This window comes from Pongo abelii, chromosome 1 (genome assembly GCF_028885655.2).
Source record: "Pongo abelii isolate AG06213 chromosome 1, NHGRI_mPonAbe1-v2.0_pri, whole genome shotgun sequence".
NCBI lineage: Eukaryota > Metazoa > Chordata > Mammalia > Primates > Hominidae > Pongo > Pongo abelii.
The window spans coordinates 84,466,528-84,538,616 of NC_071985.2; the positions used below are offsets into that span (position 1 = coordinate 84,466,528).

Here is a 72,089-nt window from a genome sequence, read left to right on the forward strand (position 1 = left end):
TCCTGGACCACTGAGTGAGGATGGAAAAAAATCTATTCAATATTCAACTCAGCACTGAGTACTGCTCAACAACCTTTTTACTAATTCTTAGTTAGCAAAGTTTGTTATCTCCCAGAAGTGCTGTTCCAAAACTTTATCTTCCTTTTTCTTTTCTCCTTATTTTCAGCAGGTGATTTTTCTTCCTACTTCACAGAGAAAACCAGCTCTCTTCCAGCCATGCTCCTTCACTTCCAAACATATATCTGTACTCATCTTTTCACCTTTTCTCTTTTTTGAGGAAAGAAAAACAGTATTTCTTCTCTTTACATTTTTACTTGTCCTCTTGACCCCACTCTTTCTTGCTGCCTTTGGGACTTTGCATCAGTTATTTCTTATTTCTTTTTTTTTCCTCCAGAAAATTTAGTTTCCAAATACGTTGAGCAAAAATATATAACCCCAACAGCAACTCTTTCTCCTAAGGGGAGATCCTGCAATATATCTAGGGAAAGGGACATAAAGGTGAGAGGGTGGAGGACTTTGGGGTACATCCCAAACTTCCCCTAAAACTAAACACAGTTTGTTCTCTGCATTAACAACACAGGGATCCCCTGATCTCCTTCTACATGTTCTGAGGGGCTGAAGGCTCTGCTGTTCTTCCTTGAATGAGAGCCTGGGTCCACACCTCTCTGTAGGGGATGTCCAGAGGAAGAAGCGCCTACTACTCCTACAGTAATCCTGGCCAGTCCCTGCACCCCATTTTAGAGGTTCCCTGAGGGGTGGTGAGACATGAGGGGAAAGCACCTCTGGAGGCACGAGGGGAAGGCATCCATATCCAAGGTATCTAAGAGGGAGTTTATGCCTCAGTAGTGGCTCATGCTGAGGTGATGACCACGCTCTTCTTCTGAAGCCTTCTAGCCATGAAGAAAATGGCCAGCAGAAGTCAGAGAGAGCCAACCAAGATTCCTACACCGAGGCTCAGCATTTCACCTGTAGGATACAAGGATCCCACCTGGATGAAAAAAGCAAAGGTCATTGCTGGTTGAGAGGCTGAGGGGCTCAGTAGTTCTGTACCAGGACTTGGAGGGCCCCTCTTCTGTGGAGAACAATGTCTCCTGAAGCTTTTCAAGCTGTTCCACTGAAATCTGGGCCCTTGGACTGAAAACTGTCCAGGGCACCCTCTACTAGCAAGGGGAAGTTGTGAGCGAGCTATTGTAAAGGAAGAACTGCCCTAGCTGTCGGGGGAGCAGCTCTCTCACCGAGGTCTTCTGATCTTTATGCTTGATTTCATGCAAGTGACCCAGAATGCGTTCATAAGCTACATTCTTTTTTTTTTTTTTTTTTTAAGTCTCGCTCTGTTGCCCAGGCTGGAGTACAGTGGTGCAATCTCAGCTCACTGCAACTTCCACCTCCCAGGGTCAAGCGATTCTCCTCCTACCTCAGCCTCCCGGGTAAGCTGGGATTACAGGCGCCCACTACCACACTCGGCTAATTTTTGTATTTTTAACAGAGATGGGGTTTCACCATATTGGCCAGGCTGGCATAAGCTATATTCTTAGTCTCACTCACCTCAATTAGGATGCCCAGGACAGTCAGGCCCTGAGGCCTGTGAGCGGCCTCACTCAAACTATCACAGGAATCAGAGTCATAATGTATGATGTGGAGCTCGGCAACTGTGGCTTCACTGTTGATCTGGTGTTCTGAGCCCCCTGGGGATCATCCTGACCCCAGTGCAGGTGTAGCTGGGTAGCTACATATTTTCTGGAAAGTCCACCTAGATACAGGGTAGAGGGCAGAGACAGTTGCACTGTGTAGCTATTCTTGTGCAGGTCTAAAGGCTCAGTGCCAGGCCGGTCATATCCATGGGGCTGTAGAGCAGTCATCTAAGGGTCAATTGTCACACTGTCTGTCCGGATATCGAAGGGGGACTCTGTATTGTTTCCACACTCAGGGTAAAAGGCTGGCCACAGTGGTCCTGACTATGTGGGCACTCATGTGTCCAGTGTTGACCCTCGTCTGCAGCCAGGATCCAAATCACCTCTAGCAGGAGGATGAAGAACAACATGGTATCCCAGGAAGGGGCACAGGGGACTGGGAGTTTGGAGACTAGATGACTAGGGCAGGCAGAGAGAGAGAGAGACGGGGAGAGAGGCAGAGAGAGAGGTGAGTTCCTGGTGTTGAGTGTCTTTATCCCTTTTTTTGTTGCTGTCTCTGTGTCTCTGTGGGTTTCCAAGGGATTTGATTTTCAGTAGGGTACCATGGGTTTCTGGGTCCCCAGAACAAATCTCTTGCTGCTTCTCTCAGCCCTCTCTCTTCATCTCCCTCTGCAGTCTCCATTCCACTTGATGACCCAGTTATTTCTTATTCCTCTTGGATTTGCAAGTTCTCCCTCTTCCTGGCTCCTTTTTTCTTTTGGAAACTGTATTGCACCTTTCTTTCTTTGACTATCCTTTTGGAAAATATAGTTGTACGTTCAATGTATGCATTGCACCTCTGGTTCATTCCATAACTTATTATAGCCTGGCTTCTTCTCACCCTTCAACTGAAATTGCTCTATTTAAAGATACTAAAGATCCCCTACTTGCCAACTTTAATGATCTCTTCCCCATTTTACCCAATCTGATTCTTAAACAGCATTTCCTACAGAGTTTAATAAGTCACCTGAAAAAACAATGCTGAGCTCAAATAAGATTGAGAAACATCAGCTTGTATAACATTGAGCAGATTTCTTTACTGCAGCACTTATTTAAGTTCAAAATATGCTAATAATCATTGTGATTTCCAAAATGGGGATATTTTAAGTACAGTTTTCCAAACTCATTTATCAACAGAATCCTTTTTATATGGAGCATCTTGCAAAATTAGTGTTCTGAGAGTCATAACATGGGAAACAATGCTTAATTGTTTGGAATGTGGTCCAAGGACGCTTGCATCAGAATCACTTTGGATGCTGATTATTGATATAAAAAATCATCACCACGTCTTGCTATATCAGAAGCTCTTCTACCAGAAGCTGAAAGAGAACAGCCTTTCAAGGAATATGGAGAAGTTAACATGTGAGGATGTCAGAACAAGAACACAGAGGGTGCCTTCGTCCCTAATACTTTGGGGGCCACCATATTATCCCTGGACTACTTAGCATGGACCATTATATAATAGAGAAATAAATTTATTTCCTGTATATGCCGTTGCTATTTTTGCCTTCGATAATGCAGCTGATCTGAAAACTAATTAATTTAGAGATAAAAAGAGAATGTATGTTCTGACTAATCATGGTGAGTAGTCTCTGTTCTGTTCTTTATAATAAAGCATGGATTTCTCTGTTGTGATTTCTTCCTATTTAAGGTAAAAAGATAAGGTCTTCCTTCTTTTTTTCTTTTTTTAAATTTCAATATCTTTTGAGGTACCAGTGGTTTTTGGTTACATGGATGAGGTCTATAGCGGTGAATTCTGAGATTTTAGTGTACCCATTACCCAAGCAGTGTACACTGTACCCAATATGTAGTCTTTTATCCCTCACCCCTCTCCCAACCTTCCCTCAGGGTCCCCAAAGTCCATTGTATCACTCTGTATGTCTTTGTATCCTCATAGCTTAGCTGAATCAAGATATATTTTAAAGGTAAAAATGTTAACACTTGATAATGGATTGGATATGCGGCATTTAGAGATTGGATAGGTTGGGATTTTTTAAACGTTCTGAATTGTAATTTATGTTAGAAATTGTCCAAAGCACTTTCATTAAACTTCTGATTTCTCTATTGTGTTTTTCTGTGACTCAAGGTAAAGAAAAAATAAGGAAACTGGCTACATAAAACAACAGCTACTTATTAAGTTCTTACCATATGCCTGTGTATTCAGGTTTGTATACTCCTAACATCTAATTCAGTGCCTGGTGCAGAATGGATTCTCAAAAAACATTGGAAAGGCAGATGAAAAACTGCCTACAAATTAGATTTCTTAATAGCAATTATAAACTAGAAGATAATGGAATATTATATTCAAAATTCTAAAAGAATGTTGTTTTCAACTTGAATACTATACTTATCTATGCACACCTAGATCATCAATCATATGTGAGAGAATGAATATTTTTCATCTGGGCAGTCTCAAATGATTTACCTTCCTTGTGCCCTTTCTCAGGAAGCTACTACTAGAAGACGTCTCTGTTAAAATAAGGGAGTATACCAAGAACGAGGAAGACATGGAAACAGAGGATATTGGCAGGGCAGAGGCAAAGGGAATGCTTAGGATGACAGCAAAGACAAGTCCCAGGGCAAGAGTGGGGGAGCAGGTAGAGAGAACAAGCAATCCAGAGTAGATGACCAGGTTGGAAAACTTGAGTACAGGTATCTCCAAGGAAAACAAAACAAAAAGCCACATAAATTATCTCATAGGTTTGACCATATAGAAATTATATATTGACTTTGTTTTACCGAGCTGTCAGAGGGTGTGGAAGGACTTAGTCAAGTATTCATAAGAAAATTAGAAGCAATTGTGAACTGGAAACATAAAAAATTGTGCAAAAAAGAAAATATAATTAAAATAGACTACTTGGCTTAATGGTGATTAATATTTACAGTCATATAATAAAAAAACTCCCTGCATATCATGAATGAAGTAATTACATACCTTTGTCAAAATTTGTTGTACTGTCCCCTTAATATGAGTGCATTTTATTAATTGTAAACTATACCTCAAGACCTCTAGCCAAAAAAAGTCTGCCTGCTCTGTTGGACAAGACTATTTTTTTTTTTTTTTTCTAGAGATAGAGTCTCTCACTCTATCGTGCCCGGGCTGGAGTGCAGTGGCGCAACTTCAGCTCACTGCAAACTCCACCTCCCGGGTTCAAGTGATTCTCCTGCCTCAGCCTCCCAAGTAGCTGGGATTACAGGCACCCACCACCATGCTTGGCTAATTTATTGTATTTTTAGTAGAGACGGGGTTTTACCATATTGGCCAGGCTTGTCTCCAACTCCCAACCTCAGGTGATCCACTCGCTTCGGCTTCCCAGTGTGCTGGGATTACAGGCATGAGCCACCGCACCTGGCCTATTTTTTTTTTTAAGGCTACTTGCAAATTGGTATCAAAAAGTTTAAAAACAATTATATCTTTAGACCTAGCAATTCCACTTCTAGGATTCTGTCCTAAGAAAATAAACCATATGGGCAAATTCAGCTTGTAGGGGCGGCAAAACTCCACCTCTGTTCTCTTAGACTCCTGATTGGGCTGGAGAATTAAAATGACATAAAACAGATTAACAGGAGAAAGCATCCGAATTTTTTTTTTGTGTGTGTGCTGTTTCTTTTCTTTTCTTTTTTCTTTTTTTTGGTACAGAGTCTTACTCTGTCACCCAGGCTGGAGTGCAGTGGCTCGATCTCAGCTCACTGCAACCTCTGCCTCCTGGGTTCAAGCGATTCTCCTGCCTCAGCCTCCCAAGTAGCGGCAATTAAAGGCGCATACCACCACACCTGGCTAATTTTTGTATTTTTAGTAGAGACGGGATTTCACCATGTTGACCAGGCTGGTCTTGAACTCCTGACCTCAGGTGATCCACCCGCCTGGGCCTCCCAAAGTTCTGGGATTACAGGCATGAGCCACCGCGCCTGGCACAAATATATTTAATGCAGGTTTTAGGTAGCACACAAGAAAAGAAGCAGTTTGAGTCAGTTCCTTATATACTGAATTGGACAAAGAGTGGTAAGTTATGATGAAGCAACTAAATTATGGGGAAGGACTTAAAAGGTAAGAGTTATTTTAACAAGGTCTGTACAGAATTCTCTTGGTCTTGATTTCTTGTCCTTAAAGATAAGGATGTTGCTTCTTTCACATGGGAATTTCATCTTTTGCTTTAAAGGAACAGCACAAGGCCGGGCACAGTGGCTCATGCCTGTAATCCCAGCACTTTGGGAGGCCGATGTGGGCAGATGACTTGAGCCCAGGTGTTCAAGACCAGCCTAGGCAACATGGCAAGATCCTGTCTCTACAAAAAATACAAAAATTAGCTGGGTGTGATGGCACATGCCTGTAGTCCCAGCTACTTGGGAGGCTGAGGTGGGAGGATCGCTTGAGTCCAGAAGGTTGAGGCTGCAGTGAGCTATGATAGTGCCACTGCACTCCAGCCTGGGCAAAAGAGTAAGACCCTGTCTCAAAAAAGAAAAAAAAAAAAAAGAAGAAGAAACAGCATAAAGGTTAGAGTGATCTTTTTGCACCTGCTGTTTTTCTTTTTTTCTTTTTCTTTTTTTTTTTTTTTTTTTTTTGAGTCAGGGTCTCACTCTATTGCTCAGGCTGGAGTGCAGTGGCACGATCATGGCTCACTGTAGCCTCAACCTCCTGAGCTCAAGTGATACTCTCACCTCAGCATCCCTGCTATTTTTCAAATGCCTTTAACTTAAATGGTATGCTAGAATGGCTTGGTTTTTTGTTTGTTTGTTTTTGAGCCAGTGTCTTGCTCTGTCATCCAAGCTGGAGTACAGTGGTGTGATCATGACTCACTGCAGCCTCGACCTCCCAGGCTCAAACCATCCTTCCACCTCAGCCTCCTGAGTAGCTGGGACCACAGTTATGCACCACCACACCTGGGTAATTTTTTATTGTTTACTTTATGTAGAGACAGGGTTTTGTTATTTTGCCAGGCTGGTTTCGAACTCCTGGCCTCAAGTGATCCTCCCGCCTTGGCCTCCCAAAGTGCTGGGATTACAGGTGTAAGCCACTGCACCTGGCCTCTTTGTTTGAGTTTTTAAAGTTTTGGGTTTTTTTTAGAATTGGGGTCTCATTGTGTTGCCCAAGCTGGTCTCAAATTCCTAGGCTCAAGCGATCCTTCTCCCTCAGATCCTCTCACCTCAGCCTCCTGAGTAGCTGGGACTACAGGTGTGTGCCCAGAAAAAACACCGACACAACCACTGATATACATATCAGTATATACAGGTGATGGCTCACACCTGTAATCTCAACACTTTGGGAGGCTGAAGCAGGAGGATTGCTTAAGCTCAGAAGTTCGAAACCAACCTGGGCAAGATGGTGAGACCCTGTCTCTAAAAAAAATAAAAAATAAAAAAAATAAGAAAAATTAGGCATCCTGGTACATAACTGTCTTCCCAGGTACTCAGGAGGCTGAAGCGGTAGGATTGATTGATCCCAGGAGCTTGAGGCTGCAGTGAGCAGTGATCACACCACTGCACTCCAGCCTGGAAGACAGAGTGAGATCCTTTCCCAGAAAACAAAAATCATATCCTTTTTTAAAAAAAACCATCTGAATCTCTCATTTTTATATCTTATACATTTGGAAGAGTTGGAATAATTTCTATATAATGCTACTGTCTTAGATAACAGACAGATTCTAAATTTTTCTGTAAGGTCAGTAGCCTTTAGCCTCTAGCTGATTATCAACTCCAAGAACGAATTCCAAAGTCAATGACCCTGAATTTCATTTGAGAAAAACACGAAGGCACTGCAAACTATGAACATTGTTATTATAATAGCAATTGCATAGTGCTGTCTAATTTTTAGACCACTTTCACATACTCTGTTTCATATTACCTCAGGTTTACAAATTAAACCTATTTTTGAAAATATGAGTATTATAGCCTAAAAATCTGTTAAAAATGAAAAAGACTATAGATTATCCAAGCAGAGATGCCTAAGTAGCATAAGGGGACATCCTCATCAGCGCAGTGATTTCAAAGTCCTGGTTTGTAACATCTGACTGATGTGTTCATTCAACAAATATTCATTAAGGACCTAATCCTAGTGTCAGGCTGCCTAGATTAGGAAACCTGTTAGGTCTTCAGTGAGAAAATTACATTCTGTATATGAAGAATGTGAGGACACTCAGGCTTAAAATAAAATTCAATCTGTAAATTATTGTTAAGTGAAAGGCCCTGTTAAAATGGGCAGGAACAGGATTCTGAGTAATTTTTTCCTTTCTTTTTGTGTGGATGGTTTTCTGGCTCCCCACTGAAGGAGTTATAAGAGTAGTAAACATACTATTGTTCAGGAAATAAAAATAAATGTGGTGTGTATGTGTTTGATGTATTAATAGTTCTAGAGGACAGACTAAGAGCTGGTACTCCCTAAAGATCTTTTCTTTCTTTTCTTTCTTTTTTTTTTTTGTTTTTGGAGACAGAGTCTTGCTCTGTCGCCCAGGCTGGAGTGCAATGTTGCAATCTTGGCTCACTGCAGCCTCTGCCTCCGGGTTCAAGCAATCCTCGCGCTTCAGCCCCCCAGCAGCTGGGACTAGAGGTGTGCGCCACCACACTTGCACACTTGGCTTTTTTTTTTTTTTTTTTTTTGTATTTTTAGTAGAGACGGGGGTCTCACCATGTTTCCCAGGCTGGTCAATCCACCCGCCTCCGCCTCCCAAAGTGCTGGGATTACAGGTGTGAGCCACCGCATCCGGCATTTGCTTTTACATCCGGCATTAGCAGTCCAAGAAGAGTACTGCTAATGGTGAAACTAAGCCAAAGCAACAAATTGACAACTGGATGACCTGAGGGAGAGGCCAGTGAAGGACCGTGGATCACGCAGTATGGGTTCCCAAGGACTTCTTCCTTTAGGAGACCTGGAGATGGCGGAAGGGGATCCAGTTGCTTTTCTTTTCCTCCTCTGGTTGTCTGGGGAAGGAAATGTGGAAAAGGAGGGGGCTTTAGTGGCACCCAAGTTTGGCTTTAAGCAAGTTGTGAGGCAGGCAGTTTCTCCTTGGATCTTCTACCCCTTTAGCAATGATTCCACTCCTTTTCTATCTCTTTTTATCCCCAAATCTGCCCTCCAGCACACACCCATCTAAGAGGTGTTTCTCTTTTGGCATTCCTTCTGCTCCTTGTGGCATCTTTGTCCCTTTGAATTTCACCCTGAACTTGTAAACTGGCCAGCATCCTCTGTGGCTTCTGGGCTGCCTACTGGGTAGTGCTGACAAACATCCTAAGAAGTTTACATGTCCTTTAAATCTCCCTAGAACCAGATTTCTGGGTTTCTGATAAATATCCACCAACATAAGAGTGAATTTTGATAGCAACCTTCAATGGGGTCAACATCTCGACCTGGTGTAGTAAGAAGAAATTTACTTTGGACTTGCACAGAGCTGGACTCCAGCCTTAGCTCCTCTATGGGGAAGCTCTACGACCTTTCTATTAGTTTCCTCATCTGTGCAATGGGGATGATAAAGCCTATCTTGCATGATTGTCACTGAGATATTTGACAAAGTGCCACATACTACCTCCTAGCTCAATCTGTGTTAGCTTCCTTTTCTTCTGTAGGGTTATTATGAGCATCATGTGAGAAATTAAATGTGAAAGGGCTCTGTAACCTATAAAGCTCCTTCTACATGTTGGATTTTGCTAATGAAAAATAATACATTAATAATCTAATAATAAGGGTGGAAGGAGGGAGAGGATCAGCAAAAATAACTAATGGGTACTAGGCTTAATACCTGGGTAATGAAATAATCTATACAACAAACCCCCATGACACAAGTTTACCTATGTAACAAATCTTTACATGTACCCCTGAATCTAAAAGTTAAAAATAATAATTTAATAATAAAAGCACAGATAGGTAAGAGGAACAGCTAGATATTTAACAGCTAGATATTTTGGAGGAGATCTGTTTTCTTTGGGGAAGGGTCTTACTCTGTTGCCCAGGCTGGGGCAGTGGTGCCATGATAGCTCACTCCAGTCTTGAACTCCTGGCCTCAAGCAATCCTCCACCTCAGTCTCTCGAGTAGTCAGGACTACATGCTTGTGCCACCATGCTCGGCTAATTTTTAAAATATTTTGTAGAGACAAGGTCTCACTATGTTGCCCAGGCTGGTCTTGAACTTCTGGCCTCAAGCGATCCTCCTGCCACGGTCTCCCAAAGTGTTGAGATTACAGGTGTGAGTCCTGTGCCTGGCCAGAGGTTTGTTAGTCTTATCATCTATGAATTAATTCAATAGACATCACAACCACATTTCCAAAACAAACATCAGGAATTATGATGTGACAAGTCAAAATGCATTGGTTGGAGACAGAATCTTTTAAATAGAAATTGTCCCATAAAATTTGAGACATATAGTTTCTGTACCTAAATGACCATTCAGTGATCTTGGAAATCTATAGTGCTGCTCGTCACCAACTCCTGATATGTTTCAGTTCTGTTTGCAATGGACAATAATAAAATAATATGTGAGTGTGGTCTTTGCTCTTCGTATTCTGTATGTTAGGCTTCTGTTTCTATCAATATTTGTCGTTAATTTATTTATTTTGAGACAGGGTCTTGCTCTGTTGCCCAGGCCTGAGTGCAGTGGCACGATTATAGCTCACTGCAGCTTGGACCCCTGGGGCTCAGGGGATCCTCCCACCTTAGCCTCCCAAGTACCTGGGACCACAGGCGTGTGCCACCACACCTGGATAATTTTTTTTTTTTTTTTGAGTTTCACTCTTGTCACCCAGACTGGAGTGCAATGGCATAGTCTCGGCTCACTGCAACCCGTCTCCCGGGTTCAAGCGATTTTCCCACCTCAGCCTCCCAAGTAGCTGGGATTACAGGTGCCCGCCACCACACCCAGCTAATTTTTGTATTTTTAGTAGAGACGGGGTTTTACCATGTTGGCCAGGCTGGTCTTGAACTCCTGACCTCAGGTGATCTGCCCGCCTTGGCCTCCCAAAGTGCTGGGATTACAGGCGTGAGCCACCGCGCCCAGCCCAATCTTTATTTTTATTTTTATTTTTGTAGACACGGGATCTCTCTATGTTGCCCTCAAACTCCTGGGCTCAAGCGATCCTCCAGCCTTGGTGAGAGCCACAGCGCCCAGTCTCTCTTTAAGAATTTAAAAAGCAGTTTCAGATCACAATATCATCTATCCCGTTCACAGTCCCCTCGCTTTTTACTGTAACCCTTTAAAAAGCATTATACAGTTACAGAAACAGTGGTTTAGCAGTGAAGTAACCACCAAAAACTCTTGGCCTCCAATCCTCTGCCTTCGTCAGGCGATAGGATTAAGAATGGGATCCTAGGATGCTTACATGCAATGATGAACCCGAAAACGCTTGCAAAGTGCTACGCAAATATTGATCACAAAGAAGGAAGTCCTCTTCCCGCCTGGAGACTGTGTGGGGTAGGGCGGGGTGGTGGCGAGAATCTGGTGTCTTGCTCCACCCTCCTGGCGAGGGGAGTGCCTGACCTGGACCGCGGAGGAATCGAGTGACTGCCCCTAAAATCTCCTAGAACCGATTTCCGCGGCCCCGCCCCTCCCGCGGCCCGGCCCGGCCCCGCCCCGCCCCGCCCGCGGCCCATCAGCCTCTGCCGCTGAGCCGCGTCCGCCGCTCATGTTTCTCCGAGCAGGCCTGGCCGCGCTCTCCCCGCTTCTTCGCAGTCTTCGGCCCTCTCCTGTCGCCGCCATGAGCACTGGCACCTTCGTCGTGTCGCAGCCGCTCAATTACCGCGGCGGGGCCCGCGTGGAGCCGGCGGACGCCTCCGGCACCGAGAAAGCTTTGGAGCCAGCAACCGGTAACTGCACCGAGCCGGGGAGGCTGGGGCGCCCTGGGGCCGGGTGCGCGGATTTCCCGGCCAGCCCGTGTTTCCTGTGTTCTGCAGGGTTGACTTGAGCACAGACAGTGACAGTGGAGGGTCTAAGGTTGTGTGTGTAGGAAGCTAGCGATTCTGGGGCAACGCGAGTGCCTCTGGGCAGGGATGGGAAGGGAGGTAAAGAAAAGCTGATGAGTTGCGTGGTAGGATCGTGAGGCCAGAACAGAGTTCGCAAAGTCCTGGTGGGGGAAGTCGTGCCTCTGTTAACTTCCTTTTTTGTTGTTTTGTTTTTGTTTGTTGTTGTTGTTTTTTGTTTGTTTTGAGACAGGGTCTCACTCTGTCGCCCAGGCTGGAGTGCAGGGGCACGATCTCAGAGCTCACTGCGCCCTCGACCTTACGGGCTCAAGTGCTTCTCCCGCCTCAGCCTCCCTAGTAGCTGGGATTACAGGCTCCCACCACCACGTCCGGCTAATTTTTGTATTTTTAGTAGAGACGGGGTTTCAGCATGTTACTCAGGCTGGTCTCGAACTCCTGAGCTTAGGTGATCCTCCCGCCTCAGCCTCCCAAAGTGCTGGGATTACAGCCGTGAGCCACCGCGCCCAGCCAGCTGTTCCCCCTTTTAAAATTAGGACTGATGTATTATTGTCTTCAAATGTGTGCATAGGAGAGGAATTCTAAAAGAACGGGGCGGGGTTGTGGGGAAGATAATCATTTGTGCTGGGAATGAATGAGCGCTCACAGATAGTTTCTAATGACTACGAATGAGGACTTTGTCTCCACATTCTAATATTAAAATATTTCTGCACACTAATCAGAATTGGGAAAGGAAAAAACCCCACCTTTATTCAGTACTTTCTTCCCCAGCTTTATTGAAGTATAATTAACAAATAAAAATTGTATATACTTAAGGTGTAAAACGTGTTGTAATGTATGTATACCTTGCAAAATGATTACCACGGTCAATCTAATTATCCATTGCTTCTACATAGTTAATGGCTTTTTTTGGATAGTGAAATATTTAAGATCTATTCTTTTAGCAAATTTCAAGTATATGATGCAGTATTGGTAACCATAGTCACCATGGTCTACATGAGCTCTCCACAATTTATTCATCTTGCTGAAATAAAACTTTTTAATCCAGTGCTTAATGTGTGCTAAGCACTGTGCTAGGCACTGGATTTACTCTGGGAACTCTGAAGGTCACAGAGATAAGGAAGAAGAAGCTTTTTGTTTTGGTTTTGTGTTGTGTTTATTTTGCTGGGTTTTATGGAATAAATGTGGGGAGAAAAATGTAAATATTTTGTGTAAAATGCAGCCAGAACAATAAAACTGATTTACGGGGGACTGGAGAATTTAGTATTTGACCATCCACACTAAACCGCAGAGCAGTGACTTGGCAGAACCAGAAGGCATTATCACATCTCTTCTTTTATTTTATTGTATTATTATTATACTTTAAGTTTTAGGGTACATGTGCACAATGTGCAGGTTAGTTACATATATATACATGTGCCATGCTGGTGTGCTGCACCCATTAACTCGTCATTTAGCATTAGGTATATCTCCTAAAGCTATCCCTCCCCACTCCCACATCTCTTCTTTATATAGGAGGAAACAGCTTCTCTACGCCTGACCTAATCCTGATACAAAAGAAAGAAAAATTGCTCTTTGTTTTAATTGCCTACGGTGTGTGTGATCCCCAGCCACCACATTTACCAGCTGGCTATTCAAGTTTGTAACAGAAATTGCAGATTTGTGAAATCTCCCTGGAAAGAGTCCCAGGAGTTCTTGTGAAGAGGATTTGCTGAGTTGGCAAACTTAAAGAATTCTTGTTGGTAGAGGCAGTACAGTCCTTGGGATACGGGCCTGGAAAAACGGATTGTTTCATAATTTGCACCAGAATAGGGAGAGGGAATAAAGGTGGAATAAGAAAAGGAAATCTTGGATTTTCTGAGAAAAAAAATGTTTTTTAGGGATGCCTTATCCTGATATTACTGCTTATTAACTATATTTATCAAGTATCAAGTAGTATGATATAACCTACATAGAATATAGACAAGGGATTTACAGTCAGAGTTTATAACCCAGTAGACTGATTACTTTTGACTTTCATTTTACAAGACCCCTGAGATTCTGAGATAATGTTTAAGAGTGTTGCAAAACTTAATCAGAAGTTAATGTTAGTCAACTCAACTGTAAAATAGTAGAGGGCAGGGGTTCTTAACCCTAAATCCATGATGAGTTTAGGGCAGGGGACATGACATTCCTGTAATTCTGTTATATGTTTAAGTACATTTTTCTGGAGAGTGGTCTGCAACTTTTATCAGACTCCTAAAAGGTGTCAATGACCGCAAAATATAGTTAAGAACTGCTAGGCCGGGTGCGGGGGCTCATGCCTGTAATCCTAGCACTTTGGGAGGCAGAGGTGGGTGAAATACTTGAGGTCAGGAGTGCAAGACCAGCCTGGCCAACATGATGAAACCCTGTCTCTACTAAAAATACAAAAATTAGCTGTGTGTGGTGGCAGGCGCCTGTAATCCCAGTTACTCAAGAGGCTGAGGCAGGAGAATTGCTGGAACCCGGGAGGCGAAAGTTGCAGTGAGCCAAGATCGTGCCATTGCACTCCAGCCTGGGCAACAAGAGGGAGACTCTGTCTTAAAAAACAAAAAACAAAACAAAACAAAAAAACCTGCTAGTATAGAGGTGGTCACTAAATCAAACCATACTTAAAAACAAGAAGTTACGGTAGCTCACGCCTGTAATTCCGGCACTTCGGGAGGCCAAGGCGGGCGGATCACGAGGTCAGGAGATCGAGACCATCCTGGTCAACATGGTGAAACCCGGTCTCTACTAAAAAATACAAAAAATTAGCTGGGCGTAGTGGCGTGCACTGGTAGTCCCAGCTACTCAGGAGGCTGAGGCAGGGGAATCACTTGAACTCAGGAGGCGGTGGTTGCAGTGAGCCGAGATCGCGCCACTGCACTCCAGCCTGGGTGACAGAGCAAGACTCCATCTCAAAAAAAAAAAAAAAAAGACAGGAATACTACTAAGAGAATATTGATAGATAATATTTTATTTAAATATGTGGCAACAATTTGAGTTAAAACTGATGTTTCCTCTCTTTATAGGCCGAGTGATAGCTACTTTCACATGTTCAGGAGAAAAGGAAGTAAATTTGGCTGTTCAAAATGCAAAGGCTGCTTTTAAAATATGGAGTCAAAAATCTGGCATGGAGCGTTGCCGAATCCTTTTGGAGGCTGCCAGGATAATAAGGGTATGTTCCAATTTATTCCCTTCCAGAAAACTCAGACATTGCTCTGAGGGTTCTTTGTGATGTTTGCAGTTCGACTTTGATGCAACATTAGGCTATAACGTTTTTATAAAATGGAAAAACATTTCCACATGCTCACCTTAGTATAGAAAACAAGTTTTTATTCAGTACTTCGCATCTGGATCTTGGCTCTTGGACATCTCCTTTGGCAGGTTTTCATGTTTGTAAAGCTTTGTTTTGAATTATAATGCACTCTTTATAGCTCATCTTCCTTTTCTTTTTTATTATTTATTTTTATTTTTTGAGAAGGAGTCTTGCTCTGTTGCCCAGGCTGGAGTGCAGTGGAGTGATCTCAGCTCACTGCAACCTTCGCCTCCCGGGCTCAAGCAATTCTGCCTCAGCTTCCCAAGTAGCTGGGACTGCAGGTGCATGCCACCATGCCTGGCTAATTTTTGTATTTTTTGTAGAGATGGATTTCACCATGTTGGCCAGGCTGGTCTTGAACTCCTGACCTCAAGTGATCCACCCATGTCAGCCTTACAAAGTGCTGGGATTACAGGTGTGAGCCACCGTGCCCAGCCTTCCTTTCTTTTTAAACCATGTTGTTTACTTGTTTCCTTTTTGTTCTTTATTTTGATGATTCTCAAGTCTACCTTTCTTTTTCAGATTTGTTTTCAGATAGGGTTTTAAGTATTGTTACTTTAATTGGGAAGATTTCTTAGATTTGTAGATGTTCTCTTTAAAAATGAGAGTTAAACTTTTTTTTTTACATCATAAATACATACAATTTTTATTTGTCAACTAAAAAAAAATTTTAAAAACAAGTATTTAATGCTCATCGCAAAACATAAAAAGCCTGCAATGCAAAGGGTTTCTGTGGTGTAGTAGTTACCACGCTGGCCTAACACATGGAAGGTCCTCTATTTGAAACTCGACGGAAACAAAGGTTTCTTTTGTCTCCCAGAATCTGACCAGGCTGCCTCTTCCTGGGAGTCCAGAGCTGCAAGGAACAAGTGATAATCCTGCCTCTTTTTTTTTTAATACTTTAAGTTCTAGGGTACATGTACACAACATGCAGGTTTGATACATAGGTATACAGGTGCCATGTTGGTTTGCTGCACCCATCAACTCATCATTTACATTAGGTATTTCTCCTAATGCTATCCCTCCCCCAGCCCCCCACCCCCTACCGCCCCAGTGTGTGATGTTCCCCACCCTGTGTCCAAGTGATCTCATTGTTTAATTCCCACCTATGAATGAGAACATGCAGTGTTTGGTTTTCTGTCCTTGTGATAGTTTGCTCAGAATGATGGTTTCCAGCTTCATCCATGTCCCTGCAAAGGACATGAACTCATCATTTTTTATGGCTGCATAGTGTTCCATGGTATATATGTGCCACATTTTCTTAATCCAGTCTATCATTGATGGGCATTTGGGTTGGTTCCAAGTCTTTGCTATTGTGAATAGTGCTGCAATAAACATACGTGTGCATATGTCTTTTTTTTTTTAATTATACTTTAAGTTCTAGGGTACATGTGGACAATGTGCAGGTTTGTTACGTATGTATACATGTGCCCTGTTGGGTTGCTGCACCCATCAACTCATCATTTACATTACGTATTTCTCCCAGTGCTTTTTCTCCCCTCTTCCCCCACCCCACAACAGGCCCTGGTGTGTGATGCTCCCCACCCTGTGTCCAAGTGTTCTCGCTGTTCGGCTCCCACCTATGAGTGAGAACATGCAGTGTTTGGTTTTCTGTCCTTGTGATAGTTTGTTCAGAATGATGGTTTCCAGCTTCATCCATGTCCCTACAAAGGACATGAACTCATCCTTTTTTATGGATGCATAGTATTCCATGGTGTATATGTGCTACATTTTCTTAATCCAGTCTATCATTGATGGGCATTTGGGTTGGTTCCAAGTCTTTGCTATTGTGAATAGTGCTGCAATAAACATATGTGTGCATGTGTCTTTATAGTAGCATGATTTATAATCCTTTGGGTGTATACCCAGTAATGGGATCACTGGGTCAAATGGTATTTCTAGTTCTAGATATCTGAGGAATCGCCACACTATCTTTCACAATGGTTGAACTAGTTTACACTCCCACCAACAGTGTAAAAGTGTTCCTATTTCTCCACATCCTCTCCAGCACCTGTTGTTTCCTGACTTTAATGATAGCCATTCTAACTGGTGTGAGATGGTATCTCATTGTGGTTTTGATTTGCATTTCTCTGATAGCCAGTGATGATGAGCATTTTTTCATGTGTCTTTTGGCTGCATACATGTGTTCTTTTGAGAAGTGTCTGTTCATATCCTTTGCCCACTTGTTGATGGGGTTGTTTGATGTTTTCTTGTAAATTTGTTTAAGTTCATTGTAGATTCTGGATATTAGCCCTTTGTCAGATGGGTAGATTACAAAAATTTTCTCCCATTCTGTAGGTTGCCTGTTCACTCTGATGGTAGTTTCTTTTGCTGTGCAGAAACTCTTTAGTTTAATTAGATCCCATTTGTCTATTTTGGCTTTTGTTGCCATTGCTTTTGGTGTTTTAGTCATGAAGTCCTTGCCCATGCCTATGTCCTGAATGGTATTGCTTAGGTTTTCTTCTAGGGTTTTTATGGTTTTAGGTCTAACATTTAAGTCTTAATGCATCTTGAATTAATTTTTGTATAAGGTGTAAGGAAGGGATCCAGTTTTGGCTTTCTACCTATGGCTAGCCAGTTTTCCCAGCACCATTTATTAAATAGGGAATCCTTTCCTCATTTCTTGTTTTTGTCAGGTTTGTCAAAGATCAGATGGTTGTAGATGTGTGGTATTATTTCTGAGGGCTCCATTCTGTTCCATTGTTCTATATCTCTGTTTTGGTAGCAGTACCATGCTGTTTTGGTTACTGTAGCCTTGTAGTATAGTTTTAAGTCAGGTAGCGTGATGCCTCCAGCTTTGTTCTTTTGGCTTAGGATTGTCTTGGCAATGCAGACTCTTTTTTGGTTGCATATGAACTTTAAAGTAGTTTTTTCTAATTCTGTGAAGAAAGTCATTGGTAGCTTGATGGGGATGGCATTAAATCTATAAATTACCTTGGGCAGTATGGCCATTTTTGCTATATTGATTCTTCCTACCCATGAGCATGGAATGTTCTTCTGTTTGTTTGTGTCCTCTTTTATTTCATTGAGCAGTAGTTTGTGGTTCTCCTTGAAGAGGTCCTTCACATCCCTTGTAAGTTGGATTCCTAAGTATTTTATTCTCTTTGAAGCAATTGTAAATGGGTGTTCACTCATGATTTGGCTCTCTGTTTGTCTGTTATTGGTGTATAGGAATGTATAGGTGATTTTTGCACATTGATTTTATATCCTGAGACTTTGCTGAAGTAGCTTATCAGCTTAAGGAGATTTTGGGCTGAGACATGGGGTTTTCTAAATATACAATCATGTCATCTGCAAACAGGGACAATTTGACTTTCTTCTAATTGAATACCCTTTATTTCTTTCTCCTGCCTGATTGCCCTGGCCAGAACTTCCAACACTATGTTGAATAGGAGTGGTGAGAGAGGGCATCCCTGTCTTGTGCCAGTTTTCAAAGGCAATGCTTCCAGTTTTTGCCCATTCAGTATGATATTGGCTGTGGATTTGTCATAAATAGCTCTTATTATTTTGAGATACGTCTCATCAATACCTAGTATATTGAGAGTTTTTAGCATGAAGGCTGTTGAATTTTGTCAAAGGCCTTTTCTGCATCTGTTGAGATAATCGTGGTTTTTGTCTTTGGTTCTGTTTATATGGTGGATTATGTTTATTGATTTGTGTATGTTGAACCAGCCTTGCATCCCAGGGATGAAGCCAACTCGATGATGGTGGATAAGCTTTTTGACGTGCTACCGGATTTGGTTTGCCAGTATTTTATTGAGGATTTTTGCATTGTTGTTCATCAGGGATATTGGTCTAAAATTCTCTTTTTTTGTTATGTCTCTGCTAGGCTTTGGTATCAGGATGATGCTGGCCTCATAAAATGAGTTAGGGAGGATTCCCTCTTTTTCTGATGATTGGAATAGTTTCAGAAGGAATAGTACCAGCTCATATTTGTACCTCTGGTAGAATTCAAGGTTTTTAGCTTCTTTGCGATGGGTTCAAACATCATCCTTTAGCTCAGAGAAGTTTGTTATTACCGATCTTCTGAAGCCTACTTCTGTCACTTGTCAAAGTCATTCTCCGTCCAGCTTTGTTCCATTGCTGGTGAGGAGCTGCGATCCTTTGGAGGAGAAGAGACGCTCTGGTTTTTAGAATTTTCAGCTTTTCTGTTCTGGTTTTTCCCCATCTTTGTGGTTTTATCTACCTTTGGTTTTTGATGATGGTGACCTACATATGGGGTTTTGGTGTGGATGTCCTTTTTGTTGATGATGCTATTCCTTTCTGTTTGTTAGTTTTCCAGTAGTCAGGACCCTCAGCTGCAGGTCTGTTGGAGTTTGCTGGAGACCCTGTTTGCCTGGGTATCACCAGCGGAGGCTGCAGACCCTGTTTGCCTGGGTATCACCAGCGGAGGCTGCAGAACAGCAAATATTGCAGAACAGCAAATGTTGCTGCCTGATCCTTCCTCTGGAAGCTTTGTCCCAGAAGGGCACCCGCCTGTATGAGGTGTCAGTCGGCCTCTACTGGGAGGTGTCTCCCAGTTAGGCTACTTGGGGGTCAGGGACCCACTTGAGGAGGCAGTCTGTCCATTCTCAGATCTCAAACTCCATGCTGGGAGAACCACTACTCTCTTCAAAGCTGTCAGACAGGGACGTTTAAGTCTACATAAGTTTCTGCTGCCTTTTGTTCAGCTATGCCCTGCCCCCGGAGGTGCAGTTTACAAAGGCCGGCAGGCCTCCTTGAGCTGTGGTGGGCTCTACCCAGTTCGAGCTTCCTGGCTGCTTTGTTTACCTAGTCAAGCCTCAGGAATGGCAGACACCCTTCCCCTAGCTTCGCTGCCACCTTCGCAGTTCCATCTTGGACTGCTGTGATAGCAGTGAGCAAGGCTCCGTGGGTGTGGGACCCGCCGAGCCAGCCGTGGGATGTAATCTCCTGGTGTGCCGTTTGCTAAGACTGTTGGAAAAGCGTAGTATTAGGGTGGGAGTGTCCCGATTTTCCAGGTACCGTCTGTCACGGCTTCCCTTGGCTAGGAAAGGGAATTCCCTGACCCCTTGTGCTTCCCGAGTGAACCAGTCCCAATGAGATGAACCCGGTACCTCAGTTGGAAATGCAGAAATCACCCGTCTTCTGCATTGATCACGCTGGGAGATGCAGATCGGAGCTGTTACTGTTCGGCCATCTTGATTCTGGACTCTGATAGTTAAACTTTTTATAGTCTTAAAGATCAGAAGTACCAGATGTTCATTATAGAAAGAAAATTCAGAAGAAAATACATCAAAATAAGAATCATGGATAGCTGAGTGGTAGGTCTATGGTGACTTTTTGTCATAAGTGTGTTAAGTCAGAAACTGTGACGGGTCTGAGAGTTTCCCTACTTTCAAGAGTGTGTGTGTATATGTGTATATATTACATACATATACATATAAAACACATATAATATACATGTACGTATAATTATACACATATAAGCTATGTTATACACATATAATTATGATCTATATAATATACATATAATCTATATTATATTTGTAAATTATACAATTATGTGTAATATATGTATATTATATACATATATATATTCTGGCAAGAGACATGAGGCTTTTTGGATCACAGAGAAGGATGGTTTATTACAGCAAAATGCAGCAGCCATAGCAGTACCTTAGCACTAGTTTCTGTTTATTTATTATTATTTTTTTTGTGATGGAGTCTTTCTCTGTCGCCCAGGCTGGAGTGCAGTAGCATGATCTCAGCTCACTGCAACGTCCGCCTCCTGGGTTCAAGTGATTCTCCTGCCTCAGCCTCCCGAGTAGCTGGGATTACAGATGAGTGCCACCATGCCTGGCTAATTTTTGTATTTTTAGTAGAGATGGGGTTTTACCATGTTGGCCAGGCTGATCTCAAACTGCTGACCTCCAGTGATCTGCCCACCTCAGCTTCCCAAAGTGCTGGGATTACAGGTGTGAGCCACTGCGCCCCGCCAGCCCAGCATTTCTTATAGTGCAGGTCTGTTGGTACTCTTTCAGATTCTGTATGTCTAAAAAAGTCTTTTTTTTGCATTAATTTTTGAATGAATTGTAGGTATATAGTTTTTTCTTTCAGTACTTTAAAGATGTTGCTCCACTGTCTTCTGATTTGTATTATTTCAGAAGAGAAATTTACTGTCATTTTTATTTTTGTATCTTTGTATGTAATGTACTCCCTCTCCCCCCACCCCTGGCTGTTTTAAGATTTTTCTCCTTATCACTGGTTTTAAGCAATTTGATTATGATGTCTTTTGGTGCAGTTTTCTTCATATGTATTTTCCCTGAGGTTTATTGATCTTCTTGGATCTGTAAATTTGTTTCATTTGGAAGAAAAATTTGGCCATCATTTCTTTAGATTTTTTTTGCCCCCTCTTCCATCTCTTCTCCTTCAGGGCCTCCAATTACAAATATATTGGGCTGCCTGAAGCTATCCCACGTCACTGATGCTCAGTTCCTTTTCCAGTTTTTGGGTGTGTTTATGGGTTTTTTTCTCCTTCTGAGCCTTCCCTCCCACCCCCTGCGTGTGTGTGTTTTGTTTTCAGGTAATTTCTATTGTTACGACTCAAGTTCATTGGTCTTCTATAGTATTTTATCTGCTGTTAATCTCATCCAGTGTATTTTCATCTCTAGATTAATTTGGGTCTTTTATATATGTGTTCTATGGCTCTCCTTAACATGCTTATGTTTTTCTGTGCCTTCTTGAACATATGGAGTATATCTATTGTAACTTAATGTTCTTGTCTACTAGTTCTGTTGTGTTATTTCTGAATGTGTTTCTGTTGGTTAGTTTCGCTTCCTGGTTAAATGTTGTGGTTTTCTTCTTTTTGCATGCCTGGTAGTTTTTGATCACTAGACATATGATCTCTAGTGAATCACTAGTGCATATTATATTGCTGGGTGCTGGATAGTCTTGTACTTCAAAAAATATTCTTGAGCTTTTTTCTGGGGCACAGTGAAGTTACTTGGAATCAGTTTGATCCTTGGAAGTTTTGCTTTTAGATCAGCAAATTTTGCTGTTATTCCATACCCTTCTGACTGCTTAACCCTGTGATCTGGGTGTTAATGAGGTTTTCTCACCATGGCTGGTGGGAACATGAACTATACCTGGCCCTGTGTAAGTTCTGGGGCTTTTTTTTTTTTTTTTTTAAACCTTTTCTTCTTGGGTAGTCCTTTTCCCAGTCTTGGGTAGTTTTCTCACACTGGTACTCAAAGGGGAATCTGCAGATTTCTGGGGTTCTCTGTCTGTGCAGCTCTTTCCACACTCAGTCTTGAAGAACTGTAGCCACTCAATGTTCGCTAAATTCCCAACCTCTCTTCTCAACTCATGTGTCTGCCAGGTGCCACCTAACTTCCTCCTCCCTGCTCTGTGGCCTGAAAACTTTCTCTAGGCAGTAGACTGCAGCAATTGTAGGGCTCACCTTACTGGTTCCCTCCTCCAGGGACCACTGCCTTGAGTTGCCTAATGTTTGATGTCTGAAAATGGTTCATGTATTTTATCTGGTGTTTTTAGTTGTTTAAGGTGGGAGAGTGAATCTGGTCCCTGTTACTCCATCTTGGCTGGAAGCTCATTGATTCCTAGTGGAAATCAACATTTTTTTTCCATATTTTCTCATTTTTACTTTGAATCCTTTGGTACTTTTACCAGATTGTACAGATCTTGTCTGTGAAACCCAGTCATTTTTCAGTTGGAGACCCCTTGTGAAGTAGCTATCATTTGGATTAAAAGGAGAGGGAGAATGTTACTTAAAACGATGACAAAACTATCTAAATAAAGAAGAGATTGTGTATGTAGGTTATCTTCTTGCCTCCAGTCCTGGCCCAGGTTGGTTTGTCTTGTATAGTGCCACCAGAGTGGTCCTCCTACAGAAGCACATTTGATCATGGTACATCCCTGGGTAAAACTGGCCATGGTCCCCCTCCTTAACATGGCCCTCAGGCCCTGTTTCTCCAGCCTCGTCTTTTCTCTTCACACACCGTAAGACCCAGCTCTCCTGCACTACTGGTCCTTCCTCCTTTACCATGTGTATACTCTCACACCTCATGCTTTTACAATGCCATGACGCTGAGTTTGGTGCTATTCTTTTGTTTTTCTTGCCTCTTGTGCTTACATGTTTAGCATTTAGTGGGCTGTACTGTAATTTATCCCTCTCTCCCTCCATTTTTTCCTTCTGGGCAAGGTGATTTTTATACATAATTATATTATCAAAAGCATCTTGAGATGTATATAGCTATTTTACCTATTTGAGAAATGAGAAAATGCTCAAAAAGGTTAAATAGCTTGTCTTAGATCATATAACTAGTAAGTGTAAGAGCTAGTCTATTGGGCGTCAAAGCTAGACATTAAGGCCTACTGAGGGGTTCGAAGTGAAAGGGAGAAGTGAGGGACCTACCCTTGGCTTCTAATCTTTCATCCCAGTGGACACTTGGTCAAGTCATATTGTAAAGCAGGGTGATATAGAGGAGGAACAGGGTTCCTAAGAAATACGTGTAGCAGTATGTTGTTATGGTGAACAATTTTATCTTATGGTTGTTCTTGCAATAGTAGCAGGCAGAAATTTTTGTCAGAGACAGCTTTGATGATCCTTACATACTATATCAGAAGATCTCCTAATGCTCTTTAGTAGATAACTTTTTTTGTAAGGATGGAGAATAATAGAATAACACAGAAAAAATTTCCCAAGGCCATCTAGTAAACTGAATTTTCTCTAAGAGTTGAAACCCCAAAACAGTCCCCAAAACCACTTGCCTATCCATTATTTTAAAAGAGAAAAAAATCTCCAGAGTAAAAGTTTCTATTCTCTTAGTAAGTGTTCCAGGGCTTAGCAGCGATAGAATCACAGATTACTTCCTATTTGTTCACTCTTACACTAAAGTGTAAGCAGAACTGTGTTTCACTATTGCCAGTATAATGTATCTTCCCTGTATTTAAAATGTTCTGTACTGATTCATCACTTTATTCAACCAATTAATGCACTAGCCTCTCTAGGGCCTAGTTTCCTCTTGAATTCAAGAAACAAAATTTAAGCTACTTATGGTTGATTATACCTTTGGAAAACTATTTCGTGTTAATTATACTCAACAAACTTAAGAATGGGGAATAATTTGTGCTTGGTGTAAGAATTGATGTATGTTGTCCTCCTAGGGTACCCTCTTTCTAGTGTCAGCATACTGGGAAACAAGTTAATTGTCAAAAGGTTGTTTTGTTGAGTATAGAATCAGGAAGGGAGAAGGTAAATTGTTGGTTTAAAAGAGAGTTTAATTTAGACCAGGTTTGAATGTGAACAGATTATCCTTTCTGAAGGAACATGTCTATTCAAAAATTGCAATATTTATTTAAAATGTGCTGACTTGCCCTTTGAGAAGTAAGCTCTTAAAGGGATAGACAGGACTGATACTCTTTTCCCTAGTAATGAATGTAGAATGAATGAGTCAAAGCACTTTATACCTCTGGCCTTTATGGAAATACAGCATGTCCAAATCTGACTATCCAACTGTCCTTTCTTGTATTTCATATTGGTTTTCATATTCCTACTTTCATCTTTTCTGAGCTTTGTACTGTGGATAGATGCTTTAGTTTCTGTTGCACTCCATTTTGCTTCTGGCCAGCCTTACTGCTTATCAGTTTTATAAAGAGAATGTTCCTTCTTGTCAGTTGCTTGATTAATCTTTTATGTATGTTCTGATATTCACCCTATTATTTATTTTAAATTGGACCCATAATAGCAACTGCCTACTTACATATTCAATTCTTTTATCTTCTTTAGACCAAAGAAAGGCATTATTTAGCTTTTTTTTTTAGGTCTAATTTCCTAAACCTTTAAGCTCATCCCTGGACCATCTGTTGAATTTCTTTATCCTTAGTAAGTTGTGGAGCCCAGAACTAGAAACAGTATTTGAAAATAGTATTGATTGAATGTTAAGTATTAGAAAATATTAGAAGAGAATATACTGCAATTCTTTGGGTGACTTAAAGTGGTGCATATTACAACCTCTTAAATGCAATTGTATGTTAGAATATTTTGTATAATTTCCCTAAGAACTGTTTTCTCTTACCATATATGAGCAAACGTACATATTTATGTACATGTATGTATTACGTTCATTTTCCAAAATGAATTATTCCTCCACTTGTGAGCCATCCATTTTCTCTCCATTCTCTACCACTTACTTCTTCAGTAAATATACACTTCAAATCAGAATAGGCCTGCCCTGTGACTTTCAGAGCCTCAGAGGGCATGGGTTCATTCCTGCCTGGTCTTGCCCCTTTTTTTACTAACTGATCTTGAAATAAAGTAGTGGTCTTAAATCTTTGTCGATTAATTAACGAGAGAAGAACAGGGCTGCTGTTCAGCTATAAGCTTTTATCTCTCTTCTAAATGTAACACTGCCATTTCTTTTCATTTAAAGTGAAAGCTATTTCTAGTTTTAAAAATTGAGCAGTGTATTCTATTTAAGCATTAATTACATCAAGACATATTGGAATATGTCTTAAATCTAGTCTCCTGCTTTACCCAAAGGAACGGGAGGGTGAAATTGCTACTATGGAGTGTATCAACAATGGCAAGTCCATCTTTGAGGCCCGCTTGGACATCAACATTTCCTGGCAGTGCCTGGAGTATTATGCGGGCTTGGCTGCATCCATGGCTGGTAAGTCCTCACCTGGTGTCTGTGACCAGCTGATAATGAGGCAGAAGAGCAGGGCCTAGTGGTGAAGGGCAAAGATTTTGGAATTAAGACAAACCTGGGTGAAAGTCTTGGGTTTGTCACTTTCTACCTGGGTGGCCTGGGAATTACTTTATCTTTCCTAATCTAAACTGGAGATAATAATTCCTACCTTCTTGGGTTAAGGATTAAATGAGATAGTGCATGTAAAGCACCTAGCATGATACCTGAGCTTTAGACCAAATTGCTGAAAAACCAGTTTTCACAAGAATCAGTTTGTCATATTTACCAATTTTATCTATTTAGCAAACTTTTTTTTGACAGTGTGTAGTTTTCAACAATTGATATTGGAAGGTTGGTAGAGCCTAGGAAGGTTGCAGGGAACTCACATGCTTCCCCTGCTGTTCCTCTCATTTCCATTTTGTTTCATCTAAGCTATCTAATAGAGGCTCAGTAAATTCTTAGAGAATTGTTAAATCAAGTTGGATGAACATGTGTTTGAAGGATAGGCAGGGTTCTCCACGTGGAGAGAATATGTGGAAGCCAGTGGAAGAATGCCTGGAACAAATAGAAGAATGGAGACAAGGTGAGCCTGGTGTGTTGGGAGAAGTGGGGAGGCTGCGTTGACTGGAGTACAAGTCAGACTGGTACAGATGTTGGTGAAATCTTGGGGAGCACAGACCTGCATCCTGCTTTACTTCTGTTTTCCCTATAGGTGAACACATCCAGCTCCCAGGTGGATCCTTTGGTTATACCAGAAGAGAACCACTTGGGGTATGTGTGGGAATAGGAGCATGGAACTACCCCTTTCAGATCGCCTCTTGGAAGTCAGCTCCAGCATTAGCCTGTGGTAAGAATGAATTATCCCTCCATTTGAGAGCCATTTATTGATTCTCTCGTTCGTTCTCTCCCTATTCTCTACCCTTCACCTCTCTATAAACACACACTTTAAATCGGAAGGGGCCTGCTCTGGGATATTCAAAGCCTCAGAAGACATGACTCGTTCCGGCCCTGTCTTGCCCCTCAAGGAGCTTATAGTTTAGGTTGTACACAATCATGTCTAGATATTCCCAGGTTTTATTTATTTAATTTTGTATATGAAAAGAAATTTAATTTTTTCTTATTAAATTGAATTAGATTTGTGCTACTTATAAGTTCCTTTCTGGACAAGAATTTTAATGTAGGAGTTAGCACTTAGGAGTTTGACTTCATTTACGAAGCAGAAGATAAACTCCTTTCTTCATTTGGGTCTTAAGAGAAATGATAAGCAAGGCTTTGATAAGCTCCTTATCAAAGAGGAGCTTTGGCTGATTGACATAAAATAGTTTTCTTACAGTATTTAAAGAGAAGAATCTTTGAGGAAAGAAGACTAATTTTATCTTAGAAAAAAATTGTAATGTTAAAAAAAGCATCACTGTTAGGACGTCATATTGAAATGCAGCTTTTGTTCTGTTGCCATTGCATGTTCTTGTTTTAGCCTATTTCTCTTTGAGAGACAGCTGTGAAAGAGGAAAAATAGGCCCAGAATTAAGTCATTAGCTTTGGGGACTCTCATCAAGTGAACCTTTCTGGTCTTCAATGTCAACTTTTATAAAATGGAGCTAATGATACCTACTTCATACTGCTGTTGAAAGTGTTAAATGAGATAATATATGTGAAAAGGCCTAGATATGCAAATGTGAGACTGGGCAACTGTAGGGTTTGGGATCTGTTTAATGAGAGAAACCAAGATGAAAAGGACAAGAGTTGTTTACTTATTGATATGGTTTGGCTGTGTCCCCAGCCAAATCTCAACTTGAATTGTATTTCCCAGAATTCCCATGTGTTGTGGGAGGGACCCAGGGGGAGGTAGTTGAATCATGGGGGCTGGTCTTTCTCATGCTATTCTCCTGATAGTGAATAAGTCTCATGAGATCTGATGGGTTTATCAGGGGTTTCTGCTTTTGCTGCTGCTTCATTTTTCTCCTGCCGCCAATGTAAGAAGTGACTTTCACCTCCTGCCATGATTCTGAGGCCTCCCTAGCCATGTGGAACTGTAAATCCAATTAAACCTCTTTCTGTTCCCAGTTTCGGGTATGTCTTTATCAGCAGCATGAAAACAAACTAATATAGTTATTAATAACATTTTTGATGTAGGATTTGGTTGGGGAAGAGGAAACAATTGGAATCATTTTTGAATTTTCCTCTAGTCCTGTTTTCAGGGGATCACTGGTCTTTGAAAGTCTTTTTATGTTTGTGTCTTGGGTTTATGCAGGTAATGCCATGGTCTTTAAACCTTCTCCCTTTACACCTGTTTCTGCATTGCTACTGGCTGAAATCTACACTGAGGCTGGTGTACCTCCTGGGCTCTTCAATGTGGTGCAGGGAGGGGCTGCCACAGGCCAGTTTCTGTGTCAGCATCCCGATGTGGCCAAAGTCTCCTTCACTGGAAGTGTGCCCACTGGCATGAAGGTGAGGATGAAACCAGTATTGGTCAACACACATGGCATTTGGATACGGCAAAGCCGGTCCTACCCAGAGTATATTTTGGAGGCTTCTCTTTTGATTTTACCTAGCCTGAATTGGGAATGGGAAGGAGATTTTATTAGGCAGAGGTGTGAAGTTTCCTGTAAAAGTGTGAAGGGGGAAAGGGAGTACACATGGGGTGATTTGTGTTAGGCCAGGTAGGGGTGGAAATTAACAGCCCCAGCCTAAGGAGAGGATGTGTCTTAGTGGACAGGGACCTGGGCTGCCACTTGTATTGTTTAGTGACTTAATTTCTTGTATAGAAGGAAGGATTTTTACTCAGGCTATTTCAGATTCATTATTTTGACATTAATTTGTGTTCTGAACTCTGCCAGTCTTAAACACAGTAACAATAACACAAAAGAATTTCTGGCTATGACAATCCTGTGAATTGACAATATTTTTTATTTTTATTTTTTTGAGACAGGGTCTCACCCTGTTGCCCAGGCTGGATTATAGTGGTGTAGTCATAGCTTACTGCAGCCTTGAACTCCTGGGCTCAGGCAGTCCTCCTGCTTCAGCCTCCTAAGAAGCTGAGACTACAGTCATGTGCCACTGTGCCTGGCTAAGTTTCTTATTTTTCTGTAGAGATAGGGTCTTGCTATGTTGCCCAGGCTGGGACAATATTTTTTAAATGAACTCCCTCTTCTAATGTCAGTGCAACTCTGTGGATTCTCTTCAGTTTTCTGGAATAGAATATTTTAATAGACAAAAGGCAAAGGATATTGACAAGAGTAAGGCTACAGGTCACAAACAGTTCAAGATGATTTTGTAGGTTCAGGGTCTAGTTGACTTAGCATGCAATATAATTTGTGTTAAAGTTCTGAATACCTTGTCCTTGTTCTGTAAGATCATGGAGATGTCAGCTAAAGGAATCAAACCTGTTACCTTGGAACTTGGAGGCAAATCTCCACTCATCATCTTCTCAGACTGTGATATGAACAATGCTGTGAAGGGGGCGCTGATGGCCAACTTCCTCACACAAGGCCAGGTACGTACCTGTCCCTGGAGGAGGTGTAAAAGGAATCTGTACCCCCTCATCCAACAGCGTGTTTTAAAGCTTTTTGTTTTGCAATACTTTCAGACTTACAGAAAAGTTGCACAAACAGTACAAAGAATTCCCATGTACCTTTGAACCAGATTTCTCAAATATTAACATTTTAACACATTTACTTTATCATCTTTATCTGCCTGTACATACGTAGGCATATTAAGTTTTTCTGAACCTTGAGAGTAAATTGTAGACATAAGGACCCTAACCTCTAAATATAAAGTTCCTAAAAACAAGTGCATTCTTTTACATAAGCACGGTACACTTAGTAAAATTTAAAAATTAACATTGATATAGTACGGTTACTGAATCTGTAGCACTTAATCTATAGCCCTTATTCAAATTTTGCCACTTGTTTGACTAATGTCCTCTTAGTCAAATAGAACAAAACTGTTTTTTTTTCTGGTCCAGGATCCAGTCAAGGATGATGCATTGCCTTTAGTTGTCTTGTCTTTAATCTCCTTTAGTTGAGAACAGTTCTTCAGTTATTCTTGTCTTTCAGGACATTGACATTTTAGGAGAACAGGCCATTCATTTTGTAGAATGTTCCTTAGTTTGGGTCTGTCTGATGTTTCCTGTTAGATTCATATTATGAATTTTTGGCAAAAATACTACAAACATGATGTCATATCCTACTCAGTGGTGATTTAACTTTGATCACTTGTTTTAAGGTAAGTCTTCACTGTAAAGTTACTGTTTTTTACTTTGTGGTTAATAAGATCTTGTAGGAGGTATTTTGAGACTATCCTGTTCGTCATCAAACTTTCATGCAGTAAATACTTCTATCACCACTGACGATTCTTGCTGAAAACAGTTTTTATTATGGTGGTTGCAAATGGTGATTTTCCAGTTCCATCATTTCTTCTATATTTGTTCACCTTCTACTATAAGAAAGAACTTGCCCTTCACCCCTGTTTGTTTTCCATTCTTTTATTTATATCAGTATGAACCCATGGATTCTTATTTCATTCTATGGGTTATAATCTGGTACTATCATTATTTATTTATTTTTTATTTTTATTTATTTATTTACTTACTTATTTTTTGAGATGGAGTCTAGCTCTGTCCCCAAGACTGTAGTGCAGTGGCACGATCTCGGCTCACTGCAACCTCTGCCTCCCAGGTTTAAGCGATTCTCCTGCCTCAGCCTCCTGAGTAGCTAGGATTACAGGCGCCTGCCACCATGCCCAGCTAATTTTTGTATTTTTAGTAGAGACAGAGTTTCATTGTGTTGGCCAGGCTGGTCTCAAACTCCTGACTTCGCGATCCACCCACGTTGGCCTCCCAAAGTGCTGGGATTACAAGCGTGAGCCACTGTACCTGGCCTTTATTTTATTTTTTTATTGAGATGGAGTCTCACTCTGTCACCCAGGCTGGAGTGCAGTGGCACAATTTCAGCTCACTGCAACCTCCGCCGCCTGGGTTCAAGTGATTCTCCTGTTTCAGTCTCCCAAATAGCTGGGACTACAGGTGTGTGCCACCACGGCTGGCTAATTTTTTTTTTTTTTTTTTTTTTTTTGAGACAGTCTTGCTCTGTCGCCCAGGCTGGAGTACAGTGGTGTGATCTTGGCTCACTGCAAGCTCCGTCTCCTGGGTTCATGCCATTCTCCTGCCTCAGCCTCCCGAGTAGCTGAGACTACAGGCACCCGCCACCACGCCCGGCTAATTTTTTGTGTTTTTAGTAGAGATGAGGTTTTACCATGTTAGCCAGGATGGTCTCGATCTCGTGATCTCATGATACGCCTGCCTTGGCCTCCCAAAGTGCTGGGATTACAGGCATGAGCCATTGTACCCAGCCTCATTATTTATTTTGATGCTAAAATAATTGCAGATGGCTGGTGGGAATCCCTTTCTGTGACCTTTTGATATGCCCTCGTTATTCTTTGAATACTTCATTACTTTCTGGCATAGCAAAGTGTTCCAACTCATCTCATACTTCCCCTGGCTGTGCTCTGGAACCAGCCATTTCTCTGAAGGAGCCCTGGTTCCATTATTGTTTATCTGTTTATTATTAATTTTTGAGACAGGGTCCTGCTCTGTTGCCCAGGCTGGAGTGCTGTGGTGCTTTCTTGGCTCACTGCAACCTCGGCCCCCCCCAAGGTCAAACAATCCTCCTACCTCAGTCTCCGGTGTAGCATGCCACCACATTCAGCTAATTTTTGTATTTTTTGTAGAGATGGGGTTTCACTGTGTTGGATAGGCTGGTGTTGAACTCCTGGGCTCAAGTGATCCACATGCCTCGGCCTCCCAAAGTGCTGGGATTGCAGGAATGTGCCACCGTGCCCAGCTTGTTTTTTATTTTTTGTAAATTATTTCTTTTATGATTTAGAAGGACTATCTTCAAACCAGTACAAGTATTTCATAAATAATATCTGGTTGTTTTCTAACCAGTTGAGTAATTTGTTGCACGATAAGCCACCTCACGTCTTTCGGCAAGAAAAACACTAAGTCTGAACAGTAAAGACATTACACAATGAGTTAGGACACAATTAAAATCTGCTTTAAATATTTTTTGGGGGGAGAGGACACCACACTTCTCTACTCAATAAAGAGAAACAATTTTGCAGTCCAGAAGTCTTTTATTTTTTTACACCTATCATGCCATGAATTCATAGGGAATAGGTTCCAACAGCTCAGGCTCCTTCCCATTGGTTCTCACACAGTAGGATTCCCTGGGTGGAGTAGGCTGGTGCTTCAGCTGAACCCAGGTACCTTTTCTCTTTGGTTTCCTTCTTTTTCTGATCATCTTTCCTGCGTTTCAGAAGCTATCTTGGGTCTTAGAGTGCTTAATGTGCTCAGTGTGCACATTAATTCTCTTGGCAAGAATTTTGCCCTTAATTTGTTTACAACAGTGCTGACAACATGCTGGGTAATGTAGACTCTTCCAGTTTTGCCCGGGTAATGCTTTTGGGGCATTCCGTTTTGAACAGTACCCATTCCCTTGATGTCTACAGTATTGCCTTTCTTACAGATTTGCATGCATGTGGCCCAAGGAACAACTCCATGTTTTCTAAAAGGCCTAGATAACATATATTGGGTACTTCTTCTCTTTCCCTGTGTTTGTCGTTTTGGTGAATTACTGGAAGACGGCAGTACCGACCAAAAGCCCTGGTTCCATTTAGTGGTAAATGGTATTTAGAAACCAAGATCTGAGTGCCAGGTGTGCTTATTGCTACTGGAGTATCATTGCTTCTAGGCCCTCTCAGAGGCCAGTGCTGGGAAATACATGTTTGTATATATGTCTGTGCACATATCTATTTCTGTATCTGTCTATCTACAGGATAATAAGTTCATCCAGATACTTTTAATTATAGTCTAATACCACAGGGTTCATTTCTGCTTTCTCCCTTTCCATATTTGTATTTCTTCTCTGACAGTAAGAAATTTGACTCCCATTATCCACAATATGTTTATCAAATTGCTCATCATAGAATACACTTAGTATTCTAATAATAGTAGTTTCAGATTTGTAAATCCATACCTCTGTGGAAAGTAAACCTTCTAATTAGAGCTCAGAATTTTTTTACAGTTCTTTTTATATTTAGCCTGAGGGTATAGTCAGAATACTGTGTTTAGAAGTTACCTGGGTCAGTTCTACCCTTCCTTCACCCTCCTTCAGTGTGGTTATGATACTCATTTAAAATAACAGATTCATTTGTTTGTGTTTGTATTCATTTGGGTTTTATTTTCCCCATCCTTGCTGATTTTAAAATTTTATTTTGATTAGGCGAAACACAAACATGGTTCTAAACATCAGAATTTTACAAAAACAGATATTCAGAAGTGTTACTGCTCCCCATCCTGTGTACTCTGTTTCCAGTACCTCCTTCCCACACAGTTTTATCCATCTCCTGTGGGTAGCCAGTCTAATTTGTTTCTGGTTTTTGCTTCCTGTGTTTCTTTTTGCACAAATGAATAGGTACTTGTATATTTCTTATTCTTCTTTCATACACAAAAGGTAGCACATTAGAGGTACTCTTTTGTACTTTGCTTTCTTTGCTGTGTGTGTGTGGATGAATATACACACACAAAGAATACATATAGTATAGAATATATAGAATAAATATATAGAATATTCTATATAATCTGTACTATGTATATATTCTTTATATATATAGAGAGAGAGCACTAAAAGTGATTGTGACGTAATGTGATTTTATTTTATTATTATTATTTTTTTGAGACGGAGTCTCACTCTGTAGCCCAAGTTGGAGTGCAGTGACACGATCTTGGCTCACTGCAACCTTCGCCCCTGGAGCTCAAGCGATTCTCCTGCCTCACCCTCCCAAGTAGCTGGGACTAGAGGCATGCGCTACTACATCCGGTTAATTTTTTTGTATTTTTAGTAGAGACAGGGTTTCACCATGTTGGCCAGGCTGGTCTTGAACTCCTGAGCTCAGGCGATCCACCCGCCTCGGCCTCCCAAAGTGTGGGATTATAGGCGTGAGCCACCGCGCCCGGCATGAGCCACCATGCCCAGTGTGATTTTAAATATGTATCACAATTTATCCATTCATCTGGCAATGGGGTTATTTCCTTATCTTGGTTATTGTGAATAATGCTGCACTGAGCATGGGAGTGCAGATACGTCTTTAAGGTACTGATTTCATTTCCTTTGGTATATACCCAGAAGAGGAATTGCTGAATCATAGGATGGTTCTATTTTTAATTTTTTTTTTTTTTTTTTTGATTCGGAGTCTCAGTTGCCCAGGCTGGAGTGCAATGGCACCATCTCAGCTCACTACAACTTCTGCCTCCTGAGTTAAAGTGATTTTCCTGCCTCAGCCTCCTGAGTAGCTGGGATTACAGGCATGTGCCACCACACCTGACTAATTTTGTATTTTTAGTAGAGACGGGGTTTCTCCATGTTGGCCAGGCTGGTCTCGAACTCCTGACCTCAGATGATCTGCCCACCTCGGCCTCCCAAAGTGCTGGGATCGCAGGCATGAGCCACTGTGCCCCGCCAATTTTTAATTTTTTAAGGAGCCTCTATCCTGTTTTCCTTCATGGCTATACTAACTTACATTCTTTTTTTTTTTTTTTTTTTTAAGTGAAAGGAAGTTTATTAAGAAAGTAAAGGAATGAAGAATGGCTACTCCATAGGCAGAGCTGCCCCAGGGGCTGCTGGTTGCCCCTTTTTGTGGTTATTTCTTGATCATATGCTAAACAAGGGGTGGGTTATTCATGCCTCCTCATTTTAGACCATATAGGGTAAAATGACGTTGCCATGGCATTTGTAAACTGTCGTGGTGCTGATGGGTATGTCTTTTAGCATGTTGATGCATTATAATTAGCATATAATGAGCAGCAATGACGACCAGCGGTCACTCATCACCATCTTGGTTTTGGTGGGTCTTAGCTGGCTTCTTTACCACAGCTTGTTTTATCAGCAAGGTCTTCATGACCTGTATCTTGTGCTGATCTCCTATCTCATCCTGTGACTTTGAATGTCTAACTTCCTGGGAATGCAGCCCAGTAGGTCTCAGCCGTATTTTACCCAGCCCCTACTTAAGATGAAGTTGCTCTAGTTCAAACACCTCTGACATTTCCCCACTCCCTTTTATAAAAGAACCGTTAATCCTAAGGGTTGCAGAGGGACAAAGATCCATCTTCTGTAAACTTCTTCTTGCTGAATAGGGGCGATAATATTCCTGTCTAATTATTAGGGTCTCTTGTATTCAGGGTAGAGAGGAACTCAGTCAGAAAGCGTCAGGGTGAGGGTCGCTTATAACTCCGAGTTCCAACGAAAGGTGATATCCAGAGTTGGCCAATCAGTGCTGCAGTCTATTTCTTTTGGGTCGGGAGGGTCTCCTCAGTATTGTCCCTTCCATGGTTTGCCAGAAAGATGTTACTGGAAAGGGGCCCTGATCCAGACCCCAAGACAGGGTTCTTGGATCTTGTGCAAGAAAGAATTCAGGACAAGTCCATAAAGTGAAAGTAAGTTTATTAAGAAAGTAAAGGAATAAAGAATGGCTACTCCATAGGCAGAGCAGCCTATACTAATTTATATTCTCACCAGCAGTATACCAAGATTTCCTTTTCTCCACATCCTCACCAACACTTGTTATCTTTTATCTTTTTGATAATAACCATGCTAACAGATGTGAAGTGATACCTCATTGTGATTTTGATTTGCATTTTCCTGATGATTAGTGATGTGGAGCATATTTTCATAAACTTGTTGGCCATTTGTATGTTTCTGGAAATATGTCTATCCAGGTCTTTTGCCCATTTGTAATCAGAGGTTTTTTTTTTTTTTGCAATTGAATAGTATGAGTTCCTTATATATTGTGATGATTTTTTTGTGTGTATGATAAAGCATAACGTAAAATTTACCAATTTAACCGTGTGTGTGTGTGTGTGTGTGTGTGTATTTTTTATTTTGTTTTTTTTATTTTTTGGAGACAGGATCTTACTCTGTTGCTCAGGCTGGAGTACAGTGACATCATCCCAGCTCACTGCAGCCTCGACCTCCCAAGCTCAAGTGATATTCCCACTTCAGCCTCCTGGGTAGCTGGGACTATAGGCATGTAGCACCATGCCTGGCTAATTTTTGTATTTTTTGTAGAGATGAGATTTCACCATGTTGCCCATGCTGGTCTTGAACTCCTGAGCTCAAGCAGTTCTCCTGCCTCAGCCTCCCAAGGTGCTGGGACTATAGGCGTGAGCCACCACACCTGGACTTTTTGAACCATTTTTAAGTGTAGAGTTCAGTGACATTTAATACATTCACACTGTGTACAACTATCATTATTCATCTCTAGAACTTTTTCATCACCCCACATTGAAAACTGTGTACCCCATTAAATAATAACTCTGTTTCTGTCTTCCCTCAGCCTCTGGTAACCACTAGTCTAATTCCTGTCTCTATGAATTTGACTAATCTGCATACCTCTTATAAATGGAATAATACAATATTTATTATTTTATGTCTGGCTCGTTTCACTTAGTATAATATTTTCAGGTTCATCCATGTTGTAGCATGTGTCAAAATTTCTTTCCTTTTTAAGGCTAAATAATATTCCATTGTATGTATGTATACACACACAGCACACACACACACACACACAGAGCACACACATACCACATTTTGTTTATCCATTTTTTTATTTGTGAACACTTAGGTGGTTTCCACCTTTTGGCTGTTGTGAATAATGTTGCTATGAACATTGATGTACAGATATCTATAGTAGAAGTATCTGCTTTCAGTTCTTTTGGGTATATATCCAGAAGTGGAATAAGTGGATCATATGATAATTCAGTGTTTAATTTTTTGAGGAACCACTGTACTGTGCCCTACAATGGCAGCACCATTTTACATTTCTACAAGCAATGCACAAAGTTTCCAATTTCTCTACATCCTTGCCAACACATGTTATTTTCTTATTTTCTTGCTTTCTCTGTTTTTGATAATAGTCATCCTATTGGGTATGAAGTGGTATGTCATTGTGGTTTTGATTTGCATTTCCCGAATTATTTATAAGATATTGCCAAATCCCTCTCTAAAAGGAAATGTTGCGTTCTTTTTTTTTTTTTTTGTTTTTGTTAAGCAATTATTTTATTGCTCAAGTACATAGACAAATTTATGCAACCAGGGCAGAGGCTGTATATGATTCATATTTCCAGTTGGGAGAGAGAACTCACTTGGTCTTATAATATCGAGCCAAACAGTGAATCCGGCTCTCTATCAGAATCAGACGGAATTTAGCATCTTTATCCTTTCTCTTCCTCTCAAGAAGCTTTTGAACAGCAACTGCTGCCTTAATTAAATGGTAGAGATCTTCAGGAAGATTAGGAGCAAGTCCCTTAGACTTAAGAATTCTTAAGATTTTATTGCCTGTCACAAATCGTACTTGTGCAGCACCATGTGAATCTCTCAGGATCCCACCGATTTGTGAAGGAGTCAGGCCCTTCTTGGCCAGTTTTTAAATCTGCTCCTTCATGTCATCAGATGTCAGCTTCAGCCAAGTGGGGACGCTGCGGCGATAGAGCAAAGCTGACTGGGACAGGCCCTTCCCGGAAGTGTGCATGTGACCCATGATGGCAGCTGTCAGGAAGCAAAAGGAACATTCTTACTAACGATACATGAGTACCTATTTCCTCATAGCTTTTCTTAACAGCATATATAGTCACAATTTTAAATTTTTATCAGATAGATGAGAAATGGTATTTCAGTATAGTTTTAATTTCAGTTTGTTTGTTTGTTTATTTATTTATTATTTTTGAGACGGAGTCTCGCTCTGTCGCCCAGGCTGGGGTGCAGTGGGACAATCTCGGCTCACTGCGACCTCCATCTCCCAGGTTCAAGTAGTTCTCCCACCTTAGCCTCCCAAGTAGCTGGGACTACAGGTGTGCGGCACCACACCCGGCCAATTTTTTGTATTTTTAGTAGAGGTGAGGTCTTGCCATATTGGCCAGGCTGGTTTTGAACTACTGACGTCTAGTGATCCACCTGCCTGAGCCTCCCAAGGTGCTGGGATTACAAGCCTGAGCCACTATGCCCAACCTAGTTTTACAATTATGAATGACATTGAACATCTTTTTCAAAATTCACGTATAATAAAATTCACCTTTTTGGTGTGTTATATTATGAGATATGATTTTCCATTAATTTTTAAGAGTTTTTTAAAATTAGTGATAATAGCCTTTATCTGAGATAAATGTTGCAAATAATTTTATTCCAATTTTTTAATGGTCTTGGCTTAGTTTAAGGTATTTGCCATGCATAAAATTTTTATTTTTCTGTAGTCAAATTTATCAATTTTTTTTCTTTAATTGTGTCTAGATTTTGGGTAATAGAAAACCGTTTTCTACACCTAGGTTTTAGAGGAATTACCAGTATTGTCTCTTTTTTTAAAAAAGAAGTCTCGCTCTCTCACCCAGGCTGGAGTGCAGTGACGCAGTCAGGGTTCACTGTATGTATCCTTGACCTCTTAGGCTCAAGTGACCCTCCCACGTAGCTGGGACTATAGGTGCGTGTCACGACACCCGACTAATTTTTATATTTTTTGTAGAGATGGGGTTTCGCCATGTTGCCCCAGATGATTTTGGACTCTTGAGCTCAAGTGATCCGCCCACCTTGTCCTCCCAAAGTGCTGGGATTACAGGTGTGAGCCACTGCGCCCTGATTTCTTATTTTCTGTTTTGATTCCTGATACATTTGGAGTTTATTTTTATGTATGATGTAAGATATGTATCTTATTTTATGTTTTCCACATTACTGATGATTTGTTCTAGCACCATTTATTTAGTCCATCTCTGTCCTAATAGTTTAGCTTTCACTATTATCATAGACTAGATTTCTATGAGCACTTGGCTCTGTTTTTGGACTTTTCTGTTCTGTGTTCTTACAGCATTTGAATAGTTTTTATGTTCCTTTCTATAGGAGGGTCTAAATAGTGATTATTAGTGATTTCAGAGACAAATTTTTTAACAATTAGATTTAAGACCACAGTTCTTGATACAGGTTTACTCTTCAGTTCCCTTCCATTCTTAAAATACACAGCCATATTGAGCCCTGATATGAAGAAGTAGGAGAGGTGCTGTGAGTTATATGGATCTAGTAATGGCCCTAAAAAAATTTAAACAAGCAAAATAAGAACTAACTTTTACCTCAAAGGGCAGATTTTGCTTGTGGAGTGGTATGTCCACAATTACGTGTGTGATCCTTCTTATTCAGTATGGAGACAATTTTTAGAAATGGAAATACCCTTTTAAAAAATGTATAGTGCCTCTTTTCAGTTTAAAGTTTTTAGATTGCGTTCCTTTTTCCTTTTCCCTTTTTTCTCCTTACACACATAGAGATTGATGTCTTGTGTTTGTCGTTTAGGTGTGCTGTAATGGCACAAGAGTGTTTGTGCAGAAAGAAATTCTTGATAAATTTACAGAGGAAGTGGTGAAACAGACCCAAAGGATTAAAATTGGAGATCCCCTTCTGGAAGATACAAGGATGGGTCCACTCATCAACCGACCACACCTGGAGCGAGTCCTTGGGTTTGTTAAAGTGGCAAAGGAGCAGGTAAGAAATAATTGGCAGTAGGGTGGGGTTGGGGAAGATTACACTACTCCTAAATCACTTGCTTTGTGCCCTTTTCATGTTAATATTCATTTGACTCTTAGCATCCCTGGCTGTGTTCTGCTTTGTACCTGCACTGGGAAGACTAAGTATGTGTTTGTTCGGGATACAATTAACATTTCAGGAATGCATTTTGGGGTTATATTTTTAATACAAAATATCTTTTTTCCTTTTCGGCAGGGTGCTAAAGTGTTATGTGGTGGAGATATATATGTACCTGAAGATCCCAAATTAAAGGATGGATATTACATGAGACCTTGTGTATTAAGTATGTCCTCTTTTTGTTTGCTTTTAGATGATTTGAATTAAATACTGAATAGATAGAGATGAATATTTATAAAATATGTACATGGTATAAAGCAAGGGCTGGCAAATTATGTGGTCCTGCTACCCAAGTTTAAGAAGTAGAACTGCCTCATTATCTTCGAAGCCTTCTGTGTGCCCCTCCTTTAGGGCACCCATATGTATTAGTTTATCCAGGACCACAACTATTGTTCTGGAAGCAAGGAGCTCAAAAATATGAAAGTGCATATTTGATTAAAAAAATTAAGTAATAAATTTAATTCCTTAAGAAAATAAAGAATGTTTTTCATGTGACCTGTAGATCATTGTATTAGACATTTTGCATTGCTATGAAGGAATATCTAAGACTGGGCAAGTAGAAAAGGTGTTTATTTGGCTCATGGTTCTGCAGACTGTACAGGAAGCATGGCGCCATCATCTCCTCCTGGTGAGGCCTCAGGAAGATTTCAGTCATGGTGGAAGGTGAAAGGGGAGCAGACGAGTCACATGGTGAAAGAGAGAGCAAGAGAGGCGCCCGGCTCTTTTAAACGGCCAGCTCTGTGGGAACTGACAGAGCGAGAATGCACTCCTTACCATGGGGAGCACATCAAGCTGTTCATGAGGGATTTGCCCTGTGACCCAAACACCTCCCACTAGGCCCTACCTCCAGCAATGGGGGTCATACTTCAGCATGAGAGTTGGAGGAGAAAAGCATCCAGACTGTATCAGTCATCAATATAATAAAACCAGTTTGTCAGATAATATACTAATCTTTTTAGAAATTACATAATCTAATAATTTTTAGCACCTCCATTCAATCTTAAAAATCTAGTTTTGACAGTCAAGGTGTATATGGTCATCCTACTTCCACCCATCTACTTCCCTCCTACTTCAGAGGTAACTACTATTCTCAGTGTTGTTTTTATCATTCTTAGGCTTTTCTCTATCATTTTATAGTGTACGTTAGTATCCCCTACAAAAATGTTGATAGTTTTGTAGGCTTTAAACAATTATATATAGGTTGAACCGTGTTGTATAATTCCTTACATCTTATTTGGAGATAAATTAAGCTGGTTTTTGCCCCTAAGGTTGATAGTGGTGTCAGTTTTTAACAACTTCATATTTGATGCAGTATATAACCTTTAATCCTCACTAAAGAGAACCACTGACATTTAAAAGCTGAAAACCTAATGTCCATCCCCCATGAATTAGGTTGCAGTTATTACATGAATATTTAATAAATAGGAAAAGCTTACAATACATTGTTAAATTGAAAATATTGGGGCTAGGTGCAGTGGAACACTCCCAGCACTTTGGGAGGCTGAGGCAGGAGGATCGCTTGAGCCCAGGAGTTTGAGACCAGACTGGGCAACATAGTGAAACCCCATCTTCAAAAAATTAGCCGGGGGTGGTCGTGCACACTGTGGTCCTAGCTACTCAGGAGGTTTTATTTTAATGTTTGCAGCTAATTGCAGAGATGACATGACCTGTGTGAAGGAAGAGATCTTTGGGCCTGTTATGTCCATTTTATCATTTGACACTGAAGCTGAGGTTCTAGAAAGAGCCAACGATACCACTTTTGGACTAGCAGCTGGCGTCTTTACCAGGTATGTGGAGTGGGACACTGAGAGCAGTTTTGAAGGAGCGGGGCTGTAGTATCTGCTTAGATATGTAATTGATCCTATTCTTTCACTTTTAGTTTGCCCTCATAGGAGCCATCAGCACTTTCTGTTTGCTTCAGGTTAAGTCAGAAGACACCAAAGCAGCATTTTGTAGTTTGCTGTAAATGGCTAGATAACCCTGCATTGAGTTTTAAATTGAGCTCGTTTAATAAACATTTAAGATTCTGATCTATGTAAAGCATTGGGTTAGATGTCTTTTGAAAACACACATGTCAAGAAATTTAGAAACCTGTAAGTATATAAATTGTGGGCAGTATTCTTCAAAAACATGATTTTTAGTGGCATTATAGTAGTTCCTAATTGGAATGCATTATAACTCGTGTAGCTGTTTTTTCTGTGGTTGGATATTTGGGATATTGTTTCTATTTTAAATATTATAGTAATGTGATTAGTATCTTTGTGCATAAACTTAATCTCTACTATTACAAGTAAAAATGATTTGGGAGTACAATTTCTTTGAAACCAATTGCAGATTGCTTGGTTTTATACAAACTTCGATTAGTCTTTGGCAGTAGAAAGCAGTTTGCTAAAGCGGCTTTACACTTGGGATTATGCTGTTTCTTTGGTGATACATAAAATTCACATTTTTTTTTATAACTTCATGGTCAGGAACTTGGGAAGAAAGCCTAAGTCTCACTTGAGAACCTGATGTAATTGCTTCTCTTTGAGCTCCGAAGAAAAGATTGAGGAGCTGCTCTTTTGATTTGGGGAGTGAGCAGGTTAAGTGCTCTTACTTTACTTTGCCACCCTCGTACAGACAAAGTCCAGTTACAAAGGCGGGTAACTCCAATGTGCTATTCTTTTTTTCTTATCAGCTTTACTGGGATAATGCACATACTGTACAATTCACCCACTTAAAGTGTACAATTCAGTGGTTTTTAGTTTATTCATGGAGTTGTGCAACCATCACCGTAATCTATTTTTAGGACACTTTCATCATCTCAAGAAGAAACCTTGTGCCCATTAACAGTTGCTCTTCATTCCCACCCCCCACCCCCAGCCCTTGGCTTCCACTAAACTACTTTCTATCTCCATGGATTTGCCCATTCTGAACATTTTATATAAATGGAATCATACAGTATGTATTCTTTTGTGACTGGCTTCTTTCACTTAGCATAATGTTTTCAAGGTTCATTTGTGTTGTGGCATTTATCAGTACTTTATTCCCAAATAATATTCCGTGGTATGGATATGTACCACTTTTTGTTCATCCATTCATCTGTTACAGGCATTTGGGTTGTTTTCATTTTTGGCTATTATGAATAATGATGCTATGAACATATGTGTACAGGCCTTTGTGTGGACATATATTTTCATTTCTGTTGGGTTTATATCTAGTAGTGAATTGCTGGGTAACATGGTAACTTTATGTTTAACTTTTTGAGGAACTGCTAAACTCTTCCAAATTGGCAGCACCATTTTACATTCCTCCCAACAACGTATGAAGGTTCTAATTTGTCCACATCCTCACCAGCCCTTGTTATTGTCTGTCCTTCTGGTTTTAGCCATCCTTGTGGGTGTGAAGTAGTATCTCATTGTGGTTTTTATTTGCATTTCTGTGGGTTTTCTTTTCACTTTCTTGATAGTCTTATTTGTAGCACAAAATTTTAAATTTTGACCAATTCCAATTCTGTTTTTTTTTGTCTGTTACTTTTGGTGTCATAATCTAAGAAATCTTTCCCTGACCCACGGTCATGAAGATTTATTCCTCTGTTTTCTTCAAAGAGTTTTATAGTTCTCAGTCTGACATTTTTAAGTTTGTGATGCGTTTAAGTTAATTTTTGTGTATGGTGTAAGAAAGGGCTCCACCTTTATTTTTTGCATGTAGATATCCACTTGTTTCAGCACCATTTGTTAAAAAGACTGTTTTTCCTCCATTGAATTTTGGCACCCTTGTTGCTGCTACTTATTTTAAAGATGCCTTGTGCATGGGACTATAAAACCCAATCCATGTCTGTTTTGCCTGGATGATAAAAGATTTTAAAACATTTTGAAGAAATGAGAATTTAGTAAGATTTGAGAACCCTAGAACTGGCAGTGTAACTTTTCCTGTTAAAGTAGTAGCCTAAGAAACTCTGAATAATGCACACATTTTTTTTTTTTCTTCATAGGGACATCCAGCGGGCTCATAGAGTGGTAGCTGAGCTTCAGGCTGGGACGTGCTTCATTAATAACTATAACGTCAGCCCAGTGGAGTTGCCCTTTGGTGGATATAAGAAGTCAGGTGAGGAGCTGGGAGATGTGAATGCAAACCAGGTCTCTAGAGTTAGGTTGTAATTCAGACCTTATAAACCAGTATTCCTAAACCTGTCTGCATATCAGAATCACCTGGGAAATACAGGTTCCTGGTCCTTCCCCAGATCCACTGTAGCAGTCTCTGGGAATGGAAGTCAAGCATCTTCCCCTACCCAACACTCCCTAAATCTTTCTGGAGGGTTCTGATGTATAGCCTGGCTTGTGAACTGCTGATAGATATCTCAAAAAGGTTTATCTTGTGGGTAGAATACTTTTTCTTCACAGCCTGTGATTGCTGTAAGCATAACATCACTCCCTTAGGGGTTCTGTATCAGGGATGTCCATCATCATCCACTGTGGAGTTTTTAGATTCCATTTAGGTAAAGTGTCTTTAAAGTAATAGCTCAGTAACTTTGTTTCCTCTGTTATGTCAGATTAACAAAATCTTTAAATTTATCATTAAGCAATCAGTTATAATCGTTTTCATTACCCTTGATGGCATATAGGAGTGTGTTTCCTTAGCCACTGCTCATTCATTTCGTTTATTCTATAGTCAGACATATTACCACAACATATAAATTTGTAAGTCTGGTATATCAGGAGAAGGTTTGAGGCATCAGGAGTATAGCCAGAACCTTGAGGTTCTTTCTTTGGAGTTTGTTGCCAGTAAATATTCATTTACATATTTCTCCTGCTGTTCTTCTAGAGTGAAAATTGGTTTGGACTTTGTCGAGGCACCATTCTAAGAGTCTGACCTCTAGTTTCTGTGGCAAATATTTACAGCCATCACAGTGTTGGCAAATATATAAACTCTGATGAACACTGATGAGATGGTGGGTGTTAATTTGACAGTCTTATTTGTCCCGGTGGGGTACTCAGAGGAGTCATACACACGGGCACAAGTGCAGGTGGGAACCAAGGTGCCATCTTATTAACATGTAACATATAACATTACATGTTAAGTTTCTGATAGTCCCTCAGTGCAGGGAATTATTTGTTTGGAATCAGCAGCTTAGGCCTTTGGAGGGCCTCCTAACTTTCCGTTTCCTTTGGACCAGACCATGCTATGTGGAATGAGAGAGCAAGAAAGATGGCCAGACGTGCAGAGCAACACCTGGCCTAACAGGCCTGACCAGCTGTGTGCTTAGGGGATTTGGAAAGGAACAAAAGACAGAGTGAGGTCTTCCCAGGACCTTTGTGTATGATACCATTTGAGTGGTGCTCCCTGGAAATGCACATATTTGGGACCTTGGCCTTGCCCTTGGAAGGCAGAGCCTACCTAAGTCTAGCGCAGGGTGTACAGGCAGGGCCAAGGGTGGGATACTACCCTTTTAGCACAGTAACCTCACCCAGTAGTAATTGGGCAGTGTCTTGGACTGAGTAATCAGAGGGACCTTCAGTGACCCCTCACCAACATGAGTGGGTAGGTTAAGTTAGTAGGTTGCTCTTATAGGTGTATAAGAAATGGTGAATAAGCCTGTTGTGTAAAGTTTTAAATTAGCATCAGCTTTCAAGGGTGTCAGGCTGTTTACTGTAGAGATTGCCTTTAACACTTGATATAAAATCCAAGCATTTTTCAGACCTCAACCCAGAATAGTAGATACCTGAAATTAAGATTCATATTGGTAAGAAACAAGACCTGTATATTTCCCTATCCCTATCCCCAAATGCCAGTGGGTCATTTTCCCCATGCCTAGCTCCATTCACAGCTAATATGTGGATTGAGGACTTTATTCCAAAACATTTAGGTTCTATATTCTTCCCTAGCCCTGATTAGCAGTGCTCATCTTTGAAGATCATTGTGACTTTCCAGACTATTGTAGTGATGGCTCAACCTGACCCCTTCTCCTCCTTTCAGGATTTGGCAGAGAGAACGGCCGTGTGACAATCGAATATTATTCACAGCTGAAGACTGTGTGTGTGGAGATGGGTGATGTGGAATCTGCTTTTTGAAAACCTGCAGTGAAACCTATTGACATGGCCACGCTGTGGAATGATGCGAATCGGCCCTGTTTACAGAGGCAGTACAACTGAATGTTATTTTAAATCCAGAATTTTGGCATTCAGGATAAGAGAATGGTTCATGTTACTCTTTCTCTCCCCATCAGCTTCCTCACTGAAAATGTGCATTAAGTGCCTTGTAGATACTAATCAAGAAAGTTGTGATTCTCCTCAAAGTATATTTTTGTGAAATCTTTTAAGAGCCAGTAACATACTTCTAGAGAACAGGAAAAGAGACTAGGATAATACATCTTCCACACATTTGGCCCACTGATAATGTTGATTCTCTGGCGTATTTCAAAGAATTTGTTCCTGGCTGATCCAAGTGCAGTGGTATTTACAACTAATTGATCACAACCAGTTTGTAGATTTCTTTGTTCCTTCTCCATTCCCACTGCTTCACTTGCCTAGTGTTGAAGAAAAAAAACAAAAAACAAAACAAAAAAAACCCTTGTTCCTTTATAGGTTCGTGGTAGAATCAGTAGAGATGATTTCAGCTCATTGACATTTTTTTAAGCTATATCCCTTTGTCATTCCATTGAGAAAGCTGACAGCCGGGATAGGGAGGGGATTAGATAATAGATGGGGTCAAATTCTGTGTGAATGTTAACTTGCCTAGTAAGCACTTTGTCTCTGTTCACTACTGCGATAGAGGAAATCCTATCTCCCTATCTTGGGTCCTTGAACTACAGCCTGCTGTCTTACACCAGTGGAGCTACCCTTTAAATGTACAAATTATTTGTATGCTAATGTAATATGGTGAAATTAAAATAAATCACACTGTTAATTCTTTTCCTTTTGTGTTTTGAAACTAAACGTATCTTGAGGTTATAGGAGGACAGAGGATAGGGCTGATGTTAAAAGCACAAAGCAGGGGGATTTGATCTTGCAGTAAGAACAAAAGGACAGGTTTGGTTGCAGTGATGAACTTTATGGTCCAGGTAAGCATTTAGGCTCCATGTTCATTCTCACCCTGATAAGCAGTGCCTGTCCCTGAAGAGTTGTCAGGTCACTGTGGCTTTTCAGACTATTGCAGTCATGCCTCACTCTGCCTCCTTCTCTTCCTTTCAGGAGAAGAGTTTATAAATCATAGCTAATTTAGTAGTCAGAGATAAGGGATGCTTGTTGTCACTGGGCCTGGATCTAATTATGTATTATGATGAGCAAGTACTGTAGTTTTAGAGCATAAGAACAACCGAATCAGCCTTGGTGTTTCTTTGCACAGAGGACACATATGTGATACTGGACAAAGCCAATAGCGTTATCTTACCCTGTGTCCGAGGGGATCCTGTGCACCTTAAGCAGTAGGAGCTGCCTGGGAGAAGATAAGTTTCTGATAGTCCCTCTAAAGCAAGCTTGTCCAATCTGCAGCCCACGGTCCATATGCAGCCCAGGACAGCTTTGAATGCAGCCAAACACAAATTTGTAAACTTTCTTAAAACGAGAGGTGCTTTTTTTTGCAATTTTTTTTTCTTTTAGCTCATCAACTATCGTTAATGTTAGTGTATTTTATGTGTGGCCCAAGACAATTATTCTTCTTCCAGTGTGGCCCAGGGAAGTCAAACGATTGGACACCTCTGCAAGAGAAAACAGCAGGGGAAAGGGAAGCAACATTTAAGTACTCACTGTGTTCCTACTGCTACATTCCTTCTCATGTAATACACTAAGCCTAAGAAAGGGATTATCTCTGATTTTCAAATGAAGAAACAGATTTGGAGACATCTTGGTCCCAGGCAAGTGTGATATTTTATGCCTATATATAAAATTATATATCTTTTCATCCATGGTTCCTGGCTCATAACTCCCTTGGTACGGTTTTTTGTTATAATGTTGGGGCACTTTAGGCCTCAGAAAACAGAATGTCCCTCTCTGACCTTCTGCCCTCCTTTTCACCTGCTCAAGGCAGGGCTCTAATCTTCCACCACTTTTCTGATTATGGGTCATAAGACTCTCATTTCGGAAGGGGTCCTGCCTGCTGCCCTGCAGGAAAAAATGCTGCACAAAGAAGCCAGGAATCTGAAGACAGGCCTTGCTGGGTTTCCCCGCTCAGCCTCCTTTGTATTAGATCATACCCCTTTAGTCCAGTCACATTTCGACGTGGTGTCCGTGCTTCAGTCAGGCCTCTCTAATGAAGTCTAAGAGGCCCAAGAGGACGGGCTTCAGAGAGCTGCTGGAGAGCTGAACATGTAGAGGTTTACAGGAGGGTGAATAAGAACATGTGCATGTGCCAGGAAGGTGGTGCACCCTAACTCCACGGGAACAGAGGCTTCTGTGCTTGGGACCCTTCCAGACCTGGCCGTATGTATCCCTTCATTTAGTTGTTTATTTGTGTCCTTTAAAATACTCTTTTTTTTTTTTTTTTCCCAGAAACAGGGTCTCACTCCATCATCCAAGGTTTCGCTCTGTCACGTCACTGAACTAAAGTAGAGTGGTGTGATCATAGCTCACTGCAGCCTCGACCTTCCTGGGTTCAAGTGAACCTCCCACCTCTCAGCCTTCCCAGAAGCTGGGACTACAGGCGTGTGCCACCAGGCCTAGCTAATTTTTATATTTTCTGTAAAGAAAGGGTTTCACCATTTTGCCCAGGCTGGTCTTGAACTCCTGGGCTCAAGTGATCCTCCAACCTCGACCTCCCAAAGCGCTGGGATTACAGGCGTGAGCCACTGCACCTGGCCTAGGATATTCTTTGTAATAAACTAGTAAATGCATGTCTGAGTTCTGTGAGTCACTGTAGCAAATTAACTGAACCTCAACTTGAAGCCAGTTGATCGAGTTTCAGAAGTCTGGACTTGCAGTTGGTTGGGGTCACGGGCAGTCTTGTGGGACTGAGCCCTCAACTTGTGAGATCTGATGCTATCTCCAGGTAGATAGTGTCAGAATTGAATTGGAGGATGCCCAGCTGGTGTCCACTGCAGAACTGATTTGCCTGCTTGGTGTGTGAACAGAAAACTCCAACCTTTGGTCACAGAAGTCTTCTGTGTTGATGGTTGTATGAGAGCAGAGGAAAAACAGTTTGTCTTCCACATCAGCAAGTCTATAAGTTGACTGGCAACCTCAAGCCAGGTGTGAGTCTCCAATTCCTGTGCTTTCTGCTACCCTCTCTGTTTCCTAGAACTGAACCCAGTAGATTAGTTTCCTACGCTTGCTGTAACAAATTACCACCAACTTAGCAGCTTAAAACAACACAAACTTATTATCTTACAGTTCTGGAAGTCAGAAGTCCCAAAATGGTTTCACTTGGCCAAAACCAAGAAGTTGTCAGGGCCACACTCCTTGAAGAGGCTGTAGGAGAGAATCCTTTTCCAGCTTCCAGAGCGGCATTCCTGGCATACCTTGGCTCGTGTCCCCCTCCTCTTAGATGCCAGCAGCTTAGCATCCTCAGAATCTCTCCCTGCCCCTGCTGCCTTCTTCTCTGTGTAGTCAAACTTCCCTTTGCCTCCCTCTTGGAAGAACACTTAAAGGACATTTAGGGCCCACGCCTATAATCTCAGCAGTTTGGGAGGCCAAGGTGGGAGAATTGCTTGAGGCTAGGAGTTTGAGACCAGCCTGGGCAACATAGTAAGACCCCATCTCTACAAATAAAAAATAAAAAGGAGTGTGGCGGCCCACATGTGTAGTCCCAGCTACTCGGGAGGCTGAGGCAGGAGGAACACTTGAGCCCAGGAGTTTGAGTTGCAGTGAGCTAGGATCATGCCACTGCACTCAGCTTGGGCAACAGGGTGAGACCTTGTCTCCAAAAACAGAAATGAAGACTCTCATTTCCCTCCTCAGACCTATGAATCTGAATCTGCATTTTAACAAGATCCTCAGGTGACTCATAAGCACAAGAGTCTCTCAAGCACTGCTTTTAGAGCAATGGTTCTCCACTTTCACTATACGTTAGAATTGCCCAGTGAGAGCTTTAAAAATACCAAGATTCTCATTTAATTGATCTGGGCATCTGGACTTTTTTTTTTTTTTGAGATGGAGTTTCTCTCTTTTCCCTCTTGTTGCCCAGGCTGGAGTGCAATGGCACAATCACGGCTCACTGCAACCTCCGCCTCCTGGATTCAAGCGATTTTCCTGTCTCAGCCTCCCGAGTAGCTGGGATTACAGGCATGCACCCCCACACCCAGCTAATTTTGTATATTTTGTATTTTTAGTAGAGACAAGGTTTTTCTATGTTGGTCAGGCTGGTCTTGAACTCCCGACCTCAGGTGATCCACCTGCCTCAGCCTCCCAAAGTGCTGAGATTATAGGCATGAGCCACTGTACCTGGCCTGGACTCCTAAAAGGCACCCAGATGAGCTTAACAGCCAGCCAAGGTTGAAAACTGCTGCTTTAAGAGCTGTGCTATCCGAGTATAGTAGCCTTAGCCATATGTATCTACTTACATTTAAATTAATTAAAAATTCAACTCATCAGTTGCTGTAGCCACATTCAGCTCAGCCACACATGGGTAGGGGTTATACTTTATTGGACAGTGCAGACAGAATATTTCCATCATGTCAGAAGGTTCTGTTGGATAGTGCTGCTTAAGAGGGAAGGAACTGAGAGACTACTCAGTTTTTTATTAAGTTAGGAGAGCACCTTTGGAGGCGAGTGCTATTAGGGATGAAATAGAAAGCTGGGCAAACTCTGTGGGTCCTTAGAACATAGAGAAGATAACCCAGTTGCTGACTTTTGCTGAACGAGCTACACCAGCAGGTGGCTCTCGTGCTTCCTACCACAATTTCGTGGCTACAAGACCCCTGGTAGGCACTGTGCATGCATTATTGTTTGATCCTCGTGAACTTTATATGATAAGTATTTTCATTATCCCCAACTTACAGCCGTGTAAGCTGAGGCTCAGGGAGGCTAATAAGCTTGCCCAACGGCACACAGGCACCTGAAGGTGGGAATACTTAAGGTTCACTATGGATCAATTAGGCATTTATAGGCTGGTATGGCTGTCTGATTTTCATCTAGCAAAATTCAGAATGTGTTTCCCTTGTACAAATAAATGGACTCTTTGGAATGTACACTGCCAACAGATTAGTATTAAATAGTTAATGGTAGAAATACTTACGCCAAGTTTTTCTCCACAAGACAAGGGACTAGCTTGTAAGAGTTATTCTCTAAGCAGTCTTTACCAACTGGATTCTGCCAAGCCCTAGGGTTCCCTGGAAGTGCAGTGAGTGGGGAAGTAGGGCACTGAAAGGCAGAGCTCTCGGTTCTGCACTTCAACCACAGCACCCTTTATGTACCGAGCTTCCTTACAAAACTCCATCTGAGCCCAGTGTGCAACAGCAAAATGACAAACTGGAATCACATTACAGACGCTCCTCGACTTATGATGGGGCTACATCCTGAGAAACCCAGCACACGTTGAAAATATTGTAAGTTGAAATTGCATTTAATACACCTAACCTACTGAACATCATAGCTTAGCCTAGTGACCTTAAACATGCCCCGAACACTTACATTAGCCGACAGCTGAGCAAAACCATCTGACACAAAGCCTCTTTTATAATGAAGTGTTGAATATCTCGTATAACTTATTGAATACTGAAAGTCAAGAACAGAATGATTGTATTGGTACTCAAAATACGATTTCTACTGAATGAGTATTGCTTTTTTTTTCTGAGACAGTCTTGCTCTGTCACTCACACTGGAGTGCAGTGGTGTGATCTTGGCTCACTGCACATTTCACCTCCTGGGTTCAAGCGATTCTCCTGTCTCAGCCTTCCAAGTAGCTGGGATTACAGGAGTGCACCACCATACCAAGCTAATTTTCGTGTCTTTAGTAGAGATGAGGTTTCATCATTTTGGCCAGGTTAGTCTCGAACTCCTGACCTCAGGTGAGCCGCCCGCCTCAGCCTCCCAAAGAGCTGGGATTACAGCCATGAGCCACCATGCCCAGCCTGAGTCTTGCTTTTGCACCATTGTAATGTTGAAAAACTGTTAAGTTGAACTGTCATAAGTAAGTTGGGGACCATCTGTAGTTTGAAAAGTATACCCTGTTAAGACTTTTAAAGGTGAAAAGCCAGCTTCATCTCCAGGTCTTCCCTGCCCTGCTTCACGGATGCCTGCTGTTCTCTGTGCAGTGAGAAAGGAAACCTCGGCAAGTTCTCTGGCTTCTCTAGATGTGTTTCTTATGAAGCAAAAACCAAAACCCTGTCTTATTGTAAATTCTCAATTATATCATTTTTTCAAGCCAGGACCAAAAATCCCTACCATTCATCATCACCGTCATTTCATAAAGAACATTTTAATGTAAAAAGTATAAGTCAAAGCTTTATGAAAAACAGTACTAATTTTCCTTATTTTACTCTCCACTGGTGAAATGAAACTTTCTCATGAACACTGGAGTGTGTGCTGATCTGGTCCAGCCTCCTCATCAAATGCCCCAAGGGCTCCAGGTGGCCATTTGGCCAAGGCTGACCATCTTCAATGGCTGGCCATGGCATTCTATCCTTAAATGCTTCATCTTCGGAGCTTAAGCAATAAACTGGTACAATGGAAAATGCATGGATTTGAGAGTCAGGACTGGGTTCAAATACTCTCTCTCATCCTCACAGGCTACTGAGCATTTGAAAAATGGGTAGTGCAACTTAAGAAGTGCTTTTTTATTTAAATTAATTTTAATTTAGATGGCCACATGTGGCCAATCGGGCAGCGCAGGTCTAGACACTATATTTCCTATTAAGGTAGTTTATGGCCACATCAGTGTTTTGGAGTAACTATCTTATTCTGCCAACTTGGCAGTGTTCTCTAAACCAACTGAAAACTTCTAAGTCTTCCTCATTTGTACCTAGGCAGTCAGATCTTTGTTTCTAAACGTAGAAAGTTACATTCATCTCTGTTAAGTTTCATCTTACATTTAGTCTATTGCTTCAGTTTTTAAGCAACAAAAACAATCTTTAATAGAAACAATTTTTATTTATTTGAGACAGGGTCTTGCCCTGTCACCCACTCTGGAGTGCAGCAGTGTGATCATAACTCACTGCAGCCTTGACAACCTGGGCTCAAGTGATCCTCCCACCTTAGCCTCCCAAGTAGCTGGGACTACAGACACGTGCCATCATGCCTGGCTAACTGTTGTATTTTTTTTTTTTGTAGAGATGGGGTTTTGCTGTGTTGCCTAGGCTGGTCTTGAACTTTTGGGCTCAAGCGTTCCTTTGGCCTTGGCCCCCTTTCAAAGTGCTGGGATTACAGGAGTGAGCCACTGTGCGCAGCTGAGATTTTTTAAAAAAGATCTTTACTGTTATCCTAAGTATCTGTAGCAAGTGATAATAGCATATCCTGAGAGCTAAAAGGTTTTTCTTTAATTTTTCATCACTGTGGCATGACTATACATACATCACCACAATCAGACTTTTTCTCAACCTCACATACTAGAGAAGCATCTGCTGGAAGGGTGAGGAGAGGGCGCAACACTTGTGGCTCCTTTCTCATCTAGTAGGACTAGGCTACTGATTTCAGATACAGACTCAAACGGAAATGAGGGGTAAGAGTCAGGAGTTTTAGGTATGAGGCTGATGCCAGGTAAGTTTTTATTATATTTAGAAAAAAAATGTAACTGGAAATAAAGGTAAATCATTTAAAATGAATGAGAGTTTTTAAACCCCTATAATTCTTTAATGGCAGCATTTGGATCCACTGCCCAAGCCACTTTTAACCCAACCAAGATGCTGGAAAGCAGAGCACACAGTTGTGCCCACCAAGCCCAGGAGGGCGATGGACCCCAGGGCTCCTCGACTACGTTTGCTGGGTTCTGAAAAAGAAGAAAGAACAGAAGTTACCAGGAGTGCTCAAGAATTATGATGCTTTCAACATTTGCAAGCCATTCTATCATGGCATCTGAGGTTGTACATTAGACAAACTGGCCTTAGGAGGTTAACTAACTCTTTAGCCTGAAGCTATTGGTAAGTCAGATACCACATGCCAAGTAATGTGCCACAGTAGTATTGCCTGGATCTTAGAAAATTATGGGATAATAATTACAGCAACTTTGCTCTAGGACCTTTGGAAGGAGTTCCCTCTGTTTCAAAGAAGTACAGCCAAAAATGGCTTTTCCTCCTCCTTACTCAGATAGAGCAAGTATAGTAATGGTGAGGCTCTGGAGTCGGACTGCATGGGTTTGATTCCTAGTTTACTAGTTTATGCTTAGTAGCTCTGTGACCTACAGCTTTAATCATGCTGAGTCCCAGTTTCCTAATTTGTAAAATGCAATAATATCTGTATTACACAATTGTTGTAAGGTTAAATAACATATGCAAAGTTCTTAGAGTAGTGGTTGGCACATAGAAAATGCTCAATAAAAATAAGTTTCGTTACAATTGAAAGATTAATAAAAAGAAAACAGACCTTTCACCTAAATATCAAGTGACTTCCCCTTTTCTCAAATTCCCAAGAAGAAAAATATAGTAGCATAAGATTTTTTTTTTTTTTGAGATAGGATCTTGCTCTGTCTCCCAGGCTGGAGTGTAGTAGTGTAATCATGGCTCACAGCAGCCTGAAACTTCTGAGCTGAAGCAATCCTCCCGCCTCAGCCTCCCAAGTAGCTGGGACTACAGGTGTGCACCACCACATCCGGCTAATTTTTGTATTTTTTTGTAGAGACAGGGTTTCACCATGTTGCCCAGGCTGGTATCCAACTCCTGAGCTCAAGCAATCTGCCTGCCTTGGAATCCCAAAGTGCTGGGATTACAGGTGTAAGCCACTGTGCCTGGCCAGCATAGGATTTAAAATTTTAAAGTTGTTTCCTTGGCAAATGTCAATATATACTAACCTCCCGTGTAATAGCCATAAGCATAAAGAACTCGTCCAACAATCCAGGCCAAGCCCAGGCCAGAAGCTATACGCTAAGAAAAAAGGGAAACATTAGTATTTGCATGAAAGAAACAAGCAAACCTTTTTTAACACCTAGGGTTGATTACACAATATGTTAGCAAAAAGTTAATCATTTTATGATTTGGCCAACTACTCCCCACCCAAATTAGGTAGAATTAAGTTAGTTTCAGTCAGGAAAATAAAATATCTGTGATTCTTCTATGAATGGCTTGGCTTGTGGACCTGGGAGATGAGTATTGGCCTTCTCCTAGACAGGTGGGATAGAAGGAATCCCCCCACTTGCCCTGGGCATCTTGGGGAACTTGTGTTAGAGCAAGAGAAGGACCTGTGGGCCAGGCAGTCTCAGGGCAGGCCAGAAAAGAGAACTGCCCCAAAGTCAGGACTAGGGGAAATGCCGTTTTCTCAAATGGGCCTCTGAGCATGAGATTGACTGAAGACTCAGCTGCTGTTCTATGTAAAGTCAGTCACTGGCAGGGCTGGGCTCAGGTGGTTCTGCAGGCTACACTAGGGGTGTAGCTCCACTAGAAAGAGGGGGAGAGCTTCTCCCAGAATACATGGTCTTCAAGGGAAAAGTCTCCCTGTTCCCAATGCCCTTGAGAAGAGAGAATAAAAACAGATGAAAAATCCATCCCTTTGGCTGTCATGCTGGGGTGACTTCCTTGGTTAAAATAAGCAAGGAGAGAACACAGAAGAGAGTGTGTGAGAAGGCCGCCTTCCCCAGTGTCTTTCCCACTCAGCAGTGCTACTGGTAGGGATAAGGTTACTGCATCAGGGTTTTTGTTTGTTTGATTTTGGGTAACATTAAATATCAACAGGAGGGTGAAACAAATGAAAATAACGCCAGTCCCTCAAGTCACCATATAGCAGCTCTAGTCTCTGCCAGGCCCTTCTTTACTATAATGTTGCCTAATGACTGGCAACCTAGGAACAATTGTTAGGTGCTTGTCCCCAAACTAGCTCTTATTTTTCAGAACTACCCATAAGGAATGGGATCCAGGGATGTGGGATAGGAATGGGGATGGAGTGGGGACACCAAATGAGGCCTAATCTAGAGAACTGGGCTATTCAGATCAGCTAGTCTAGTCACTTGCTAGGAATGGGGATCTTTAGACGCACCAGAAAGATACCTTTTCTAAGAGATACAAGAGCAGTAGATGTTTCTTTGGAAAAAATGCAGGCCTTCAAGGTCATGAGCAGTAGATATGCCATTCTGGCAGCTTTTTAACAAAAGTACAAGGCATTCGGGTATGGACCAGATGGTTAGGAAAGGCTTAGAACCAGAAGTCTGAAGGGACACCACTCTGGTCAGAACTCGATTTCAGGAGATAATCTGTCCTCAGAAAAGGGGAACACTTTTGTCTAAGACAAGACCCAAATGGCAATTAATTAGAGGCCGATAAACTTGCTTTATTTAGATATGTTTAAGTGCAGACTAAATCTCCATCCCACAGGGCTAGCTACACTGCAAAGGCCTGCAAGGCCCTGGTGACCTGCCTCATCACCCCTCTGCCCTCTGTTGCTGCCCCTCTCCTGGCTGCACTGGTTTCTCACTGCTCACCAAACAAACCAGACAGGTGCCTGCCTCAGGCCTTGCTTGTCTTCTGGCTGGAGGTTGGGGAGACTTGTGCAGCACCTGCTCCCTCACCTCCTTTTATACTTGCTTAACTATCATCTCAGCAAAGCCCCCCTCCCTGACCACCCTATTCAAAATTATCCCACTCCACATCCCCTTTCCACCTTCCCCGCTTTGTTTTCTTCTCTGCACTCACCACCTCCTAATACATGATGTAATTTACTTAGGTTGCTTCTTCTCTGTGGCCACCCCACCCCCCACAACAAAAAGGCAAAAGCTCTATGAAACCAGGGCTCTTTGTTTGCTTTGATCACTGCTTTACCCCAGGCAGTGAGTGAAAGTTTGTTGTGTGAATGAATTAATACAACAAACGAACTCTTATAGACATGAAACTTAGAACCAGACACACCTGGGTTCAAATTCTAATCCTTCTACTCTGTAGCTATTTGACCTTATTCCTTATCTGTAGAATATGAGGAAAATCCCATCTACTTTAAAGAACTCTGTAAGAAATAATTGAATAAAATCCTTTTAAATAGAAGTGCCTAGACACTGAAGATATTCATTAAATGTTTATTTCCTTCTTCTGTCCCTGACAATAGCTCAGTGAACTACATCCAAATAGATGAACACCTCCTGGAAAACTTACCGGGTGGTAAACACCTCCAACAGCTAGAAAAAATAAGAAGGGAGGATACACTTCCAACCTGGAATTGACAGAAAGAAACTTTTAAAAAGTGCCCTTTTTAAGTATGTCTGTGTAGTATTATGAATCTTTGTTTTTTTTTTTTTTTTGAGACAGAGTGTCTCTGTCACCCAGGCTGGAGTGCAGTGGTGCGATCTCGGCTCACTGCAACCTCTGCCTCCTGGATTCAAGTGATTCTCGTGCCTCAGCTTCCTGAGTAGCCGGGATTACAGGTGCGTGCCACCATGCCTGGCTAAGTTTTGTAGAGACGGGGTTTCGCCATGTTGGCCAAGCTGGTCTCCAACTCCTGACCTCAAGTGATCCACCCACCTCGGCCTCCCAAAGTGCTGAGATTACAGGTGTGAGCCCACCTCACCCGGCCAGCACTATGAATCTTTACATCTTCCTTGCCAAGTTAGAAGCTTGGGGGTAAAAATAAACATTGACTGCAGGGAGAAGACCTGGTCACTAACATCCACCCTCCTTTGCTCTGCATGGGATTAGAGGTCACTTGGAACATGAAGAGTAAAAGGACCTCGCATCTAACAAATGGAAGTGGAAGGTCCTGGTGAGTCAGAGTGGGTTTCCTTAGAGCATTCAAAACCTCTTCACTCCCTAGGCCTGGGAGGGTCAACATCAGTTTAGATGGGTCATGCTGCAAAACTGTAGTAGGTAATGCAACCATGAAGACATTTTTGAAAAGAATATCCCGAAATCCCACCATTCCAGCCACTCTCAAGTTTGCTTAATAGTCCATGTGTTCACATACATAATTTTTGAATACTTTTAATGAGGTGCCCATGATGGTCACCATCACTGTGACTCAGCAAATACAGCGCACTAAGGGCTGAGGTGTTAGACAGAAAACACCCACTCTGCAGATGTCTTTGGTGCCCGGCAGGGCCGACACTCACGTGTTCTGGTGGGCTCGCTGAATGCAGTTGAAGATGTGCCCATTTTCAGGGTCCGTGCTGTACATGGTAGGATACTGTCACAACAAAGCACATACTGATCAGATCACAACAAAGCACATACTGATCAGATGGTCAAGAGTAGCATTCAGTGTTGAAAGTTAAAATGAACCTTAAAAACAATATATTCCAAAGTATCTTCTTTCACACCCTTGATAGATGACCATTCAATTTCTGCTTAAATATTTATGGTGACAAGGTTCTCAATTGAGACAATGTTTCAACACTGAATGCTACTATTAAACATCCAGGAATGAGAATGTATGTCTGCGCTGTAGTTGCACAAGGGAAAGAGGCAGCTTTGTGCCAAACTCAGTGCTTTTCATTGATGTTAAGCATCAATGGTGGATTTCAGATGCATTACAAAGATACCATAGGGAAATAGAGCCTTCCTAAGAGTCATCAAATACCACATCCTTTTAAGATTTCCCTTAATAGAAGAACAGAAATTGAGTGTGTGAGAATCTTAATGGAAGTGTCCATTGGAAGGGAAAAAAAAGAAGAAACTAAATACAAAAACTTAAAAGAAGCTCTAGTAAGGGAGTTTAATTATTAAGTTGCTAAACAGTAACAGACATTTAAAACTGCTCACCAGGGACAACTTTAGTAATTATCCCTTCTAGATCACCTAAAACTAAAGGAAGTGTTTAATAGACCACCTTCCTATGTCTAAGTCCAGGCTAATCTCAACACCACATACCTCTTTTCTACTTGGAAAACAGGAAAATCACCATAAGACATCATTTTTAAAGTGGCACACCATGAAACAATGTTGCTATTTAACCCTCTGTGGAAAATACAGTAACTCTCTTCCTAGCAAATAGCTCCAGCCAAAAGTATACTATTGGAATCCCAGCATATGTGGTCTTTCTACAGAAGAGACAAAGTCAAACAAGATGGAAACTACTCCCTAGCAGTGCCCCGTATTTCTTGCCTCTTTCCCACCAGGAAGAAGCAGAATCGCTAATACAGTCCTGAAACTTCCACTTTTCACAACTAGCTCCTTGCCTCTCCCTCCATGGCTGAAAACAAGTTCTTGGCTAAGCCTGTGGCCCCCAGACAAGCCTACAAGGGCACCAGCTTGTGTTCCCACTTACCTCCACTTTGTACTTCTTACGGGCCTTGGAAACATTGATGGCTAGGTGGGCCACCATTATAAAGCTGGCAGCACCAGTTAGAAGCACAAAACCATATTCCTTAGAGAGGACAGCCATCTTGAGTCTGTGGAAGAAAGAACACGTTGGGACAGCCCCCAGCACTGTGGCTATTTCATGGTGTGAAGCCTTAGGGAGCAAGATGCTTTATTACTGGCAAATGCGTAAATAGAGACCAAAAAAAGTATGAATCAATCTGATGTTTCTGAGAAGTCATCAAAGACAGTACCATATAATTTAAAAATTACTCAACTATGCAGTCTATACACAGAAAAGTATACAATCATGTATCTTTTTTTCCCTTTTGTGCCTGGGAGATTCTGATCAACATTATGAGATTTACCTACACCACTGCAGTAGTCATTGCTGTAGAATAATACAGCCAACAAAAATCACATTATTGAAAAAATATTTAACATGGTAAAATGCTAAAGTATACATTACATAGGGAGGGAGAGGGAGGGAGTGAGAGGAGCAGGGCATGGTGGGGAGAGGGATGGAGAGGGAGAGAGAGGGAGTGGGGAGGGAGGGGAGAGAGAGAGAGAGAAAGCAAGAAAGTGAGAAAGCAAGAAAGTGAGCATCCAAAATAGTATATGCATAGTGATTCCAAGTTTTTTGCCTTCAGGCATGGGGGACACTGTGAGGGCAGGACCCTAAGGCCTCCCTTCGATCCTGGGGCACGTGCAGGTGCAGCAGCAGACATCTCACACAGGTAGGGGAAGGCCCAGGTTGAGTACTCTGAAAGCAGAGCATGGCTCCTGAGCCTATGAGGCTTTGGGCAGCTCCTGAGGAACTCAGATTGCCCATCAAATCATCACTTCAAAGGCTTCCACTAGCCAGCAGCTCCAGTGTGTGTTCTGCCGTCAGCTTTAAAATTTCCATCCCTGGTAACTGCCTGGCTTCAATCCCTGCTTTTAACCTAGGAGGGTTACCCTGCTCTGGAATGTATCTAATCATCCTAACAAACCAACCAACAAAATGGTAAATCCTTATTTTCAAAAGAGGTTAAGTAATGTTTCCAAGGTCTAAAACAGACAGTGACAGACCTGGGATTCCCATTCAGATTCATCTGGTTCCAATATTCCCTTTCAGTATCACTTGAAAATTTAGAGCCAAACTGACACTGTGGTCAGAGCATCTTCCTTAAAACAGAATTTGGGGTAGGCACGCAGCTCAGTTCATTGAAAGTAAGTTTCTCTTAGCACAGCAAAATAGGCCTAACTCCTTTTTTTTTTTTGAGATGGAGTTTCACTCTTGTCGCCCGGGCTGGAGTGCAGTGGCACGATCTCAGCTCACTGCAACCTCCATCTCCCAGGTTCAAGTGATTCTCCTGCCTCAGCGTCCTGAGTAGCTGGGATTACAGATGCGCACCACCACACCCAGCTAATTTTTGCATTTTTAGTAGAAACGAGGTTTTGCCATGTTGGCCGGGCTATTCTCAAACTCCTGAGCTCAGATGATCCATCCACCTCGGCCTCCCAAAGTGCTGGGATTACAGGTGTGAGCCACCGCACCCAGCCTAACAGGCCTAACTTCTTAAAACTCCTCCTCCCCACCATGGTTCACAATAATTCTCATCAGTTTTCCCCTTCTACAGTCTTCACTCTGAGCTGCTCTCTGAGGCATGCCCACTGCTCCTCCAAGGGCTGAGGGGCACACACTGCAGCAGGCTGGCTCCACAGGTCAGCAGATCCTGGCCTGTCTGTGCAGCTGCAGAGAGCAAGGAGTCTCTGGCTTCCCTCCAAGCTTCCTTGCCCACATTCTCTTCCCAAGTGTAGAAAGTCAGCATGAGGAGGAAGCCACAGTAGTTATCAAAAGAAAAACAGTGTGAATTCAGAACACCTCTTTGAAAATAAATAAAAATGACTGAACCTCCAGCCTATCCTTAAATTCAACACATTTGGGGCAAACAGGTCATTTAAAATAAAGCTGCCACCTGGGCATGGTGGCTCACACCTATAATCCCAACAATTTGGGAGGCCAAGGTGGAAGGAACACTTGAGGCCAGGCAACCTGGGCCACACAGGGAGACTCTCATGTCTACTCAGGAGGCTGAGGTGGGAGGATCACCCGAGCCCCGGAGGCTGAGGCTGCAGTGAGCTATGATTGCACCACCTCACTGCAGCCTGGGGCAACAGAGCAAGACCTTGCCTTAAAAAAAAAAAAAAGGTGTCTCTCAGAAGCAATAAATGTAAGGACAATAAAATTAAGCATATTTGCTTTAGGTTAAAGTTTGCAAATCAATAGAGTCAGCTTTCAGACTCTAATCTTTGGACAGGATGCTGGGCTCCCTGGCTACGTGCAGGGCTACCTTGTGTCAGCCCAGCACTTTTCAGCTCACTTTTACTCTTCACAAAACTCCTATTAGCTCTACTTTATAGAAAAGGAAATAGAGGCTCAGTAAATGAGGGCAGAGCTAAGACCAGAGCAGGTTTTAGAATTCTCCCCCAAAACACTCCAGCTAGCCCAGGCAACACATTCAAATTTGGTGGCTTAGTCACTGACTTCTATTTTTCTTAATTTTAAGAGGCTAGGGTAGGTAGGTGGCAAGATAGAGAAGTGCCTCTTGCATAGATGTCTCTGTCACAGCAAAGCAACTGCTCTACAATCTACAGTTAGAATCTATAATTACAAATTAATATTTACTACTGAGCTCCTCTTTAAAGTATAAATGCAATCTGTGAGGTTAAACCTGATGGGCATTTGCACCCTATAGTGAAAGTTACTCTCCTCACACTTTGTTAAGGTATGTAGGGCGTTATGAATCTGGATGAGGACAAGCAGAGCCAGGAACAGTTAGGACCTTGGAAAGGCAGTGAATTCACAGTAAGGGTACCCAGAATCTGACACTACAGCAATGGTTTGCAGAGGATGCATACTCAGTCATAGGGACAGTGCAAGTGCCTGGGGCAGCAGCGTGACTGTTCTCCCTGAGGGTCCCCCGCACGAGCCATGGACACATCTGCATAGGTGCAGGAGCAATGCCTGTAAAGCTGCCTGCGAGAAGGGCAGCAGAACAGCCCTCCCTGACACCTCCTTGCACTCCTACCAAGTGAAGTGTCCTGCTTTATACACCATAACAACCTTCACTCAAAACAGAGCAGGACCACGTTTGTCTGGCATCTTCCATGTCAAGCACAGTGTGCACGCTCATAGATATTTAAGGAATAAATGATTTGAGCTGCAACTCTAGGTGTCTTTCAGAATGACCACCACCACGCACCCCCTCCCCTGAACACACACCTGAGATAATCTCTATCATCTGGCACAGTGTCTAGTATAAAGTATGCATCTAATCAATTCAAGTTTCCGTTTCTTACCTCAATATCTATTGAGACCAGGGAAGAAACTGAATGTATTTAAGAAAGACTGGTTTATGACTAATCCAGAAAGAGAAATCTTAAGAAAGAGGAATTCAGAACACAGAGAAAAACTCTTGTCATAGTTGCTGAAAACATAAATGCAATATGGAGTGAAAAATCGTTAAATCTTCTCTTTCAAAGAAAGAATCCGCTTAATTAAATCAACATTCAAAAAAACTATCATTTGCTAAATCATTATTTTCTGAAGATTCCAAGGCGAAGAGATAGATATTCCCACTCCTTAGAGAGTGGCTTTTGTGTGTGTGGGTGTGCACCAGGAAGGGGATGCAGCTCAGTTCACAGTGGCCACACCCTAGGCAGCCACAGCCACACCCTGGGTTGTGCCAGCCCCAGAGGTGGCAGATAGCTTCCAGGGACAGGGTGGAAGAACTGATAGCTGGCACCCAACCAGTCTCTGGCATGAGCACTCATTTGAACTGCACACCACATTTTGCTGATTATATACCTGCTCTGTGTCACCAGAAACCCTTTCATGGACCCGACAAGATAAAGTTCTTGAGAGTGGGAACTTTGCCCTTGACTTTCTCTTCTACATAGTGCTAGATACACAGTCCAACAGTCCTTTCTGAGCTGAACTTCAATACAGGTGTAGATGACTTTGCAATTCACTTGGTTATATCGTAGTATTTGTTAATCATTATGCAGTTTCCTGGATTAGTCATAAACCAGCAGTATAAATTAATATTTATGAATTGAAACCTTCTACCACATGCAGCCATGCGTTTCAGTGATGGACTGCATATTTAACAATGGCCCCATAAGACTGTAATGGAGCTGAAACATTCCTATTGCTTAGTGACATCACAGCCACTGTGCCATTGTAACATCGTAGTACACTGTATCATCCACGTGTTTGCGGTGATGCTGGTGTAAACAAACCTACTGCGCTGCCAGTCATATAAAACTATAGCATGTATAATTATGTACAGCACATAACACTTGATAATGATCATAAATGACAGTTACTGGTTTATGTAGTTACTACACTATACTTTTTAGCATTATAGTGTATTCCTTCTACTTTAAAAAAAAAAAATGTTAACTGTGAAACAGGTGCAAACAGGTCCTCCCTGAGGTATTCCAGAAGGCCTTGTTACCATAGGAGAGGACAGCTCCACACATGGCAGGTGTGTCTATGTGACCTTCCACTGGGGCAAGATGTGGAGGCAGAAGACGGATACTGATGATCCTGACCCTGTATAGGCCTAGGCTAAGGTGTGTGTTTGTATCTTAATTTTTAACAAAAAAGCTTAAAAAGTAACTATGAAATAAAAAGAAAGTTTTAAAAATAGAAAACATTTCACTTCCAGTTAGAAACCTACAGACAAAGGCCATCAGCTCAAAGTCAGTACAGGTGTTCCGAACTGAATGGTGTTACTTCTTTAAAAATAAAAAAAGTATTTAAAACATAGAAAAAAATCTTATAGAATAAAGATATGAAGAAACAATTTTTGGCCGGGCATGGTGGCTCACACCTGTAATCCTAGCACTTTGGGAGGCCAGGGCGAGCAGATCACTTGAGGTCAGGAGTTTAAAACCAGCCTGGCCAACACAGTGAAACCCCGTCTCTACTAAAAACATAAAAAAATTAGCTGGGCGAGGTGGTGAGTGCCTGTAATCCCAGCTACTTGGGAGGCTGAGGCAGGAGAACTGCTTGAATCCAGGAGGTGGAGGTTGCAGTGAGCCGAGATTGCACCACTGCACTCCAGTATGGGAGACCCAGTGAGACTCTGTCTCAAGAAAAAAACAAAACAAAACAAAAAACAAAGAAACAATTTTTATGCAGTTACAATGTATTTGTGTTTTAAGCTAAGTATTGTCACAAAAGATTCAAAAGTTTAAAAATTATAGTAAAAAAGCTTCAGTAAGCTAAGGTTTAACTTATTATTGAAGAAAAAAATATTAAAAAATGAATGTAGTGTAGCCTAAGTATACAGTGTACATAAGGTCTGCAGCAGTGTACAGAAATGCCCTAGGCCTTCACACTCACCACTCACTCACTGACTCATCCAGAGCAACTTCCAGTCCTGCAGGCTCCATTCATGGTAAGTGCCTTCTACAGGTGTACCATTTTTCGTCTTTTATACCATATTGTTACTGGATCTTTTCTAAGTTTTTAGATATGTTTAGACACACAAATACATACCACTATGTTACAATTACCTATGATATTCAGTACAGTAACATGCTGTACATGTTTGCAGCCTAGAAGCAATAGGCTAGACTATATAGCCTGGGTGTGTAGTAGGTTATACTGTCTAGGTTTGTGTAAGTACACTGTACGATATTCCCACAATGACAAAATCACCTAACGCATTTCTCAGAACATATCTCCATCATGAGTGAACACATAACTGTAGTTAAAAGTACCTAGTTTTCCCTCTTCTACATTGTTGAGGGAAGTATAAGATAGAACCATCTAGAGGACAGCCTGGCAATAGGTAATTTTTTTTTTTAAGACAGGGTCTCTGTTGCCAAGGCTGGAGTATGGTGGTGCTATCACAGCTCACTGCAGCCTTGATCTTCTGGGCTCAGGTGATCCTCCCAACTCAGCCTCCCAAGTAGTTGGGGCTGCAGGCACACACTGACATGCCCAGCTAATTTCTGTATTTTTAAAATTTTTTAATTTTATTTATTTTGAGACAGTCTCGCTCTGTCGCCCAGGCTGGACTGTAGTGGCGCAATCTCAGCTAACTGCAACCTCTGCCTCCCAGATTCAATCAATTCTTATGCCTCATCCTCCCAAATAGCTGGGATCACAGGCACCCACCACCACACCTGGCTAATTTTTTTATTTTTTAGTAGAGATAGGGGTTCTGCCATGTTGGCCAGGCTGGTCTCAAACTGCTGGCCTCAAGTGATACGGCTGCCTCAGCCTCTCAAAGTGCTGGGATTACAGGTGTGAGCCATCACACCCAGCCTATATATATTTTTTCTTTTTTTTTTTTAAGAGATAGGATCTTCCTATGTTTCTTAGGCTGGTCTCGAACTCCTGGGCTCTAGTGGTCCTCCCATCTCAGCCTCCCAAAATGCTGGGAATACAGGCATGAGCCACAGCACCTGGCCAGTAATATTCTTTTTAATATTAATATTCTTTGGCTCATTAATCCTACTAGAAATCTATCCTGAGGTAACAATCAGAAATGCAAACAAATTTGGTTCAAAGATATTTACTTCAGCAATATTTATGATGGCAAAACCAGAAATACTACATATGTCCAATAATAGAGGGCCAGTTAAATAAATAATATACCTGTTAAATAGAACATTATACAACTGTTAAAAATGGTGTGTACAAATATTAAAGAGGTTAAAACAGGCTCAATATACAGCAGGTTAAGTGGGGAAAAAAGAAAATAAAAGTATATGTAGAATAATCTTGGTTTTCTTAATAATAGAAAAAAATTAAGAAAGTATTAAAATCATAAGCATAGTTATTTCTAGATGGCTAGATTATAGATTTTTCTTTGTAATTTTCTGTAATTTCCAAAATGAGCAAATAAATATTTAAAAAAATTATGTAAGAGTGGCTTGACAATAATTATTCATTGAGAAGACAGAGGAACAGGCAGTATGGAATCATGGAACCGAAAGATCAGACCTGACTTCTGGCTTGAGTTCCACCACTTATCTGCTAAGTGCAGTTCACGAGACAGCTTTGCAGTAGAATACAGTTTTGGAATCAAATTGTCTGCATTCAGAACCTGGTTCTCATATTTCCTAGTTCAGTGTCCTTGGGAATATTACTCAACACCTTTCAGCAGCCTCAGTTTCCTCACTTGTTAAATGGAGATAATAATATAACCTTGAAAGGTTGTTGAGAGGATTAGATGGACATACTGTCTATAAACATTCATCATGATGCCTGACATAGGAAGGACTCAGTAAATGTTATATATTATGTTACGTTACATATGTTAATGTTTGGTTAACTGTCCTTGACCTGACTCAACGGGGATGTTTGGCTAAATGATAATGAATATACATTTTAGAATTTATAACTGCCATTTTAAAATAGCAAAGCTTAGAACCACATATATCCTCTTCCTTTTCTGAACTCTCAGCAGCCAGCCATGTTAAAATATATACTATCATGTGAAAGGCAGAAGCAGCCAGAAGGAAGCAGGATTTTAGCACTGACTATGGACATCCGGAAGCTGCAGTCATTCAAACCCTTGCTGCAGCCAGACACTGCTCAGCACTGCATGGGGGTGACCGTGCATTCATTTACTTATTCAGGCTTACTGAGTGCCCACTATGTGCCACTCACTGGGCTAGTGCTGGAGACGAACAGGGAACAGCCAGAGGTTGGTTCTTTATGACACTCATTTTCTAGCAGGGGACACAGGCAAATAAGTAAACAAGTACCCAATTCCAGATTTTTCTCTTCCTAGCAATAATCACAAACTAGGTATAACACAATAAAACAAAAACAAAATAAATGGGTAGGGAAAGACAGAAATAGGATGAAAGAGTTTCTATTCTTACTTTCCTTATTAGCAATTGCAGAGGTAGCCGCTCCTAGTTAACTGTTTGTTGGCAGTCTTAAGTCAAAATAGATCAGTCAAGAGAACATTAAAGGTTTAAAAGAAATTTGAATTATCTATTTTTTTAATTAGAAAGTTTTTGTCACTTATTTAAGGGTAGAGATCCTAAATGTTTTTACTCCTAGTGGACTTCAATACTGTTTTATGATTCATCTTTTCCTGTGGGAAATCTACAAGAGTAGAGATAGCAGGAATCGAGGAGTCAGACAGACCTGTATTCATACATCGCCTCTGCAAGCTTTAGGATGTTTCTAATTTCTCTACAAAACAGGGAAAATACTACCCACTTATATCACAGTGTGGTTTGAAGAATTAAATTAGATAAACTAGATATGTACCTGGTATAAACAATAAATGTTGGTCCAAATATGAAGAAATAAATACTGGTAAGTGTACACGTCTGTCCACATATGTAACAGTTCCTAAATGAGGAAATACTGGTTTTTCTACAAATCAGTTGTATGCTCTTACACATTAGTTCTGATTTTGTTTAAAATAATTCAAATTTGGCAAAAGGCTGGTCTAATTAGATTGCAAAATAGAGTTTCCTACCATAGACAGCATAATGAATCAAAGAACACTTAATTCATTTATTCAACCAGAACATATAAAGCACTTGCTGTCTATGCCAGGAACTGCTGAGGGGTGGGGATGCAGCAGTGAACAAGAAAGAGTCCTGCCCTCAACGCCCTGACCTTCGAATGATGACAGGAGACTGACAACAAACATGCAAACAAAAAACAGCTTCAGAGAGTGGGAACTCTTTTTTTGTTTTGAGACAAAGTTTTGCTCTTACCCCCAGGCTGGAGTGAAGTGGCACGATCTAGGCTCACTGCAACCTCCGCCCCCTGGGTTCAAGTGATTCTCCTTCCTCAGCCTCCCGAGTAGCAGGGATTATAGGTGCCCACTACCACGCCAGACTAATTTTTGTATTTTTAGTAGAGACGGGGTTTCGCCACATAGGCCAGGCTGGTCTCGAACTCCTGACCTCAGGTGATCCACCTGCCTCAGCCTCCCAGAGTGTTAGGATTACAGGCACCTGGCCAAGAATGGGAACTCTTCTGGGGAAGACACACGGCAATGGCATAGAGACTGGGCAGGGCTGTTGCATCAGGATCCCGGCTGGGAAGGCCTACTCTGTGTGACAATGAATATAGTATACCTCTCTAGATGGACTATGTGCTCTTTGAGGACAGAGAGCATGTCTCCTTGCTTATATTTTTTACAGCAACTTGCATGAAGACAGAAACTCAATAGAGTGCTGCTGCTCTATACCCTAGATCAGTGGTTCTCAAACTTTGGTGGCATTAAAATCACCTGGAGAGTTTGTTAAAACATACCTCAGTCCCAGAGTTTCTGGTTCAGTCATGTTAGGTGGGGCCTGAGTATTTTCATACCTCACTAGTTCCTAGGTGATGCTGATGATGTTGGTCAAGGACCACATTTTAAGAACCACTGTTCTGAGCAAAAACAAAATTTGCAGGAGGTGGTGATTCTATCTGATTCAAAACCACAGTCACAGTCTTGTCTTGGTGGTCTATATTCTACTACCATCTTTGGAGGCTCCTGAGGTGCTCCTTCTGTACCACCCCTGAGAACAGAATGGGGCTGATGAGATCAGAGGCTGTTGTGAAGAGCAAGCTCCAGCTAAGCTTTGCACAATTACACACTAACAGCATGCCCAGCAGAAGACTGACTTCTTCCTTCAGCTTTGACGGAGGTTTGAGACAACAAAACAAGTGTGTAAGCCAGCTCAGTATCTTCAGAGTCTCTACCCTGTGACCACCATTGGGTGCCCAGATCTCACTTCATGGTTATGGTCACTCACCAGATCAGATTTTCCCATAGTCGAATGAGTCAGAGTTCTAGGTTCTCCATCCTTCAAAAGTAGCTCTTTATGCTACAGAATGACCTCTCTGGGATCATCCCTTCTAATACCATGGATCAGGCATACCTCAACTTCTGAACGATTAGAAACATGACTTCAAATGAAAGGCCTATTTAATGAATCAGTAGGACTTCCAACCAACTTCTCATGGAATTTTTCATCCCATCTGGCAGAAACAGCAAAACTGAAAATATCACTACTACATATATAATATCTAACTATAAGACCTGGTACCCATAGAGTGCTTCTTTTGTTTTGTTTTGTTTTGAGACAGGGTCTTGCTCTGTCACCAAGGCTGGAGTGTAGGGGTGCTATCTCAGCTCACTGCAGCCTCTGCCTCCTGGGTTCAAGCAATTCTCATGCCTCAACCTCAGGAGTAGCTGGGATCACAGGTACATGTCACTACACCCAGCTAATTTTTGTATTTTTAGTAGAGATGGGGTTTCGTCATGTTGGCCAGGCTGGTCTCGAACTCCTGACCTCAAGCAGTCCACCTGCCTCAGCCTCCCAAAGTGCTGGGATTACAAGCATGGGCCACCGCGCCAGGCCTAGAGTGCTTCTTTTACGGCAGGCACTGTAATAGAGTTTAGATATTTTAGCACTTTCCATCCTTACAACAATCCCATATGATAGTTATTATTATTATTCCCATTCTATGGATGAGGAAACAGAAGCAAAGAGAAATTCAACAATTTGCCTAAGGTCCCACAGCTGGTGAGTGCACAGCTGGGGTCTGAATGCAGGCAGGCAGACTGATGCCAGTGTCCATGCTTTTTGCTACTAACACACTGCTGGGTTTGTCCCTTACTCAGAAGTTAAATCACCTCTTCCCCCAGTACGGGAAGCACTGAGGGGAAAGCCCTCTGCAACGTTCAATTGAAGGCAATTGAATCCTGCTGCACCATAGGCTTCTACTCCAGGACAGAAACAGAGACAGGGCCCAAGAGCGTAGGGGAGGGAGAGACAGATCCACGATCGTTGGAATACTTTACATATACGATCATACCATCTGCAAAGAGAGACAGTTTTACTTCTTCCTTTCCAATGTGGATGTCTTTTATTTTTTTTTTCTTGATTGATTGTCCTGGTTAGGGGCAATGCAATGTTGAATACCAGTGGCAAGTGCCGACATCCTTGCCTCGTTCCTCATCTTAGGGGGGAGGCATTCAGTCTCTCTCCTTTAAATATGTTATTAGTGGCTGGTTTCCACGGATGCCCCTTTTAAGAATACTTTAGAAACCTAATTATTTCTAGAATGTGGGTTTTTTTTTTTTTTTTTTTGAGACGGAGTCTCTCTTTGTCCCACAGGCTAGAGTGCAGTGGCACGATCTTGGCTCACTGCAACCTCCACCTCCCGGGTTCAAGTGATTCTCCTGCCTCAGCCTCCTAAGTAGCTGAGATTACAGACATGCACCACCACGCCGAGCTAATTTTTGTATTTTAGTAGAGATGGGGTTTCGCCATGCTGGCCAGGCTGGTCTTGAACCCCTGACCTCAAGTGATCCACCCTCCTTGGCCTCCCAAAGTGCTGGGATTACAGGTGTGAGCCACTGTACCTGGCTGGGTTTTTGTTTTGTTTTTGTTTTGAGACAGGGTCCCCCTCTGTCCTCCAGGCTGGAGTGGAAGTGGCACAATCAGGGCTCACTGCAGGCTTGACCTCTGGACTCAAGCAATCCTCCTGCCTCAAAGTAGCTGAGATTACAGGTGTGTGCCACCATGCCCAGATAATTTTTTTGTATCTTTAGTACAGACGGGGTTTCACTATGTTGGCCAGGCTGGTCTCGAACTCCTGAGCTCAAGCAATTTGCCTCTCTCAGCCTCCCAAAGTGCTGGGATAAGAGGCATGAACCACTGCTCCTGGCCCTATCATGTTTTAAAAACACAGCAGCACTTCTATTTGTAACTTTTACATTTATCAGTATATTACTCGCCAAACATGATTGTTTTGGAGGACATTATCAAGTTAGGGGAAGAAAACTAGGAATAGTATTTTGAAGCAAGCAGGGTATAGGACGTCGGGGGTAGCAGAAAAGCCCCGGGCCGTGGTAGGTTTTCAGGGGTAGATTAGGAAACTAATATGCCCTGGTAAGCAGCAGGGCTCCGACGTCCAATGGTGGTAGAATAGCAAAAACTTTTCAGTGTAGCCAGAGTCAGCAGACACCCAGTGGGTTTTAAGTAAGCTACAACACACACATTTTCAAAGTTTCAGTTTAGGAGTGATCAGACTTGGGCTTAAGATGAGGCAGTGTTGGTCTAACTCCTAAAACACATGCTCCATTCCAGCATTTGAGTTAGCAACACAGGGGTTCATTATGACATCTGGCTAAGGTACTTACCTCTAGAAATTTTATCGAGAGTTTCCCGGGAACACAGCTATTCTAATACCAAAACATTGCTCAACCCTTCCTCTAATTCTTGCTTCTGCCACCATTTGCCGTATCTTACTGGGGCAAGGCTCCTTTGGTTACAAGGCTTACCCAGAAAGCTTCCTGAACTACATCCAGTAGAACACTCCTGGGGTAGTTCTCCTTCACTACTTTCCAAGTTCCTCTTGGCTGCGCATCAGAAATTCCCCAGCACACAATCAGCATTCCACAAACAGAGCAAAAGGCAGGCTTTATGGATTTGGGTACTTGCCTCAAATAATTTACCACTTCTGAGCCATGAAGTGACACTACCTTTTATTTTACTAAATGACAATGAGATTCTTAAGGGAGAGAAGATTATGTCTTTCAGCTCTCTCTCTTTGCTCCCAAATAAATAAAATCCAGCTTTGACAATAGTAGTCCCTACTTCTGTGTATGATATTGCTCTCCTCAAATTGTACTGCAATTTCTCAACTGCTCTTTTTTTTCTTTTTAATGTATCCAGGGATGGGACAATGACAAAGCATTCACAGATTAACTTGAAGCCATTCTCCAATGTTTCATTAAAATCCTTATTTGGCTGCCTGTGCTATTCCAATCTTCCTTACATGGCAAAAATCAACATTTTAATGAGAGTAACACACAAGGACAGTCACATAAAGGGCTAGTCTGATCATACCAAATGGACTTCCCTGAGTTCCAAACACCAGACGGTAGCTTGGAACACTCTGAGGTGGTGCTGAGGGTCCACTTGGCTCACTTAAAGCTCCCCTGGATAGTTGTCCAGCCTAACTTCTGCATCCAGATGTTTCCACGAAGGAACAAGCCTCAAAACCATCTCCAGCCAGGGCAGCTGACCCTCCATACAATGCTCAGTGGAGCTCACACAATGCTCAATGGAGAAATTAAAGAGCCTAGAGGGAAAGAACATAAAAACAATTCTTTTTTTTTTTTGAGACGGAGTCTCACTCTGTTGCCAGGGTGGAGTGCAGTGGTGCCATCTCAGCTCACTGCAACCTCTGCCTCCCAGGTTCAAGTGATTCTTCTGCCTCAGCCTCCTAAGTAGCTGGGACTACAGGTGTGTGCTACCACACCCTGGTTAATTTTTGTATTTTTAGTAGAGATGGGTTTTTACCATGTTGATCAGACTGGTCTCGAACTCCTGACCTCAGGTGATCCACCCACCTTTGCTTCCCAAAGTGCTGGGATTACAGGCATGAGCCACCGTGCCTGGCCCATAAACGCAATCCTCTTGCTCATTACACAATGTATATACGTACTAAAACATCACACTGTATCTCATAAATATGTCCAATATTACAT

General features: G+C 41.7%; 2 protein-coding genes and 2 pseudogenes across 3 annotated transcripts in view; 1 reads left to right on the forward strand and 3 right to left on the reverse strand.

Moving 5' to 3' along the window:
- Window positions 1-832: 832 nt before the first annotated feature.
- On the reverse strand, window positions 833-2,041 carry LOC100436837 (carbonic anhydrase 14-like; annotated as a pseudogene).
- Window positions 2,042-11,236: 9,195 nt separating this feature from the next.
- ALDH9A1 (aldehyde dehydrogenase 9 family member A1) lies at window positions 11,237-46,178 on the forward strand. Its single transcript, NM_001132693.1, is given in 11 exon segments — window positions 11,237-11,457; window positions 14,604-14,749; window positions 25,410-25,539; window positions 26,270-26,404; window positions 27,809-28,005; window positions 28,910-29,050; window positions 38,940-39,128; window positions 39,366-39,453; window positions 40,933-41,074; window positions 43,261-43,373; window positions 45,243-46,178. Coding segments are annotated over 11 exon segments (1,557 nt in total). The 5' UTR covers window positions 11,237-11,276; the 3' UTR covers window positions 45,338-46,178.
- Window positions 36,631-37,149, reverse strand: LOC100438540 (small ribosomal subunit protein uS15-like; annotated as a pseudogene).
- A 6,689-nt stretch (window positions 46,179-52,867) lies between the features above and the next one.
- MGST3 (microsomal glutathione S-transferase 3) overlaps window positions 52,868-72,089 on the reverse strand; it is a 24,418-nt gene continuing 5,196 nt past the window's right edge. For both annotated transcript variants that reach the window (XM_002809851.6, XM_063726703.1), the window contains exons 2-6: window positions 58,526-58,649; window positions 57,372-57,445; window positions 56,422-56,479; window positions 54,138-54,210; window positions 52,868-53,120 (exon numbers count right to left, since the gene is read on the reverse strand). In XM_002809851.6, the coding sequence (XP_002809897.2) occupies window positions 52,984-53,120; window positions 54,138-54,210; window positions 56,422-56,479; window positions 57,372-57,445; window positions 58,526-58,642 (459 nt within the window). In that variant the 5' untranslated portion in view covers window positions 58,643-58,649 and the 3' untranslated portion in view covers window positions 52,868-52,983. The remainder of the gene's footprint in view (window positions 53,121-54,137; window positions 54,211-56,421; window positions 56,480-57,371; window positions 57,446-58,525; window positions 58,650-72,089) is intronic.